Source organism: Halichoerus grypus, chromosome 5 (genome assembly GCF_964656455.1).
Source record: "Halichoerus grypus chromosome 5, mHalGry1.hap1.1, whole genome shotgun sequence".
In the NCBI taxonomy this organism is placed as follows: domain Eukaryota; kingdom Metazoa; phylum Chordata; class Mammalia; order Carnivora; family Phocidae; genus Halichoerus; species Halichoerus grypus.
In genome coordinates, this window is record NC_135716.1 from 58,048,124 (window position 1) to 58,120,212 (window position 72,089).

The window sequence follows — 72,089 nt, forward strand, 5'->3', positions numbered from 1 at the left end:
TAAGTTTGCAATGAACATTCTTTCACATGTCCTTTGGTGTACACTAAATGTTTTTTCTTATTGGGTATATACCCAGGAGTAGAATTGCTGGGTTATAATGATACATGGTAAGCTTTAAATGTGTTCTACCAATTTACACTCCCACCAGCAATACAGGAGAATTCCAACTGCTCCACATCTTCCCCCAACGCTTGTTGTTGTCAGTCTTTTCGTTTTAACCATTCTGGTGGAGGTACTGTAGTGCCTCATTCAGGTTTTAATTTCCATTTTCCTAATGATGTAGAGCACTTTTTTGTGTTTCATGTTGCCATTAAGTTATGCTCTTTTGTGAAGTGCCTGTTCATGGAATGTAGACTTTACTCAAGGTTTTTTAAAGAAATAAAGGTAGGACACCTGAGTGTCTCAGTTGGTGAAGTGTCTGACTCTTGGCTTCGGCTCAGGGTTGTGAGATCAAACCCCATGCTCATGCTGGCACAGAGTCTGCCTGTGATTCTCTCTCTCCATCTGCCCCTCCCCCTGTTCACACTCTCTCTCTCTCTCTAAAATAAATAAAATCTCTAAAAATAAAGAAATAAAGGTGTAGACTCTACTATGTAATATAAAGTAAACCCTCCCCCCAAAAGAATCCTTCCTAAATATCCTTTTTTCTTCTCATGACAGTTACTTCATTATTTTCTTCTCTTCTGTCTTCACATAAAGATAAAACTAGATATAAAATCTTCTCAACTTCACCCCCACACTTTCACTATAAAACCCTTCATTTCTGCTCTATAAGGTAATAGCTAATCAAACCTCACTCAGCAAAATGAACACTCTGCTCACACCTACTAAGGCATAAACTTGCTGCCTAGGAAACCTCAATACATCTCACTCATAACAGGTCCTAAATCTACTAGTCTATAAACTCCTTCCTTCAAACTCAAGTTATCTTGCTTATAAATTAATTTACTTGTTTAATTTCTACTTGTTCTCAGTGAAAGCAAGTTCTTTGTTGTGTTCAATCTTGAATCTCAAGTGCCTAGAAATAGTGCCTGACACATAGTAGGTGCTCAATAAACACTTGTAAAATAAAGGAAGATTTAAAAAAATACCAATTACATGAACAGATACTCAGCATCACTCATCATCAGGAAAATGCAAATCAAAACCATAACAAGATACCACCTCACACCTCTTAGAATGGTTGCCATCAAAAAGACTAAGAATAACAAGTGTTCACAAAGATGTGGAGAAAAGGGAAATTTGTGCATTGCCAGTGGGAATATCAATTGGCACAGCTGCTATGGAAAACAGTATGGAGTTTCCTCCAAAAATTAAAAATAGAACTAGGACATGATCCAGCAATTCCACTTCTGGGTATTTATCTGAAGAAAAGGAAAACACAGAGGCATCTGGGTGTCTCAGTCGATTAAGCATCTGCCTTCAGCTCAGGTCATGATCCCACGGTCCTGGGATCAAGCCCCCCATCAGGCTCCCTGCTCAGCGGGGAGCCTGCTTCTCCCTCTGCCCTTCCCCCCAGCCCGCTCATGCTCGCACATGTTCACGCGCACTCTCTCTCTCATGCTTACTCTCTCTCAAATAAATAAAATTTAAAAAAAAAAAATGAAAACACGAATTTGAAAAGATATGCACACCCCATATTCAATGCAGCATCAATAGGTAAAGAAGATGTGGTATGTATATATGGTTTATATTTTTTTTTCAGCCATAAAAAGAAGAAAATCCTGCCATTTATAATAAAATAGGTGGAACTTCAGGGTATTATGCTAAGTGAAATAAGCCAGACAGAGAAAGACAAATAGCATATTATCTCACTTAAATGTGGAATCTAGAAAAAGAAAAAGTCAAGCTCATAGATACAGAGAACAAATTGATAGTTGTCAGAGGTGGGGGGTGGGGGTGGGCAAAATAGGTGAAAGGAGTCAAAAGGTATAAACTTCCAGTTATAAAATAAGTCCTGGGGATGTAATGTACAGAGTCGTGACTATAGTCAATAATACTATATTATACCATCAACTGATGAATGGATAAAGAAGATGTGGTATATATATATATATATATATATATATATATATATATATATATATATATATAATGGAATATTAGTCAGCCATCAAAAAGAATGAAATCTTGCCATTTACAATGATGTGGATAGAACTAGAGTGTATTATGCTAAGTGAGGTAAGTCAGAGAAAGACAAATATATGATTTCACTCATATATGGAATTTAAGAAACAAAACAGATGAACATAGGGAAAGGGAAGGAAAAATAAAATAAGTTAAAAACAGAGAAGGAGGCAAATGTAAGAGACTCTTAACTATAGAGAATAAACTGAGGGTTGCTGGAGGGGAGGTGGGTGGGGGGGTGGGCTAAATGGCATTAAAGAGGGCACTTGTTGGGATGAGCACTGGGTATTATATGTAAGTGATGAATCACTAAATTATACTCCTGCAAACAATACTACACTATATGTTAACTAACTTGAATTTAAATTTAATAAAATAAATATAAAATAAAATAAAGTACCTAGTATAATGCCTGGAATATAGCACATGTTCAATAAAGGTCAGCTTTTATTATTTGGGGGGAAAAATAATACCACTACATTACATATTTGGAAGTTACTAAGAGTAAGTCTTTAAAGTTCTCATCACAAGAAAAAAATTATAACTATGATGATAGATGTTAACCAGACTTACTGTGATCATTTTGCAATATATGCAAATATGAATCATTATATCATACACCTAAAATAATGTAATTCAATTATACCTCAATAAAAAAAATAACTCTAAAAATTCAAGCCTTAAAAAAAAGTTACTGAGAATATTATAATTTCCTTCATCACATCCAATCCCCTGTTTCGGAAACCATCTCAATTTCAGACTGAGTATCCACATGTACCCAATGAAGCCCATGTACTACTGAAGAACCCAGTTCCACCCCTCTCAAGATGACACACCCCTCTCAAGGTGAGGTCAGACTACCTAATCAGAACCATATAATCCATCTTCTGGCCATAGCTACTTTAACCCAGTATCAGCTAATGAGATTGAGGGAAACACTAACTGAAGGATTCTAGAAAAGAGGTTTTCTTGCTCTTTTGAGAGACTTTCTGGAAACCATGTGTTCCTCTCCCCACCATACAACCACCTCCATCTCAGATGTGGACAAGGAAGCAGGTAACCCAGGGGTTGTCAGCAGCTATTTGTAATGTCAACCTTGGAATGAAGATGACACAATAGAACATGGAAAAGGAGAAATATGGGTTCTTTGTGACATCACTGAGCCACTGAATCAGACCAACTCTGAAGTCTGCCCTACTACTTCCATAAGTCAATAAATCTTCCTTATTATTTAAGCCAGTTTGAGTTGGGTTTTGTGTTTCTTAGAACTGAATACACCCTGGTACAAAAAGGCAAGGGCATTCACTGTAGGTAAGAGGGGCAGGAAGAGCAAAGGTAGAGAGGAATAGAACAGCATGACCCTTAGGGGAACTACAGGCATTTCAGTATCTGAGCATAGAATAGGAGGAAGGCATAGACAGAATGAGGCTAAAGATGTAGACAGAAGTCAGAACAGGAGACTAAATGTGTGCCATGCCAAAACACATCGAGTTTATCCTACAGGTAGTGGGTCAAAATGAAATTTGAGGGGACAAGGCAATTGCTTCAGTTTTTATTTTAGACAGGTCACCAGTGGATTCAAAATGGGTTAGCTAGGAAAGAAATTGTGAAAACCTGAACAAAGACAGAATAAGGACATAGATTGGGGTAACTAGTATAAGATTTCAGAAGGTTGAACCCACATAGTTAGGTAACCTAATGGATGTGAAGAGTAAAGGAAAGGAAGGAATCAGTGCTTATGCCCACCTTTCTAGCTTGAGTTTCCTGGGAGTCAGTGGCATCATTCACTGAAATGGGGAACACAAACTAATGAGTTCCATTTTTTGATAGAGTTTCAGGGGCTGTGAGATAGGTAAGTGTTGTTTGACAGGTACAATAATGTGCTGCATGGGGTTTTTAGGCTCTAAAATCAATTGCCAACATTTTGTGATTACATTTTTTACATAAAAATCCAAATTTATGCCTTCTCTTGGAAAATCAGAAGATCTGACCACATTGCGCTGGTATTCCCACACAGTAAATTTAAATTATGTGTGTGCCCTTCCATTCACCATAATAGCACACTCCCCCCACCCACTGTCTTACACCCAGCCTGCTCTATCTGACCCCCATAGGGATCTGAATTTGTAACCCCTCATACTGATGAAATTGATGTCATGGGAGTGAGTATCACCCCCTGAATCAAGTTCCCATCACTCCCATGTACCCCACATTCTAGGTGCATTTCTAGTAGCACCTGAAGCCCATCTAGCAACAAACTCTCTGGTTACCACATTCCATCACCTTCATCTATAGTTGGGTTTGCTGCTATAGCTCTGTCCCAAAAAGAGTGTCTGGTTCCCAGGTGCCATGGCCCATAAGCTCTAAAGCTCCCATCTGGCATTTTCCCCTTCTTTGTCTTTTTAGCTCTTCTTCCTTCCAATACCAGAGGAGTAGACCTCTGTCAGAACAGAAAAGGAAGGGTCAGAAATGGACCAACCTGGTCAGGACACACTGGGCTAAATTGGAGGAAGCTAAAGGTTACAGCCTTCCAGGTTCACATGATTACCCAGGGCTGCCACTCTGAAATCGCAATGGAGGCAGTTATGTTACACTTCTACTTTTTCTTAGCCCCTGTTATCTGCACCCCCATATGCACTCACATGAACATGCTCACATGCTCCTGTGGCCAAAATTACCCATCCACCAAAATCTCCTCCCTTTCTCCAAAATAACCTCTTCTCTCCTCAACCATATTACCAAGTAGTTTTTCTTTTTCCTTTCTTTTTCCTTTTCTGCACACTCAGCATCTCTAAACATCTATATGAGTAAGCTTAGACAATAGTTGAACTTGAAAGCTCAGTAATTTGAATTGAGAAGTGAGTAAAATTGAACCCTGCTGAGGATTCTGACATTAGGAAAGAGAAGCTCCTAACCTAGATGATTCATAGGAAGTTATGTACATTGGAGGATCTATAGTCAAGAGGATACGTAGGCTACTTGCAGCCATGCCCAACTTATACCAAGAGGAAAACAGCTGAGTTCCCCTTTGATAGTGTTCTGCTGATCCTGGGTTATCTGCCCATGGAAACCTGACATGTGCTCTTTGTCTGAAAGCATGTTGTTCTCATTAGCAGTAATGTCCATATCAGGCCTGCTCGTGAACACTAAGGAAATAGAAGCTCTTCACTTCGTTTGCCTTGAATTATTGCTTCCTCTCTTGGCTTTCAGAATTGTAAATTGAATCTTATACAGGAAAATATGTCTTCAGCACACTGGCCACATGCTTGCTTATATTTAGAACAGCCCCCACTACTTTTCTCTATTACAAATTATATCTTATGGGTCTTAAGTATTTTTAAAAGGGCATCTCTAACAGAATTATTGGTGGTGGTTATGTTTTGGTGATGGCACAGGTGCTGTGAATTAGCTTCCTTAGCAACAGTATTCAAGAAAAATGTTAAAATAGTAATAAAATCTAAATGCCACCACCCTCACATATTTCCATTTTTTCATAAAGCTTCATTCAGTGTGTCCATATGAAATATATTATTTTATGCTTTTTATATTCGTATCATTCAGTATACAGTAAGCAAGGTGGTGGTAGTATGTTGGGTGATTGTGGGTAAGCTGGCCATCATTCTCACCAAGTCTCAACTATACTCACTCATTTATCAATACAACATTAATCTTTACTGGCTACTAAAACTCATGGATATTTCGTTAAATAGCAATTTAACAAAACATCTCAGATGACTCGATTCAGCACTATCTACATGGAGATAGTATCAGTTCCCACAGGTTAATATCTCAGTTCCACAAGACTGCACCCCCCTTCCAATGCCAATCAAAAGCCCAAGCTATCTCCTATGCTTCTGACCCACTGGCTATAAATCAGAAGTTCTACAACCCCCTCTTCAAGTTCAATTAATTTGCTAAAATAGCTCACAGAACTCAGGAAAACCCTTTACTTACCAGATTACTGGTTTATTACAAAGGATACAAATGAACAGCCAGATGAAGAGATATATAGCAAGAGGTCCCAAATGCAGGAGCTTCTGTCCCTGTGGAGTTTGAGACCTGATATGTAGATGTGTTCTGGTTTACCATCCTAGAAGCTCCTGGAACCCTGTCCTTATAGGGTTTTATGGAGGCTTCATTACACAGGTGTGATTGGTTAAATTATTAGCCATTGGCAGTTGATTTGACCTCAAGACCCTTTCCCCTCCCATCCTTAAGTGCTTCTCCAAGTCATCTTATTATCATAATCTCGGGTGTGGTTGAAAGGTGCTTAATTAGGAAATTAAGAAACTTTGCTGTTCTCATCACTTAGGAAATTCCAAGGGTTTTAGGAGTTCTGCACCAGAAATAGGGACAGAGACCAAATATATATTTCTTATTATAAATCAGAATATCACACCATCCCTGTAGATTCTAAAGAGAGCATATAACCTTTAACTCTTTGCTTCTCAAGCCTTATGGAAAGTTCAAGTCTGAGAAATAGCATTGACATAAAATTGCATGAATGCCCTAGTTCCAGCACTATTTTATATTCTTCTCCTCCATCAAGCAAATCCCTGAGTGTGCTGCTTAATTTGGACTTTGACTGAAATCTACTGTGTTAGGTTCTTAGTGTACCTCAAGAGATGTTGATAGAATTGGTCATACTAAATCTCAAAACAAGAAATATAATGGAAATATGTGAAAATTTGTGTAATCTCAAAAGTCATCAAAGAAATTTAAACAGTTAGATAACTATTTTTGCTTATCATATTAGCAAAGATTTTCTTTAATGGATAATAAATACATTACTAGGTAACCACAAGTGATTTGGTCTAGGTGGAGTATTAAGCATGAGACGGGATAACAGGAGGTAGTCAGAGACCCAATCTATTCATTCATGCATTCAACAAATATTCATGCATTCGCACTAGGTACCAGGCACTGGAATAGATGATGAAGACATAATGGTGAGAGAAAACAGATGTGATACCTGCTCTTGTAGAGATTACAGTCTAGTGGGGTAGATAAATATCAATCAAATAATCATACTAATTAATGTATCATTGAAATCTGGGTTGGATTTACTGCTACAGAGACCACTAGGTGTCCCCATATCCATTCACTCCATCTATAGTAACAGATCAGGTTCAAAGCTAGACACATGGCAGCCAAAATAAAAACTACTTTTCCCAGCCTCCTTTGCAGTAAGATGTGGCCATGTGACGAAGTTCTGATCAGTGAAGGGTGAGTAAAAGTAATAAGTGCAATTCCTGAGTCATGCCATTAGAAGGAGTGGTTATGCCCTCCCTTTCCTTTTTCTCCCTTCCACTGACTGGAATGGGAATATGGTGGTGAATTGTCTTAGGGCATGCTGATGAGGGCAACAACTTAGAGATGTCCATATAACAAGGTAGAAGGATTTGGGGCTCCCAACATCAAGAGAGACTCCAGACAAGTCCTGGGCTGCTTAGGCCAACATTGTATTATAAGCAAAAGATAAACTTCTATCTTATTAAAGTCACCAGGGTCTCTGTTTCAGCAGCAGATCTATGTTCTAAAAAGAAGAGCATTCTTTGAGAAGACACAGCAAAGGGTCATGACCTATGCCTGTGAGAAGGTGGGCTTATCTGAGGAGCTGAGGTTAGAGCTTGGATTGATGAATGGGTAGATTTAACCGGCTAGAGGTTGAGGTGGGTGGATAGGAGTACTGGAGGGAAGTTTATTTAAAGAACTGAAAAGAAGGCCACTGTGGCTATTCAGCCTAGAGAAAGAATGTGTAAGAAAAATGGTGGGAGCTGATGGCTGGGTTTGAAGGACTCAAAGTCTATATCAGAGATGAGGATCATCATTCTTTTTTTTTTTTTTTTGGATGTAAGTAGAGATATTTAATTGTGGAGAGACTAAATGACATCATCCTCATGTCAGAAAGCCATATATGTAAGCATCACTAGTCAATGTAACAAATGCTTCTTCACCATGGACACCATATTTATCACTCAAAAGGTAGCAAGACCCAAGACACTGCAATGATTAGGGTCATCAGATATTCTAAATCCTGAATCCATATATTCCTATTCCTTTACATTCCTCTCTAGAAATTTTCCCTGAACTGTAAAATAATCACTCAGAAGCCCCAAGAATGCTTTTGTTGGTGACTGATTAATCAGGCCAGTCAGTTAATATAATGGTGTGGTCAGTTCTTTTCTTTTTTTTTTTTTTATGTTCAGTTAGCCAACATATAGTACATCATTAGTTTTTGATGTAGTGTTCAACGATTCATTAGTTGCATATAACACCCAGTGCTCATCACAACACATGCCTCCTTAATACCCATCACCTAGCTACACCTAGTGAGAAGAAGGGGCACATGCACCCCAATGTTCATAGCAGCAATGTCCAAAAGAGCCAAACTGTGGAAGGAGCCGAGATGCCCTTCAACAGATGAATGGATAAAGAAGATGTGGTACATATATACAATGGAATATTACTCAGCCAAAGAAAGGATGAATACCCATCATTTGCATCGATGTGGATCTTCATTCTAAGAACAGTAGGAAACCATTCAAATGTTTGACCCAGGAAAATGAGATGATCAGATCTGTGTTTCAAATACATTGCTCTAGTTGGGATTAGGGTTAGGGTTGGTATTTGGATAATATTGTAGAAGTCCAGAGAGATTATGGTGCCTTAGCCTACTGTTGTAGGCCTTGTGAGCACTGGGTACACATACAGTATTGTTCATGGCAACACTGTTTGTAGTAGACAACATGAACAATTGCATGCGACTGCAAAATGTATGAGTCTCACAAACATTGTGTTGACCAGAAAGAAGACAGAGGTAACAGAGCACATACAGTGTAATTCTATTCATATGGTTCAGAAACAATCAAAACTGGCCTGCATCAAATCTAAGGTGCCATTGACTATAAAACACACCATTATTTTATATTTCTGTATTTATATTTTATATTTTTTTCTAATAAAGAAAAAATGCTGCAAATTAAACCATGACAAGCCATCATCATGAGCATATCTCAACTTCAGATATGCTAAAGTATGAAAAATAATACTTCTTAGATTTGGTAAAATGAGGCATATGATTTAGAGATTCATACATAGCAGGCAAAATTTTTTTTTTAATTTTTTTATTGTTATGTTAATCCCCATACATAGCAGGCAAAATTTAAAAGCAAAACACTATCACAGAAATCAGGAGAGTGGTTACTTCTTGGAGAGAGGACTGGTTGTGTAATTAAGAAAGGACACACAGGAGTGGGGAGGTTTCTAGAGTACAGCAGGGTTTAATTTCTTAACCTAGGGTGTAGTTTATGATTATATCCTAAACTGTGTGTGCAGGTTTTGTACAATTTCTGCATGTCATACTGAGGATTGTGAGGGACTGGCTGATTCAGATGTGCTAAGAGAGAGTGTGAGGGCAAAAGACCTGAGGCTGCAGAATAAGGACAGGTAATTGAGGACAAGCCTGCCAGCATGAAGACTAGTCAAGAGGTATGTAAGCCTGACCTAGGTAGCAGCATGAGTATAGAAGAAAGGGAGCAAATGGGAAAGACGGTTGGAATTTAAAAATAACATGGTCTTGGATCTGACTAGATATATTGGTTGATGGGATTATGGCTACATTGACATAATTTTGATTATCATTACCACCTTCACATTATCATTTGGGGAGAGATTTCTCCATTTCAGCATTGGCATTTTGCACATGTTGTGTTGTTACTCTTCAAAACCATCCGAAGTGTTAACATTATTGTCCAGAGTATTTGACAGATGAAAACTGAGGCTTAAGTCACACTGTTAGTGGCTGAGCCAGGATACAAAGCAAGGTCTGACCAGCTCTCCCACCATTGATTTACCAGGCCCCTATCATTGGACTCAAATAGCACAGTAGCTTGTGTCATGTGCACAAATGTTGTGTTACTGGGCACCATGCTTTACCCAACTTTCAAAGTGAAGCATACAACTTGATCCTCTGAGATCGTCTATTCTTCATCACTCTACCCTTCTCTCTACCTATTTCTAGTGGAGAAATGCTCCTGAACAGTCAGCCTCTGTGCCTGCCCATAAGTCATGGGGCCAAAAGCACAGTGTGAGTGGTAGGCCCACCATATCTCCTTGCTTACATAAAGAAGCCAAATGGTGTTGAACTCTCTGACTCTGTGCTATTGTTCCAGGGGGCTCATTAGGCAGGGAATGGAGCGAGGAACTGGTCCTTCCATGAAATGAGAACCAAATCTTTCCTGTAGAAAATCCATATAGAATGAGTGGATCAGGAAACATGCTCATCTCCCCCAAAAAGGTCTTAAGAGATAAATTCTAATAAATGACAAACAAAAACAGGTATGTAAGAAGGTGAAAGGGGATTGCTGGAAGAAAAGGTGAAGGATTAGGAAGACAAATTCATAATCTACCCTTCATAGTTTGGCAGAGCCTACTTTAAGAATAACCTGACTTTCTTGGTAAAGCTTTCTTTGTCTTTATTATTGACCATATACTACCAAAAACTACATGTCAGGCCAGCTTTCTATTTATTTTTAGTAAGGAAGTGTTTTTCCCATATGCAGAAGCTCCTTTTTCTTCAAATTACACTGTCTTACCAACTTGGAAAATGTGTCCCTCATAAATTGCAAACATTTTTGTGGATATGCTATCAAGGTTTGTCATCCATAGTTAACTACTAAGTGACCAGTTGTAGGATGTTTGTCAAACATTGGCTGGGAAGATGATACCAACATCACTGTGAACACTGACATTCAGGTTCTTGGTTATGTAGTTTTTCTGGACATCTTCCATTCCCTGTCTTCTCTACCCTGCTCTGTGCCCTGGGAGGTTCAACAGTAAAGACTAGGACAGCTAGCTCCCTCACCTTCTAGTTCATTGGATTCAGCCAGCAAGGAGCCCAGCAGGAGATCTGAGGGAGGTGCAGAGTGCGATTCTCCCCCTACCTCCCATGCAGTTACTTCCAGCTGGTCTAGTTGCCCAAAAGAGGCAGGGGGTCTCAGTGTCTCTCAGACAGATCCTCTCCATCTCCAGTTCCTGTACATGGTCCCTTACCCTTGATCTAGAGCAATAATGGAGCCCATTGTTACTAGCCCTGGGTTCTGCACTATTCTGCATGGTTTCCCTACATTTAGTCCTCTGTAAACAGTTCTTTATTAAACTCTCCTTAAATTATCCTACTTTAAATGTGTCATCTGTTTTCTGCTGAGACCCTGACTGACACAGTAATAATACCTTATAGCTAAAGGCTTTTACAGTTTCTCATTAATTCATTTGTACTTGGATAGCACTTTTCCAAGTTTTCTTTCAAGTTTTTTTAAACAACAGACCTAGAAATGCAAGTGTCCGTGTTTGATTCTTAGTCACTCTGCTGTAAGTAGAACTGAACCATCTCTTTGTTCTTGTCACAGACATTTATAGCCTTTGTGTTTTTATTTCTATCTGTTGTTCCCTGAGAAGTCTTTATACTTATATAATGTCAAGACATGAAACTGCTCCCTCCCATTTGATCTTTGCTGGATTTGCTTTTTATCCTCTAACCTCTGGACTCAGAAGCCTGTGAAGGCCTCAAAAACAGGGAAGTATTTTTCTATTTGTATCATCTGCATCAGTAACAGAGCCTGGCATGGAATGGAACTCAGGACAGACATTTTGAATGAATGGAGAATGATGTCTATTCTGGATCTCAGTTATTAGGGAACAGAAATCATCAGACAGCTGTCTCCTGAGAGAGCAAACATGAGAAAAGTAAACAACACTTGGTAATCAAGTCAGAGGGTTGTGTCTGCAGTGAGGGCAAAGCATATGGAGAACTTAGTTAGGGTCAGACAATCAGAAGCCGAGGTAGCTCACAGACTTATATTGTCTTATAAATCTCTTCTTCAAAAATTCAGAGATGACCAATTCTTTTTCTCTGAGCCAATTATCCCATTTAAACATTCATAAATTAACCACAGTAACTTACTTCTAACAAAAAGAAGAAGTAATGGTTTCTGTCTCATACATTTCAGCTATCTTGTACTCAGGGGGTTGTCAAGTTGAAAGATTTCTTTTTACATTCCTAATAATCCACTATTCTCTATGAACAAAAATTTACTTCAAAATGGAAAGTGAGGGTTTGGGTTCATCCCTAATTTTTGACTCACATTATATAACCTAGCTCTAACTAAGCTGTAAGGGCATATAACACTCAAGGCAAAATTAGAAAATAATAGAATTCTTTGACAGAGTAAATTATGTGTAGGTTTTCTTGTTTTATCAAGCCATGGCCATTAGAGATGATCCAGTCCAAACCTTTCTCTTGGCAGATGAGGACTGTAAAGTCTGAGGTCAGATCGGTGGTAGATCCAGGTCTGGGACGAATGTTCCCTGGCTTCCCACTGGAAAAACAATTACAAAGAGAGGGCTCTGGGCATCTGTACTAGTCCAGTGATATAGAATATAGAATTCGGCCCACTTGGGCACTATCTTCTAAAGCCCACCCACTGCCTGACAGGGACTGGACAGACTCTGGAGAATGACAAGTAAAGCTGCCACAAAAGAAGCAACTGTGATTGGTGACAGCCAAAGGCCACCAAGATAAAGAAGAGGCCTGGAGAGCCAGGCCCTGATATTTATTCAAAAACACTGGAAATTTCCATATTTGAACAGTTTAGTATGAAAGGAAAACATGGAAAAGCAAGGTCAGGGGAGATAAATATCATTTATGGCAAACCTACCACATTCCAAGTTCCTTCATCTTACCCTTGCACCACTTTTGTGAGGTAAATAGTTCTACCCCAAATTTACTCTGTATGCTGTGGATTTTTTTTTTTTTTTTACTTTGTACAAGTATTACATTAAATTATTTAAAATAATAGGGTCCCTGAATCTTTGGGATGCAGCAAAGGCAATACTAAGAGGAAAGTATATAGCAATACAAGCCTTTCTCAAGAAACAAGAAAGGTCTCAAGTACACAACCTAACCCTACACCTAAAGGAGCTGGAGAAAGAACAGCAAATAAAGCCTAAACCCAGAAGGAGAAGAGAAATAATAAAGATCAGAGCAGAAATCAATGAAATAGAAACTAAAAGAACAGTAGAACAGATCAACAAAACTAGGAGCTGGTTCCTTGAAAGAATTAACAAGATTGATAAACCCCTGGCCAGACTTATCAAAAAGAAAAGAGAAATGACCCAAATCAACAAAATCATGAATGAAAGAGGAGAGATCACAACCAACACCAAAGAAATACAAACAATTATAAGATCATATTATGAGCAACTCTATGCCAGCAAATTAGATAACCTGAAAGAAATGGATGCATTCCTAGAGATGTATCAACTACCAAAACTGAACCAGGAAGAAATAGAAAACCTGAACAGACCTATAACCATTAAGGAAATTGAAGCAGTCATCAAAAATCTCCCAACAAACAAAAGCCCAGGGCCAGATGGCTTCCCAGGGGAATTCTACCAAACATTTAAAGAAGAATTAATACCCATCCTTCTGAAACTGTTCCAAAAAATAGAAATGGAAGGAAAACTTCCAAACTCATTTTATGAGGCCACCATTACCTTGATCCCCAAACCAGGCAAAGACCCCATCAAAAAGGAGAATTACAGACCAATATCCCTGATGAACATGGATGCAAAAATTCTCACCAAACTACTAGCCAATAGGATCCAACAGTACATTAAAAGGATTATTCACCACGACCAAGTGGGATTTATCCCTGGGCTGCAAGGTTGGTTCAACATCCACAAATCAATCAATGTGATACAATACATTAACAAAAGAAAGAACAAGAATCATATGATCCTCTCAATAGATGCAGAAAAAGCATTTGACAAAGTACAGCATCCTTTCTTGATCAAAACTCTTCAGAGTATAGGGATAGAGGGTACATACCTCAATATCATGAAAGCCATCTATGAAAAACCTACAGCGAATATCATTCTCAATGGGGGAAAAACTGAGAGCTTTCCCCCTAAGGTCAGGGACGAGGCAGGGATGTCCACTATCACCACTGTTATTCAACATAGTATTAGAAGTCCTAGCCACAGCAATCAGACAACAAAAAGAAATAAAAGGCATCCAGATCGGCAAAGAAGAAGTCAAACTCTCACTCTTTGCAGATGATATGATACTTTATGTGGAAAACCCGAAAGACTCCACCCCAGAACTGCTAGAACTCATACAGGAATTCAGTAAAGTGGCAGGATATAAAATCAATGCACAGAAATCAGTGGCACTCCTATACACCAACAACAAGACAGAAGAAAGAGAAATTAAGGAGTCGATCCCATTTACAATTGTACCCAAAACCATAAGATACCTAGGAATAAATCTAACCAAAGAGGCAAAGGATCTGTACTCAGAAAACTATAAAATACTCATGAAAGAAATTGAGGAAGACACAAAGAAATGGAAAAACGTTCCATGCTCATGGATTGGAAGAACAAATATTGTGAAGACATCAATGCTACCTAGAGCAATCTACACATTCAATGCAATCCCCATCAAAATACCATCCACTTTTTTCAAAGAAATGGAACAAATAATCCTAAAATTTGTATGGAACCAGAAAAGACCCTGAATAGCCAGAGGAATGTTGAAAAAGAAAAGCAAAGCTGGCGGCATCACAATTCTGGACTTCCAGCTCTACTACAAAGCTGTCATCATCAAGACAGTATGGTACTGGCACAAAAACAGACACATAGATCAGTGGAACAGAATAAAGAGCCCAGAAATGGACCCTCAACTCTATGGTCAACTAATCTTTGACAAAGCAGGAAAGGATGTCCAATGGAAAAAAGACAGTCTCTTCAACAAATGGTATTGGGAAAATTGGACAGCCACATGCAGAAGAATGAAACTGGACCATTTCCTTACACCACACACAAAAATAGACTCAAAGTGATTGAAAGACCTAAATGTGAGACAGGAGTCCATCAAAATCCTAAAGGAGAACACAGGCAGTAACCTCTTCGACCTCAGCCACAGCAACTTCTTCCTAGAAACATCGCCAAAGGCAAGGGAAGCAAGGGCAAAAATGAACTATTGGGACTTCATCTAGATAAAAAGCTTTTGCAAAGCAAAGGAAACAGTCAACAAAACCAAAAGACAACCGACAGAATGGGAGAAGATATTTGCAAATGACACATCAGATAAAGGGCTAGTATCCAAAATCTATAAAGAACTTATCAAACTCAACACTCAAAGAACAAATAATCCAATCAAGAAATGGGCAGAAGACATGAACGGACATTTTTCCAAAGAAGACATCCAAATGACCAACAGACACATGAAAAAGTACTCAACATCGCTGGGCATCAGGGAAATCCAAATCAAACCCTCAATGAGATACCACCTCACACCAGTCAGAATGGCTAAAATGAACAAGTCAGGAAATGACAGATGTTGGCGGGGATGCAGAGAAAGGGGAACCCTCCTACACTGTTGGTGGGAATGCAAGCTGGTGCAGCCACTCTGGAAAACAGTATGGAGGTTCCTCAAAAAGTTGAAAATAGAGCTACCATAAGATCCAGCAATTGCACTACTGGGTATTTACCCCAAAGATACAAATGTAGGGACCCGAAGGGGTACATGCACCCCGATGTTTATAGCAGCAATGTCCACAATAGCCAAACTGTGGAAAGAGCCAAGATGTCCATCGACAGATGAATGGATAAAGAAGAAGTGGTATATATATATATATATATATATATATATATATATATATATATACAATGGAATATTATGCAGCCATCAAAAGGAATGAGATCTTGCCATTTGCAATGACGTGGATGGACCTGGAGAGTATTATGCTGAGCGAAATAAGTCAATCAGAGAAAGACATGTATCATATGACCTCACTGATATGAGGAATTCTTAATCTCAGGAAACAAACTGAGGGTTGCTGGAGTGGGGGGTGGGGTGGGAGGGATGGGGTGACTGGGTGATAGACACTGGGAGGGTATGTGCTCTGGTAAGCACTGTGAATTGTGCAAGACTGTTGAATCTCAGATCTGCACCTCTGAAACAAATAATGCAATATATGTTAAGAAAAAAAAAAGAAGAAGAAGATAGCAGGAGGGGAAGAATGAAGGGGGGGAAATCAGAGGGGGAGACGAACCATGAGAGACTATGGACTCTGAAAAACAAACCGAGGGTTCTAGAGGGGAGGGGGGTGGGAGGATGGGTTAGCCTGGTGATGGGTATTAAAGAGGGCATGTTCTGCATGGAGCACTGGGTGTTATGCGCAAACAATGAATCATGGAACACTACATCTAAAACTAATGATGTAATGTATGGGGATTAACATAACAATAAAAAAATTTTTTTTTAAATTGTAAAAATAAAAAAAATAATAATAGCGTGCCTGAATGGCTCAGTCAGTTGAGCATCCAACTCTTGATTTCAGCTCTGGTCATGATCTCAGGGTCGTGATGTCAATCCCCACATCAGCCTCCATGCTTGGCAGGGAGTCTTCTTGAGATTCTCTCTCTCCCTCTGCCCTTCCCCCTGCTCGCACTCACTCTCTCTCTCTTTAACAAATAAATAAATAAATAATTTTAAATAACTATAAACCATTCACCTTTTTTATATTAAGGAACATGTCTGATGTCATAAGGTTAGTTAATGGCAGAACAAGAATTTGACTAAGATCCGTTTAATGCCAAACTCAATGTCTCCAGACAAGTACCTATAATGAGTTTCATCTCCTAAAATCCTGACAAGTTGAATCTTCAGAACATCTTTATTCATATATATCATATTCTTATTATTTGGTTTCTACTAAACTATGCCTGGCACTTGGTCAATGTTTTAACCTTTAGAATGCCAAAACTTTAGTATTTAATCTTACCTTCCTAATCATCCTCTTCTAATTAGAATCATAATTAGGAATTCATCCATTTTTATCATCTCAATTAAATTTTGCTCATGACAGTTTAGGATGTGAAATGCGTAAAAGTGTTTACAAGTATCCCAGAGTTGGCAGGGCTGCAAGAAAGCAGGTATATTTATATGTTACAAGAAACAATGTGAATTAGTTCGTCTTTCTTGAAAGAAATCTGGTAGTATTTAAAAAAAAAAACTATTAAACTATGGATGTCCTTTGTCCGTTTTTGGAAGAATACACACCAAGAAAATAAACCACACTAAAAACAAAACAAAACAAAAAAATAACATCTCAAAATCTTCATAGTGTTTTTTATAATTGCAAGCATTATAAGTAATCCATCTGCCCAACAATAAGAAGCAGAGAAGCAAGATGAAGCACATTGGGCCAATTAGAAATGACAAAATATGTGTGTGTCACCCAGTGACAAACAACATGAACAAATTCCGATCGACTTCAACTGGAAAAAGGTCACTGACAATGGCAGTGCCCCACTACTGCCACATACCCCCTTCCTAGCCACCCTCATTGAGTATTTCATTTCATTGTTTTGGGTCTAAGTTTGCATCTTACTTCTCCAGAGCCCTGCATAAAACCCTCCTGAAGTCTGACAGCCAGAATCCAACACTGACACTGCATATATGTATATGTATGTACATGTGTATATATATACATATACATATATATGTATATATATATAAATATATATATATATATATAATATGGACTTTTTTTTCTTCTAAACCAAGAGTAGATTGCATACACCATGCCCCTTTAACCCTTATAAATAAGGATATGCTCTTACATAACTACAGTACAGTTATTAAATTTAGGAAATTTAATAAGGAATTTGAATTTAATCTGTAGTCCACTTTTCAGTCTCATTAACGGCCCTAATAATTTTTTATAAGCAATTTTTGTTTGGGCCAGGATCACTTATTTCATTTAACTGCCATGTCTCAGCCTTTCTTTGTTTTTCATTACACAGATATTTTTGAAGAACACAGGCCAGTTGTTTTGTATAATGATCTTCATTTCTGTTTCTTTAATGCATCCTCCTGATAAGTTAGGTGCATTTTGGCTGGAGTGCTACTATATAGTATTGCATCCTTTTCAAGGAGTCCATCTGGAGGCACACAATGATGTCCCTTTACATTTCATTGGTGACATTAATTGTGATCACTTGGTTAAGGTGTTGTCCAGTTTCTCTACTGCATAGTTACTGTTTTTCCTGTTGTAATTACTCATTTCTTTTCAAACTTTCCTTTCTTAGATTTAGTACCTAGTTATGATTCTTGTTTAAATAAAATTGACTATGATGGTTAAAAAAAGGTGATTTTGTAACTCCATTATTCTTCTAACCCCATTATTAGTTGGCATATAAGAAAGAACCCTCTGAAAAACTCCACCCAAAATTTGCCAGAAGTGATTCAGCAAAGTCGTGGGATATAAAATCAATGAATAGAAATCGTTGCATTTCTATACACCAATAATGAAGCTGCAGAAAGAGAAATCAAGGAATCAATCCCATTTTTTTAAAAAAAAAGAATATCTCTCCCTTCTCTATTAACTTATTCATTTACTTACTTTTCTGTGTATTATCAGCAAATACTCTTGGATCTTCTTTTTTTTAAATGGGTAATAATATATTACTATTCATATATATTTTGATGCACTAATTGACCGGATTTTGGCCAGTGAGCAAGATTTGAAGCTGGCTTCTGAGTGTTTTTAGCATGCTGCCATCAATGGGGGTTGGGGGAAAATGCTTCCTCACTTTTGGGAACATACAATGTTTTAGGCTCATCAGACTTTCCCTGTCTCAATCCTGAAATCAGCCATTATATAAAGAGTACCAATTCCATTTTTTAATTGAATGGTTTGTTCCCTTTTTGGGGGTGGGGGAGTGGTGCAGCCTTTTGCAGTCTGCACAGGGGTGGGGTGGGGATAGGAGAGTTTTGCTGCCCCTGGAGTGCAGCCCCTTGCTGTTCCGCAGGCTGGAGATCAGAGCTCGGTGTCTGCAGGTGTGGACAGAGCTCCCACAGAAGCCGTTGGGTCAGGTCACCGGTCAATCATTGTGTTTGGTAGACAGATGGCTTTTTTTTTAATTAACATATAATGTATTATTTGTTTCAGGAGTACAGGTCTGTGATTCATCAGTCTTACACAATTCACAGCGCTCACCATAGCACGTACCCTCCCCAATGTCCATCACCCAGCCACCCCATCCCTCCCACCCTCCTCCACTCTCTTAATCTCAGGAAACAAACTAAGGGTTTGGAGGGGAATGGTTTGTTTCTTTGTTGTTGAGTTGTATGAACTCTTTACATATTTTGGATTTTAGTCCCTGATCAGACATATGATTTGCAAATATTTGCTTCCATTCACTAGGTTGCCTTTTCATTTTGTTGATGGTTTCCTTTGTGGTACAAAAGCTTTTTAGATGGATGTAGTCCCACTCTTTATTTTTACCTTTGCCTTTAGTGTAATATTCAAAGGCTTATCGCCAAGACTTATGTCAAGGAATTTACTACCTACGTTTTCTTCTAGGAGTTCTATGGTTTCAGGTTTTACATTCCAGTCTTTAATCCATTTTAAATTAATTTTTGTTTATGGTGTAAGATAGTAGTCCAGTTTCATTCTTTTGCATTTAGCTGTCCAGTTTTACCAACACCATTTATTGAATAGTCTGACTTTTCCCATTGGGCTCCTTGGTTATAAATTAATTGGCCATATATATGTATGGGTTTATTTTTGGGCTCTCTCTTCTGTTTCATTGATCTATGTGTCTGTTTTTATGCCAATCCAATACTATTTTAACTACTACAGCTTTGTAATATAGTTTGAAATCAGGGGGCGTGATGTTTTCAGCTTTGTTCTTTTTTCTCAAGATTGCTTTGGCTATTCAAGATTTCTTGTGGTACCATGCAAATTTTAGGTCTGTTTATTCTATTTTTGTGAAATATAAATTTTTTAATGGGCAGAGGATCTGAATAGACATTTTTCCAAAGAAGATGTACAGATGACAACAGGCACATGAAAAGATGCTCAACATCATTAATAATCAAGGAAATGCAAAACAGAACCACAATGAGGGCACCTGGGTGGCTCAGTCGGTTGGGCGGCTGCCTTCGGCTCAGGTCATGATCCTGGGGTCCTGGGATCGAGCCCCGCATCCGGCTCCCTGCTTGGCGGGGAGCCTGCTTCTCCCTCTCCCTCTGCCTGCCACTCTGCCTACTTGTGCGCTCTCTCTATCTCTCTGTCAAATGGACAAATAAAATCTTAAAAAAAAAAAAACACCACAATGAGATATCAGGTCACACCTGTTGGAATGGCTGTTATCAAAAAGACAAGAAATAACAAGTGTTGGCAAGGATATGGAGAAAAGGGAACCCTCGTGCACTATTGGGAATGTAAATTGATGGGACCACTATGGAAAACAGTATGAAGTTTCCTCAAAAATTTAAAAAAGAACCCATATGATCCTGCAATTCCACTTCTGGGTATTTATCCCAAGGAAACAAAAACACTAACTCAAGAAGATATTTGCACCTCCATGTTCATTGCAACATTATACACAATGGCCAAGACATGGAAACAACCCAAGTGTCCACTAATGGATGAATGATAAAGAAATTGTGCCGTACACATACAATGGAATATTATTCAGCCATAAAAAAAGAATAAAACCTTGCCATCTGTGACAAGATGGTTTGACCAAGAGGGTATTATGCAAAGTGAAATAAGTCAGACAGAGAAAGACAAATACCATATGATCTCTCTTATTTGCAGAATCTAAAAAACAAAAAACAAAACAATACTAGTTCATTGATACAGAGAACAGATTGGTGGTTGCCAGAGGCAAGGGGTTGGGGGTGATGGGGGAAATGAGTGAAGGGAGTAAAAAAAAAAAAGAGTACCAATTCCTATTAGTGGGGAATTGCGTTGCATGCACTAAATTTCTGCTGGGGTGTCATTGTTCCTAGGCCCCTTAAATAAAAAGAGTTAGTAAAAATATTAGAAATCATAAGTTTAACTAATACCAATTCCAGTAAATTTCATAGAGTTCTTCTCCCTCCCACTGTCCATATTTGTATCTCCTCTCTTATATAATGGGCACCCTAACTCCCAACAAATCAATACATTTTTTTCCTTTGGTCAATCCTGCAATACACATAAAGTAGCTTTAGAATTGTTATTCCCCCACTACTATGAGAAAAAAAAAAACTATACTAAGAAGAATTCAAGATTTGTTTGCCCTTCTTTTTTCCCTTAGGCAGTATATATAGTCAAATTATTGTATAGTCGAAAGTTACTTGGATTAGCTTTTTTCCTGCCTTCAAAGTGGACATGACATTCATTTAAAAATATAGTTGGGTTTATGTGTTTCTATTTACATTCTATTTTAGGAATTTTTTGATCCATGTTGATTTATTTTATTTCAAAATATCTAGAACATTAACATAAATTGACATCAACCTTGTATAAAAAGGTATGGTCAGAGAAGTGTTACTCCAGCCTCTACAGTTTCCATGCCTCCTCTACACACACTCCGTATAGGTCACTAAGTTCATTAAATTTTGGTTTGTGAAAATAAGCATGTATATGCATTCTTTTTTATTTCTCCTTCTCTCTTACACAGAGGTAGCATACTACACATATACTTTTGCAACCCCCCTTTATCACTTACTATATTCTGGAAATCACTTCCTACCAGTTCATAGACATCATCCGACCTAGAAACTGATTGTATGTATGTGACAAAAGTTGGTCTTCTTTGTTTGGCCATTAAGGTACTTTCCAATATTTTGCAATTATAAGTAATGCTGCAATTAATCACCTTGGGCGTTTATTTTTGTATTGTTAGAGGCATACATTCCTGGTGAATTTCTAGAAGTAGAGTGCTGGGCTTGTTAGATATTGCCAAATTCCCTTTGTAGGCGTGGTATCATTTGCCTTCCCAGCAGCAATGTTTCCTCATGGCCTCACCAACAGAATATATCATCAAGCCTTCAAATCTCTGCCAGTCTGAAAAAAGAGAAATGGAATTTCATTGTAGTTTTAACTTGAATTTTTCTTATGAGTGAGATTGAACATCTTTTTATATGTTTAGAGGCTATTTTATATAAATAATTTATGAATTGATTCTCTTCATAAAAACTTGAAGCACTGGGCGCCTGGGTGGCTCAGTTGGTTAAGCGACTGCCTTCAGCTCAGGTCATGATCCTGGAGTCCCGGGATCGAGTCCCGCATCGGGCTCCCTGCTCGGCAGGGAGTCTGCTTCTCCCTCTGACCCTCCTCCCTCTCATGCTCTCTGTCTCTCATTCTCTCTCTCTCAAATAAATAAATAAAATCTTAAAAAAAAAAAAACTTGAAGCACTATGGATAAGTCCCTTTTAACCATCACTCTCCATTTGGTCCCCTATGCCCGTAGCCAAGGATAACTACTGTGATCAATCTGGTGTATATCCTTCCAGTTCTTCTCTAATGTCTTTAGGTATGAATATATGCCCCTGTAGAAAGTACACTGTCTACTTTGGTGTGTTTTGACTTTTGACTTTTTTTTTTCAATGTATCATACTATACATGTCTATCTATGGCTTAACGTTTGTTTTTTGTCTTTTTTTACAAAGAAGTAAAACACTTTAATGCCTCAGTGTTTTAAATTAGTGTACTAAATAAATATTAGTTTTAATATTTTTCCATTTCCCTATACACTTATAATCAACAGAGTTTTTAATGTTTTGATTAAAGTTTTTTTATTGTGGCAAAACTCACATAAAATTTATCATTTTAACCTAAGAGTATAGTTAAGTATATTCACATTGTTGTGAAACAGATCTCCAGAACTTTCATTTTACAAATCTGCAACTTTATGCATTAAGCAATTACCCTTAAGCAATTACCCTTTTTCCCTGACCAAGCTCCTGGTAACCACAATCTTACTTTCTGTTTCTTGACTTTAGATACCCCGTATAGTTGAATCATACAGTATTTGTCTTTTTATGGCCAGCTTATTTCACATAGCATGTCCTCAAGTTTCACCAATGTAGTATTTGGCAGAATTTCTTTCATTTTTAAGGCTGAAAAATATGTCACTGTATGTATATATCACATTTGTTTATCCATTTGTCGGTTGATGGACATTTGGGTTGCTTCCACCTCTTGACTGTTCTGAATAATGCTGCTATAAATATGGATGCAAATGTCTCTTTGAAACCTTGCTTTCAATTCTTTTGGAGAGATATCCAGAAGTAGGATTACTGGATTATATGGTAGTTTTATTTAAAAAATTTTTTAAGGAAACTCTTCTTTTCCATAGCAGTTGCACCATTTTACAATCCCACCAATAGTGCACAAGGGTTCCAATTTCTCCTCATCCACAAATAACACTTACTATATTTTTGATAGTAGCCATCATAATGGGTATGAGATGATATCTCATGATGTTTTTGATTTGCATTTCCTTAATGTTTAGTGATGTTGAGAATTTTTCATATGCTTATTGACCATTTATATATCATCATTAGAGAAATGTCTATTCAAATACTTTGCCCATTTTTTTTAAGATTTTATGTATTTATTTGACAGAGAGAGAGTGCGAGAGAATACAAGCAGGGGGAGCAGCAGAGGGAGAAGGAGAAGCAGGCTCCCCGCTGAGCAGGGAGCACAATGCATGGCTCAATCCCAGGACCTTGGGATCAGGGCCAGAGCCTAAGGCAGACGCTCAACTGACTGAGCCACCCAGGCACCCCTCCTTTGCCCATTTTTTAATTGGATTATTGGTTGTTTTTGTTATTGAGATGTAGGAGATCTTTATATAGTCTGGATATTAACCTTTTATCTGATTAAGTGATTTACAAATAGTTTCTGCCATTCCTTAGGTTGCTTTTTCACTCTGTGCATTGTATCCTTCGATGGAAAAAGTTTTTAAGTTTGATATAGTCTCATTTGTCTGTTTTTGCTTTTGTTGCCTGCATTTTTTGGCATCATTCCAAATAAATCATTGCCAAGTCCAATATCATGAAGTTTTACTATATGTTTTCTTCTAGGAGCTTTATAGTTTTAGATCTTACATTTAAGTCTTTAATATATTTTGAATTAATATATGTTGAATGGTGTAAGTGTCTCATTTAATTCTTTTGCATGTGGACATCCAATTTTCCCAGCACCATTTGTTGAAAATACTGTCTTTTCCCCTTTGATTGGTCTCAGCATCCTTGTTGCAGATCATTTGACCATATACACAAAGACTTATTCCTAGGTTTTCTATTTTATTCCATTGGTTTATTGGTTTATTTGTTTGTCTTTATGCCAATACCACACTGCTTTGATTACTGTAGCTTAGTAATATGTTTTGAAATCAGGAACTGTGAGTCTTCCAACTTTGTTCTTTCTCAAAATTGTTTTGGCAATTCAAGGTCCCTTGAGATGTCATATTAATTTTAGGATGAATTTTGCAGCTTAACTTTTCAACTCAGCAATATTGCTTAATTTATCCATATTAATATAAATACATCTATATTTACTTCATTTTTTTAAACTGCTGTGTAATATGTATTAATAGTACTACAATTTCCCTTGAACATTATCCAAAATGATTATCACTTATGTTTTTCCCAATTTTCACTGATCTTGATTGAAATTGCTTAAATGTTCCATTAATTTTAAGTAAATCAATGGCCTTAAGTGATTAATAATGAAAGCAGTCTTTTTAATGTCATTTTAGCCGAATATAAAAATCAATACATACAAGTCAATGCAGAAAAATACAAGGACTAAATCTAAAACACTTCTACCAAAATGATAGGCAACACATATAGATTGGGGGGATTTATAGTACAGAAATTAAATCCTAGGTCCTCCACTAACTGTGCGACCCTAGGCAAGTTACTTAATTTCAGTAACCTTAGTTTTCTCGCATATAAAATGAAGACAATAATATCTACCTCTTGGAGGTTGTGTGAGAATTAAATGAGATAATACCTAGGATAGTGTGGGGGCATCTGGGTGGCTCAGTCGGTTACGTGTCTGCCTTCAGCTCAGGTCATGACCCCAGAGTCCTGGGATCAAGCCCCTCATCAAGCTCCCTGCTCTCTCTCACTCTCTCTCAAATAAATGAATAAAATCTTTAAAACAAATACTTAGGAAAGTGTGTAGCACTATATTCTGTATCTATGTTACAGATTCTATAGGAAAATGGGTAACTAAATTAAAGTATAGCCAAACAATAAAAATTTATATAGCCATTAAAAATAATGAGGTAGATCTAGGGGTGCCTGGGTGGCTCGGTCATTAAGCATCTGCCTTCGGCTCAGGTCATGATCCCAGGGTCCTGGGATCGAGCCCCAAATCGGGCTCCCTATTCCGCGGGAAGCCTGCTTCTCCCTTTCCCACTCCCCCTCCTTGTATTCTCTCTCTCACTGTGTCTCTCTGTCAAATAAATAAATAAAATCTTTAAAAAAAAATGAGGTAGATCTATATGTACTCACTTGGAAATATTTCTCAGATTTAAATTAAAAAGTAATACAAGTAATTTCATATTTTAAAATGCACATGTGATCTGCATATACATGTGCATAAAAATAGCATGTATAGTATAACATGCATATGAAACAAAAGTCTGAACAGTCACATACCAAACTGTTAAAATGGTTTTGAGGAGGCAGGGTAGAAAAAGAAATGAAAAGAATTTCATTTGCTGGGGCGCCTGGGTGGCTCAGTCTTTAAGCGTCTGCCTTCAGCTCAGGTCATGATCCTGGGGTCCTGGGATCGAGCCCTGCACCCAGTGCTCAGCGGGAAGCCTGCTTCTTCCTCTCCCACTCCCCCTGCTTGTGTTCCCTCTCTCATTGTGTGTGTCTCTCTCTCTCAAATAAATAAATAAAATCTTAAAAAAAAAAAAGGAATTTCATTTGGCTTTTTGCACAAATCATTGTGTGAAATCATTAAAATGAAATGCATTATTTTGTAATTAAGAGGCTAACAAAGATTTTTTTAATCTAAAGAGAAATTCTAATTTTAAAAGGAAAAATAACTTTAAATTACAGAACTACTTTATAGAACCTTCCACCTGTTGTTTTTTTCAAACTTAACAGCTTGTAAAGAACAATTTCAAATTAAAAATAGCAAAAGCAAATAGGTCACCTAAAACCTTCCAACTATGTTCATCTTGAAATCATGTCAGGAAAGGTTTACATCAGTGCAGTTCTGCAGGAGGACTTGCGAGATCAATCTGAACCTTCTGGCCTCAAAGGATCACTCTGGGATAAAATAAACATCTTCTAGGTCTCCCCTGACTTTTATTAATCTAGGCCTCCTAGCTCATTTGAAAATTGGCCACACCAGCTTTCTTTACACAGAATAGCAATCCATATAAATCTTTTAGCCTCAGCTACCCAAGGCCATACAAGTAAACCATTACAACCATGGTCTTTTCTTAATTCCTAAAGGAAGTCAACAATGAGGGAAAAGGCTATTTCCACAAAAAGTGGGGTTTTCCATTATATGCTTATGATGGTGCCATAAATTAATCAAAATATAAGATTTGCTATTTTCAGTATATCCTTGAATTATGTTTGTAGATCAAGAACTTTCTAAAAACATATTTACTATAATAATTTCTACAAACATATTTAGAAAAGAGATGAGAACCAAGAAGAACAAAGGATGTAATTTTAAAATAGCTTCAGAAAGCTAGCATAATGTGATAGCCACAAATTACTTTATACCTCCACAAATGAAATTTACTCTTCATGGGCAATGCGGAAATCCGTAGGAAAAATTCTCATAAAGCTCAGTTGAGGAAATTCGTTGAACAGTGAAACCAATTAGTTGAGGGGTGGGGGCAGGGAAAGAGATTGATGGGAGAGATACGACATCATAAAATAGCTCAGGCACAAGGAAAAGTCCAGCTCCATAAACTTTTTTTTTTCCTTAATAATGGGACATTATAGAATGAACTGATATCTAAGATAAACTAAGCCAGTTAGGATATTATAAAATACAGTGAAGAAATTCAATGTGAAATGATGCTGAAAAATCCTAAAATGACTCCAAAAGAAAGAATACAAGATCAACATCTAAGCAATATTTTTGTAAGTCATCAACTCTTTATGAACAATGAAAGACCAGTAATAAACAAGAACGAAAAGAGTGGTGTCTGATAATTTTATAAAATTGTCTATTAAGTGGTGTTATTAATGGAAAGGTGCCATCTGGGTCACAGATACAGTGAAGATCCAATTTGGACCATTCAGACAAAGGCCAGATAAAAGATTCCTGGGTCCTCAAGGTACCACATTAGTCCCAGACGAGAGAGAAATTACCTTCTATTTTATTTAAGTCACTGCTATACAAAGTCTTTGTCCCAGGAGCCAAATTTGTATCCTGACAAATATTGATGAAGTCTGATTGAAATGAAAAAAAAATTGGGGTTTTTTTGGTTTATTTGTTTTGGTTTGTTTTTTTTGTGTGTGTGTTTATCTACTAAATGAAAGACCAGAGGCGCCTGGGTGGCTCAGTCGTTGAGCGTCTGCCTTCGGCTCAGGTCATGATCCCAGGGTCCTGGGATCGAGCCCCGCATGGGGCTCCCTGCTCAGTGAGGAGCCTGCTTCTCCTTCTCCCTCTGCCTCTGCCCCCGACTCATGCTCACCCTCTCTCTCTGTCTCTCAAATAAATAAATAAAATCTAAAAAAAATAACAATAATGTACTAAACATATTGATGGAAGAGAAAGGAGATCATGTGTTTGGAACCAAATGAAAGATGCCAAGAGAAATAGATCATGAAACTGAAAGGTTGTCTTTTGGGACTAGATGGTGTCAGGTTTTATGGGCCAGACTGAGGGATTTCATTCTAAGGATGATTACCTAGGCCAATGGAGGGTTTGGGGAATGAGAAATAAAAGTAGAAGAGTAGACATCACTAAGAGAGCAACTGCAGTGGTCCAGGAAGAGGGTATGGTGGATGTGGTGAGATGAATATGGAGGTCAAGAAGCAGGGCTCACACTCAAAGGCTGGACTTCAGGAGTAGGACTACCCAGCAATGCAGTGCAGTTCCCTGCCTCGCCTTCAACAACTCTCTCACCTCTGCCTTCCAACTGTACCTGGAAAGAAGATGAGAAATCTAATACTGGAGCCTGACTGTCAAGATCCAACCCTAGCTCTGCCACTTGCTGCATCTATGAACTGAGTAAGTTAATTTAATTTTCTGTGTTTCATCTTCTCTATCTTCTTCATCTATAAAATGGGATTAATAATAGTCTCTCACTTAGATTCATGACATGCAAAGTGCCTAGAAAAGTGTCCACCACCTGACATGATAAGCATCAATAACTGATACCTAATAATATCATTACTAGACATTTTCAACATCTTAAATATGCTGTATCTCTCTCACCTCTAAATTTGGCACCTGCTCTTCCCTACACCTGGAATAGACTTTGTTTAATTAATTCCAAACTCATCCTCAACTCCCAACCTTACTGTCACTGCCTCTAGGGGGCCTTTTCTGATCCCATAGATGAGATTCAATTCTCTTCTATTGCTTCACCACTCCATACTTACCCTCCAATAGTTACTCCCATCATATTTTCCAATAATCACTTGTTTTGTTTGATTTTCCTACTAGATCAAAAACTCTGTGAAGGAAAGAACTATTGTTGTTCGTTTTGTTCACCCCTGTATCCTCCAGGCCTAGCACAGTGCTTGGAAAACAGTAGGCATTAAATAGATATTAAAGAAATCAATTCACCTAGGAAACTTGTAATATTAGCAAAAATCAGAGAATGTAGTAACCAAGCACCCAGAGCCACATTTTGACTTTCATGGGCCCCATCCTGCATAAATATAGATATTTATAAATATAAGCATTGTGCCCACTATGCCTAATAGATAAGTCGGCCCCACAAGCATCAGCAACAGAAAGAGTTAAAAACAATGGGAAAAGTCAGAAGGGAATAGAGGGAGGGCCAGAATCAGAAATTAGCCTGACATCTGAGATGTGGTAGACAATGTAACTGTGAATCAACTACAATGCTTTTATTTGCAAGTAATAGAGTCCTGATTCTTGGATTACTTCAAATGCCTCCCAACTTTCTCCTTTCTTTTCTACCTCAATTACCACAGGAAATTCCCTTGTTTTTCCCATGCATGAACAGTTGGCTACCAGAATAAGCCTTTTTTAAATGTGAGCTGGTGTCATTCTCCTACATAGAACCCTCCATCTCATTCAGAGCAAAAGCCAAAGTCCTAATAATGGCCTATCATATTCTTCAGCGCATGCCTGCTCAACCCCCAATGCAAACACATACTTCCCTGACCACACCTCCCCTCACTTATTTCATTTGAACAGCAGCCTGTTCCTCAAACACGCCAGACGCACTCTGACCCCAGGGCCTTGACACCAGCTGTTCTCTCAACCTCCAAGGCCTTTAATTCCAGCAAGCCACATGGCTTGTTTCCTCAACCCTTTCAAATATCATCTTCTCAGTGAAGCTGTTCCTGACCACCCCATTTAAAACTGTAACCCTCACCACCTTCCCCAGGCCCTGCCCCCCTTCCCTGTTTTATTGTTCTTCATAGCACACACATAGCCTGTTTGCTTCTACAGTACTCTATCATTACTTATTTGTCAGTCTCATCCCACAAAAATATAACCTCCATGAGGGCAGGGATTTTTTTTTTTTTTAATCTGGGTGGTTAAATGCTGTATCCCCAGCATCTAGAACAGGGCCTGACATATGACAGGTGCTCAATAATTATCAGTCAAATGATTGTATGAATATTTTGCTTTCTATAGTTATGTATTGTGAATATCTTACAAGAATAAAATGTTCATTTATCCATTCAACAAATATGGATTTAGAGCAAACCCAAGCCCAGGCACTATGTTAGGTGCTGAGTCAAGAGTGGTGAGCATAACTGGGCTGACTACACTACCTGGGCTCACGGAGCTTAGTCTAGTGATAGATGATCAAAATAATGACAAAATGAGTGTTAAGTACTGGAAGGAAGGGACACAAGTCTACAAAAGCATATCACAAAGAAAGCTAGCTCTACCTGGACTACATAAAGGGGGGTGGAGCAAAAGGACCTGGGGAGGGAGAAAACCACAGGAGACTGGTAACTAGGCTCCATGTTATATGATTTCTCTATGATTTTGCTCAGGACTGCCTCTGTTTAGCATCAAAAGTGTTAAGAGTTGCACTCCATACTACCCACTGATGATTCCCTGAGGAAGTAGCCCCTGAGCCAGGAAAGATCCACACCCATTACAGAGGTGAAGGGGTGAAAGGGCAGGGCAGAATGGAGGAGTGGAATAGAGCCAGAGGAAACTGTGGCTGAAGATTCTAGAGGGGAAGGACTGTGGCACATTCTGGAACACAGAAAGCAAGGGGAGAAGTGGCGGGAGAAGAGGCTGGAGAGGGAAAGGGTGGCCAGGCTCTGGCAGGCTCTCCAGAAGATTCCAACTTTATCCTAAAAAGAATCAGAAGCCACAGGAAGGACCTGGTTTGGTTTCACTTCATTTTGTTCCATTTGCATTGTGGTGACATAACTGGACACATATTTTGAAAGTATTACGGAAACTGCCTTTGTGGAGAATACTTTACCAGAGGCACCTGACCAGGTGCAGGAAGATCAGTCAGGAGGCAGCAGAGTAGTCCAGGAGAGCAATGCTGGTAACTTGCCCCAGAGAAGAGAGGCAGGAAGTGGGGAGAAGTCAACCAGTTCAAGAGATTTCACTACCTGTGTGTTACGGGCTGAATTTTGTTCCTCTAAAATTCATGTGCTTAAGTCCTCACCCCCAGCGCCTCAGAAGGTGACTGGATTTGTAGGTAGTGCCTTTAAAGAGGTAATTAAAGTAAAATGAGGTCATTAGGGTGGGCTTTAAACCAATGTGACTGGTGTCCTTATAACAAGAGATTAGGACACACACACAGAGGGAAAACCATGTGAAGACACTTGGAAGGTGGCCATCTCCAAGCCAAAGGGAGAGGCCCTAAGAGGAACCAAACCTACCCACAATTTTATCTCGCATTTCTAGCATCCAGAACTGTGAGACAACAAATTTCTAATTGTTCAGGCCACCCAGGCTGTGCTACTTGTTATGGCAGACATTAATACACTATGAAAAATAAAATTTAAGTGAACAATAAGACCTCTGAAAAATAAAAATACACTTTATTTATTCTAATTGAAATCAGGGTCGTGTATGATGGTAAAATTCAAACAAAAGAGCATTTCTTCAGGATCTCCAGAGATGGCTTCTGCAACACATCTGTATTGTCCCTAAAAGGAGGAATAAGAAATACAAGCAAATAAAATGTTAGATGCTTCTATTTTGTAAGACTTTTATAAGAACTTTGTCTTAGTAGAAGGAAGCCATTTAAATTAAATTGGTTATCATTATCTTGGTTTTCTAATGAGATGAAATTTTGTATGCCTTTGAATTCAGCGAGCATAAACCTATTTATTTCCCAATTATAAGAGGATGTTTTTTAATGATTTTTTGAAACAAGCCTGTGAGATTTTCAAACATTCAATATCCTTTAGAATAAAATAGGTAAAGAATATGCATTCTTGAAGTTTATTTTAAAATAGTGACCCAAAGTGAAACATGTACAAAATTTTATTGCCAGGTATCTAATGCAAATATCTAAAATGACATTATTACTATTCATGGAGGCAGTTACAGAGTCATACACAGCGGTCGTACAGTACTTTCACCCAAAGATCATTCACCATATTAATAATGAGCATTCATATTACTTTTAGCCATGTATATTAGAGGAAGAACATGAAGTGAAAAAGAGCTTTCTTTTGTGTTAGTTTTCCATATTTCCATATTCTACAGAAAGAAGAAATACAAAATACCCAAAACTAAATAAAAGTGAAAAACACAGTCTTAAAACACCTTAATACTGAATAGCTATTTTTGAAGTTGTGAATGGCTTGTTTCAAATTCTTAACATATTTGCTACTTTGCAAAAGATTCTTAAGAAAGTACAAATGACTTGAGCAATACCTTTGAAAATCGTATTCCCCTGTAGGAGAAGGATACTGTTGTATTCACAGTCTCTACAAACAAAATACAAAATACAAAAAGTTATATTGGTCATCATCAGGTGATTTTTTTTTTTTTTATGTAGTATGGAGCGCACCTTTTACACTGCTGCTAGTAGAGGTGGTCCCAAGAAAATTGTAGAAGTAATGAGTTTTGTATCCTGGCTATGATTCTCCAATGGCATCCTCTGCCAACCCCAAGCATCTCTCACTATCAGCCCCTATTTCATCCCTCAGGGGATGCAAAATTTGAAGGCCTACTAGTCTCAATAGTGAATGAATGAATAAGCTAGTGCTCATAGGCTTCATCCCAAATTAGAAATGTGCATATTTAATACTGCTGCTCCTTCAGCAGAGTATAATACATCTTCCTAAAAGTGGAGGAGAGAGTTGGGGGGTAGCCAGGATACCAAATCTCCTCCCAATCCCACCAATGAGAAGCCTAAGTAGTCACATTTGAAATGCATGGCCATGGGCCTGGGCCTGCAGAAGCTGTGGAAGACAGAAGTGCAGAAAAACCACACTCCACTGACCTAATCAGAAACACCAAAGGATAAGGATAGAAAAGTAGAAATGTTTTGAATCTCTAACAAAAGCAATCATGGCCAAAAATCTCTTTTAAAGTAATGGTTATTGTTCTCCTAACTAGCTAAAGACAATCCTTAATAGCAAATGAATGGATTATGTCTGCATATACTTCTATTTTCATAAAAAAGCACCTATTTACTTCTGGGTATCTCCTTATTAGGGGTGTTAATACACTGAGATCTTAGTTCTTGAGCTTAGTAAAGTGATCATGTCTTCATGATGTTATGATTTTTCATTCAAGGCCAATCCAATTCAAATTTAATAGTTCAACAAGTATTTATTGAAAGCTACTCTTACCAGGGACTGAGGAGACAAGGACTAGTACACACTGTTCCTTCCCTCAAAGAGTTAACATCTATGGGGATACAGGCATGCAAAGAAACCATTCCAAATACAATGCCGTAAAAAGATGTAGCAAGGATAAAAGCAGCATATAGCATTTTTGGTAAGAGTGATGGTTCTGAGTCTGAATCTCAGCTCCTCCACTTCCTTGGAGTGTGGCCTTGGGCAAGTCACTTAGCTTCTCTGTGCTTTGGTAAAATGGCAATGGATAATAACACCGCTCTCATAGGAATAACATGAAGGCTATAAGAGCTAAGATATGTATGTGCTCAGAACAATGCCTAGAATTTAGCACTCATTAAATGTTATTAATATTTGGGGGCACTTGGGTGGCTCAGTCAGTTAGGTGGCTGCCTTCAGCTCAGATCATGATCTCTGGGTCCTGGGATCGTCCCTGCTCAGCGGGGAGTCTGCTTCTCCCTCTGCCCCTACCCCGGGGCTTGTGCTCTCTCTCTCAAATAAATAAATAAAATATTTTTTAAATGTTATTAACATTAAAATGTTATTTATTAGAACATTAAATATTATTCCTTCTCCTTTCTAGACCTTCTTCCCATGGCGTCTTGTGAATAATAATGATGTCTTAATATTATCATTGATATTGTAGTTACTTTATTAACAAGATGCCATGGGAAGGGAATCTAGAAAAGAGAAGGAAGTGAGTTGAACTGTCATAGAGGATGGGAAGGAAGGAAATGAAGGACACTCCAGGTGGCAGGAAAAAGAGGAGCAAAGGCGAGAAAGTGAAAATCAGTATGACTAATGCATACACCTGCAAGGGGCTCAGCATTATTAAAGCAAAGGAGAAGCAGGAGTGCTAAGAAGGAAATCTGAAGAAGTAAACATAAATGTGCTCAGATTCCACATCTGAGAGAATGGAGGCAATGAAAGAACATCCAAGGGTGTGAAATGGTCAGATTGTGTTTAGAAAGATGGGTCACATGACCATATTGCGGATGGATTTAAGGGGGCACTAAGAGTCAGGGAGACCAGTTAGAGGCCAGGAAGCAGTGACAGCGGTGAAGAGAAGAGGCGGTAAATGCCCTCCGTGCCCACCAACTCAGGTGCCCTCCCGCATAGACAGATACGGTCTATCTTATTAGCCTGCTGCTTTCCTTGAGAGTACTTCTCATAAACTGAATCTTATTTCATTTGAATGTTATTTTATGATCTCGTTTACTAGTCTATAAGCTCCATGAGGACAGGGGCTTTGCTTTGGTCACTTTTGAATCTCCACCTCCTAGTACCTGGTGCCTGAGTTCCTGGCTCAGCTACATAATTTACAAGGCCCAGTGCAAAATGGAAATGGGGACCCCTTGATCAAAAAGCAAGAGAGACATCCTATTAAAGGTACAGAAATATAAAGCTTTCTTCCACAGTCTCTCTCTAGACTTGCCATGATATTTTTTATTTGCTATGTAATATCATTTGAAGTCAAACAAAATTTTAAATTGCCATTCATCTTTATATTGTGCAATGACAGCTTTAAACACAAATATCAGAGCTTTTAACTCTAAGGCAGAATCACTGAAATGACACAACTTGTATTTGGTGGCTCATCCCCAGAAGGTACCTCAAGCTGAGAAAACTAACACAAGCTTGACTCAGGAAATTTGAAAGAAGGAAGAGAAGGTACCCCCAGACATGGAATGATCCAAGGGGATGTTCTCTTGGCACAGAGGGAAAGGTGAGTATAGAAGCTCAAGGGCACCCAGGGAGTTGCTCCATGACTGGGGCACCTGCACAAAGCACGAGCCTGACAGCTGCCTGAGGTCCCCCTCTCCCATGCTGCCAGATGCCTCATGCCTCACGTCGGGGCAGAGAAGACAAATCAGGCTTCTTTCCTTCCCATAGGCCTGCTGTCCCATGAGTGACCCTCAAGGGTTTTGCAACCTCCATGTAATACCTCCATGAGCTACCTGTTAGTGGGGAGACAGTCCTGCCCCCACCTAGTCACCCACTAAACAGTGCCGCCAGCCCAGGTGGTTGATCATGGCTGCACCCCACTTCAGACACTGCAGGGCACCTTTGCCTAATCCTGACCCTCCCTGCATCCAGGCTCCCACCAGGTAGCAGGGGTCACTGGCTGTAACTGGGAAAGGGGCACCAAGCAGGATGGGACAATGGGGCATGCACGCAACATCCCTAGATGGGTCTTGGCTCCCTGCTGCCCACTCCTCTGCTGGCACCCTGGGCCCCGCTGCTCCCCCTCCTTGTGCTCTCCCTCTCTCTGTCTCCGACGAATAAATAAAATCTTTAAAAAAATATATGCCTTTGAAATATCCATTTATTTTCAAATGTGGGTTTTTTAAAAGATTTTATTTATTTGAGAGAGACAGCAGGGAGGAGGGGCAGAGGGAGAGGGTCAAGGAGACTCCCTGCTGAGCATGGAGCCTGACACGGGGCTTGATCCCAGGATCCTGAGATCGTGACCTGAGCCGAAGGCAGACGCTTACCCGACTGAGCCACCCAGGTGCCCCTCAAATGTGTGTGGTTTTTTTTTTAAGATTTATTTATTTATTTATTTATTTGAGAGAGCGAGAATGAGAGAGAGAGAGTACATGAGAGGGGAGAGGGTCAGAGGGAGACGCAGGCTCCCCACTGAGCAGGGAGCCCGATGCGGGAGTCAATCCCGGGACTCCAGGATCATGACCTGAGCCGAAGGCAGTTGCCTAACCAACTGAGCCACCCAGGCGCCCCCTCAAATGTGTTTTTAAAAGAAACAAAGATGTGTGTGTGTATGTGTGTGTGTGTGTGTGTGTGTGTAAGAAGTGGTAATATTATGGGTAATCTTTATTTTATTTTTGCTTGCCTACATTTTCTAAATATGATATCCTAAAAATATATGACTTTTGTAACAAATACAAAAAAGAAAATTATTTTAAAAGTAGATATATATGGTACTTACTAATTTGATTCCAAATTTTCAAGGGTCTCTTGGTAGCATCAGTGCTTCGTAAATCAGAATGCCCTGAGCTCTGAGCCCATATACTCAGCTACCAGATGGACATGTTCATTTGAATGTTCCAAAATTACCTTGAGTTCAATATGCCCAAACCAGAACTCATTGCTTTCTCTTTAAAAATCTGCCCCTTCTTCTGCACCCATCATTTCAGATAATGGCATTTCTGCTAATCCCAGTCACTGGCCCTCTACCAGCCCTTGATTTTACCTAATCTTTGCCTGCCACATCAAATAAATCAGCATGTCCTGCCAATTCTGTCTCCAAATATGCCCTCTCTCTTCTCCTCCCCTCGGCTCCCAGGCTGCCATCTTTGTTCAGCCCTCATGGTCTCTCACACAGCCTCCTGGCTGGTCTTCCTTCCATCCCAGTTTCCTGCCTCAGCCAACCCCCGCCTCCTTCCATATGGACACCAGTTATCTGCAAAACTGAAAATCTCAGTGGGTCATCCCTACCCACTGATGACAAGATGCAGGTCAATATTTTGTGCATGACTTATGTGCTCGCCCTGCCCCCTTTCCTAGGCTCATCTCCAGCAATTCCCCACAGCACATTCTGCTCCAGCTACAAAAAAACTACTCTCCAAATAAACCATATTCTTTCATGACTACATGTGTTTGCCTATGCTGTTTCCTCTCCAAGGAATGCCCTTCCTCCTCCTCTCTGATGTTCTCAGATTCAAGACTTTAATAATATAATCTCTGAAACCTTATCTGAGTTCTGTCACAGCAAATTGATAACTATATAGTTAAAATTAGGAGCATAAAATCTATTGGCGTTTATGACATTTCATTATAATTTTTGTTCCCAACTGTCTTTGCCAGAACAGAGGGACCTTCTGAGGAGAGAGACCCTATCATTCAACTTTGGATCACCAGAGCCTAAATCATGACTCGCTCAAATTAGGATCAACAGATGTTTGTGGAAGGAAATGAGGGAGGGAGGGAAAAGCCAGCAGACTGGGTTGAGTCTGACACATCTTAGATCTCAAGAAAGTGAAACTTTAAAAATTCAGATAAAATGTCAACATAATCTCACAGAGATTAGGTGGGATTGTGAAACAGTTGTTTAAAAAACAAAAAAAACAGTAATCTTCCAAGAGGGTTTTGTATTTTTTTTTTTCCAAAGAGAAATCATGGTACAGTGGAAGAGTGGGCCTTAAGAGTCATGAGACTACTCTGTTACTAGTTCGCCAAGGACACATTACTGGGTCACTCCAGGCATCAGTCTCCTCACTTGTAAAAATGACAGGATTGTAAAATAAGGAACCAAAGGACCCCTATTACCCACATGAGTATTTATTATTCGAGAACCATACTTCTTGAATTCTTATTCTGAGCACTGTACTAACCTTTTTTAATATGCATTTTCTAATTATATCCTTAAAATCATGTTCAATAGGTTTCACTGTCCCCATTTTACAGATGAGGAAAATGAGGCCAATAGAGGTTAAATAACCCACCCAAGGCCACATTGTTGGTAGGTGGAAAAGCTGGGACAGAGACTCAGGTCTTTCCAACTCTGAGCCCAGACTTAGAAGCAATGTCAGCTCCATTATTTGCATATGGTTTGGGGGTGGCAGGCAAGTCAGAGCCATGGAGAGATGGTTGGCTAGGAGACATATCTCGAAGCTTCACTTGCATAGCAAAAAAACTTATGTACTTAGAAACAATTTTCTTAATGACTGCTAGAAAATGTATAATCAAATTGATATAAATGTCAAAGCAGTATAAGCCTGCTATGAATTTTTATACTACTCTCATTCCATTAATTCCCAGCCCTTATTTTCCATTTTTTGTCCCATCTACATCTAATTTATGCTATGTTGCTAAATTTAATGTATGCATGTAAACTACCTAAAATCTTTTTTTTTTTTTTTAAGAGAAAGAGAGCTGGGGAGGGTGTGGCGCAGACTGGGAGAGAGAGAGAGAAAGAATCCCAAGCAAATGTAATGATTTATATCATAGCTACATATTTCTCTAATTTATACTCTACTTTCAAAAAAGAATACAATTAAAATAAGAGAGCATTATCACATACAGAGAGCAATTTACTTTTACGCTTCACATCTAAATTCTAAAATTTCTAAAATTCTAAAACCTTTTTTTAAACAAGAGAGGCCACAGGTTAATGATAACTAATTGTATAGAAAAATATTCAACTGCAATAGTAATTTTTAAATGTTAATAAAACAACTTGGTTTTTTTTAACCTAATAGTTTTGTTGTTGTTGTTGTTGTTTAAGATTTTATTTATTTATTTGACAGAGAGAGAGAGAGATCACAAGGAGGCAGACAGGCAGGCAAAGGGAGAGGGAGAAGCAGGCTCCCCGCAGGGCTCGATCCCAGGACCCTGGGATCATGACCTGAGCCAAAGGCAGACACTTAACCGACTGAGCCACCCAGGCACCCCCCCCAATAATTTTTTTTTAAACTTCTTTATTTTTTAGATGATAATGTCCACTGTTAACAAGACAGAGATTAAACTACTGTACATAACATTGCTGGTGATATAATGTATAAATTGATACATTCCTTTAGAAAAGCGATTTGGCCTATGTAAACAAAACCGCAAATACAGTCAACCCACTTAAGCTCAGCTATTTCCCGGGGAGTTATATGTAACTCCTTGCAAACATATTCAAATATAAAATATGAGAAAAATTATATACAGAAATATATTTATCACAATATTATTTATAATAGTAAAAATATCATAAGGAAACTAATGTCCAACAGGAGAATGGTTAAATAAACCAGAGCATACCCATTAAGGGAGATGTTTCATTATGTAATGTTTATACTTTGGTTTTTGCACCACATGAATCATCTAGTCAAAAAATTGAATACAATAATTTTTAAAAAGAAAATTACTGGGGCACCTGGCTGGCTCAGTTGGTAGAGCATGTGACTCTTGATCTTAGGGTTGTAAGTTCAAGCCCCATGTTGGATGTAGAGATTACTTAAAAATAAAATCTTAAAAAAAAAAGAAAACTATTATAGTGTAGTATACTTATAAGTACATAAGCAATGCACATACATTGAAAAATCAGAAGGAAATACTCCAAAATGTTTTTAGAAATATGATTCTGTGATATTTTTATTGTTTATACTTTCCAAGTTTTGGTAATGTGACAGTATAATATTTATAAACATTTAAACTATTTAAAATACTAGTTTAAAAATTATTAAGGAAAAATTCATGAGTTTGCAATAGGTAGCCTTTAAGGTCCTAAGCTCTGAAATTTTGTGATTCTGTGAATAACATCAGGGTAGAAAAAAGTGGGGGAAGACATTGAAGAAAACACTAGAAAAATCTAGTGAGGTTTTTTTTTTTAATAAATTTTTTTAATTCCTTTTTTTTCTTTCCCCTCTGATTCCACCAATCCTGTTCCCTTGACTGTGGTTCAGTGAGTTTCTATAAAAAATAATAACTGTAATGCTTAGAAAAAGGGATCTATAACCAATGGTAAATGTACAATATTAATCTGAACAAGGCAAAAATTTTAATATACCTTCAAATACACTTAAATAAGTGACATAATTGTAAAATGTTGTTCAAGCTGCTAAAAGTAAAAACTTTGGATAAAAAAAAATTATTAGAAAAGGAACTGCACATTTTCAGGGCATTTAATATTCAGAACATTCTCATAAACTATTCTGTTCTATTCTGAAAATAATATGAACTGAATACTTACCTCCCTTCAGAGCTCTGCAGAAAGAATAAACATCATCAGATCCTTGGCAAATAACTTCTTTGCGCATTGGAAAATGCATGGAGTGAATAGATAAATAGAGATTGAAATATAATTTTTTAATATCTCTTCCTTAAAAAGAAAAAAAAATCCCATTAGTCCTTCAAATAATAGATTCCTTTATAAATAATAATTCACATGTACTGTACCGTATACTTAAAACATGCCCAGCACCTTTCCTATATTATTTCATTTAATTATCACAACAACTTACCATGTGGGCATTGCTATCCCTCTGTAACAGATGAGAAAACTGAAGTTCTAAGAGGATAATTAGTAGAATGCAACCAAACAGGATATTCCACAGTAAGAATTATGTATGCTGTGCCTGAAAAGAGAGGAGCCTATGTTTTTTGAGAAAACTATCAAACGGAAATGTAAAATTTCCAGTTCTAATTACAGTTATGCTAGGAAGTTCAAGAAAAAAGAAATGGAAAGGAAAGGAAATGAGGATAATCAACTCGTGCACTTTTTTAGGAGATTTGATGAAAGAGTTCTTGGAGAATAGAACAACCTCTTGATTAAAAATTACATGAGTTAGGGGTGCCTGGGTGGCTCAGTCGTTAAGCATCTGCCTTAGGCTCAGGTCAGGATCCCAGGGTCCTGGGATCGAGCCCCACATTGGGCTCCCTGCTCAGTGGAAAGCCTGCTTCTCGCTCTCCCACTCCCCATGCTTGTGTTCCCTCTCTCGCTGTGTCTCTCTCTGTCAAATAAATAAATAAAATCTTTAAAAAAAAAAGAAAAAAATTTACATGAGTTATTATTTCCTCATGGTCTCCCTAGAACCATTTAACATGGAAAATTCCAGTAAACACTGCATTTTGCTCAACCCTTCTAATTCATTCGGTTGGTCCAACTGGAAAATATGTACAATATTTTTTATGATAAAAACAATTATTGTGGTGCTCGTGGCTGGCTCAGTGGGTAGAGCATGTGACTCTTGAAGGCAGGGTCATGAGTTCGAGCCCCATACTGGGTGTAAAGATTACTTTAAAAAAATTATTATAACCACTACCTCACTAAAAATATTTTCCTAATAAAGTCACCATGACTCATTGTAGCCATAATCAAAAGAAAAAATTTCCATCTTTTTTTTTTTAAAGATTTTATTTATTTATTTATTTGACAGAGAGACACAGTGAGAGAGGGAACACAAGCAGGGGGAGTGGGAGAGGGAGAAGCAGGCTTCCCGCTGAGCAGAAAGCCCAATGTGGGGCTCGATCCCAGGATCCTGGGACCATGACCTGAGCTGAAGGCAGACGCTTAACGACTGAGCCACGCAGACGTCCCCAAAATTTCCATCTTTAACCTGAACTTGGTATGCTTAACAGGAATGCCAGCTCCTTCCTCAAAACTCCTTCCTTTGGCATTAGTGCTACTGTTCTCTTCCAGTTTTTCTCCAACCTCTCTGACTCCTTCTCCTCATTGGCTTCTCTTATGGTTTTAGCCTCAGTTCTCAATTTCCACTTTGCACATACTCCCTGGCTTTAAGTACCACATAGGGTGATAATTCCCAAATCATTATCTTTAGTCTCAACCTTTCTCCTGGGCACCTATCCCACATATGCATCCAATATCTCTACCCAAATGCTGCTCACTGTCTCAGCCAACAGATCCAAAATTGACTTCCTCATCTTCATCACCATATAGGCATTAGAATTCACAATCCCAGGAAATCTTACTAGCCTCCTTTTCATCCCCATCACCACTCTCTTAATGCAGGCCCTCATTACTCTGAGCCTAACATACCACCAAACTTCTTAATTTGTCTCCACTTTTCTACTTTCAGGGTAAAGTGGAAAAGAACATCATAGGGTCTGTTTTAAACAGTGGTTCCATGGTCCACTCCATGAACTTCGGCCTGCACCACTCCCAAAGCAGGGGTATGTGTAGAAATTGAAGAGCTGTTTTCACAGGGAATTCCTTGAGACATGGGCATATGGCAGAACTGCTGTGGTACCAATGACAATTCAGAACAATGAAACTTCTAACACTTCTGCATGGAACACAGCATGATTCCAGTCCTCAGTGACTCCAAGAAAGGAAGTGCTGCTTTGACATCTCAACAGTTTACACCTTGAGAAGCTTCTTGCCCTTCGACATCACTGTGGTCATTTTAGGCACAGGAACAATGGACAAAGTGAGATACCACTTGTATGGCTCAGTAGGCCAGAGATACCAATGTGGGTGTCAGAGTGAGAGACAAGAAATATGGTAGCTTCATGCAGTAACGAAGAAGACTGTTTTTGAGCTCAGCTAAGACAACTCCAAGAACTTTCAGATATAACTTTGGCTTAAAGTCCAGGTTTATTTATTTTTTTATTAATCAGTTAATAGTATACAAATAATTTACTAGCAAAGCTATAAAGTCTCAAAATAAATAATTTCCATCCCAACCTACTTTTGGTCAAAGCTCTTATAGCTCTTATTGAATTTAAGTAGCTATAGGCCCATAAAAATAAGGTTGATTTCTATGAATATGGCCCCACACTTATACAGACATTCTAATACATTCTAGGAAACTCAGGTCATAATTGTAAAGCATTACAAAAATATGACTAAGTAATTGATGAAACCAGGAGCTGATCTTTGAAAAGTTCAACAAAATTGATAAACCTTTAGTCAGACTCATCAAAAAAAAAAAAAGAAGAAGAAGAGAGAGAGAGAGAGAAGGGACTCAAATAAATAAACTCAGAAATGAAAGAGGAGAAATAACAACCAACACCACAGAAATACAAATGATTATAAGAGAACATTATGAAAAATTATATGCCAACAAATTGGACAACCTAGAGGGATGGATAAATTTCTAGAAACATATAACCTTCCAAAACTGAATCAGAGAGAAATAGAAATTTTGAACAGATGAATTACCAGCAATGAAAATAAATCAATATTCAAAAAACTCCCAACGAACAAAAGTCCGGGGACAGATGGTTTCACAGGTGAATACTAGCAAACACTTTTTAAAAAGTTATTACCTATTCTTCTCAAACTCCAAAAAATAGCAGCCATTAAAAAAAAATGAAATCTTGCCATTTGCAATGACGTGGACAGAACTAGAGGGTATTATGCTAAGCGAAATAAGTCAATCAGAGAAAGACAATTATCATATGATCTCACTGATATGTGGAATTTAAGAAACAAAACAGAGGATCATAGGGGAAGAGAAGAAAAAATAAAACAAGAGGAAACCAGAGAGGGAGACAAACCATAAGAGACTCTTAATCATGGGAAAAAAACTGAGGGTTGCTGGAAGGGAGGGGGTTGGAGGGAAGGGGTAACTGGGTGATGGACATTAAGGAGGGCATGTGATGTAATGAGCACTGGATATTATATAAGACTGATGAATCACAGACCTGTATCCCTGAAACAAATAATACATTATATCTTAATTAAAAAAAAAAAAACTATTCCAAAAAACAGAAGAGGAAGAAAAGCTTCCAGATTCATTCTGTGAGGCCAAGCACTACTCTGACACCAAAACCAGATAAAGACACTACAGAAAAAGAGATCTATGGGTCAGTATCTCTGATGAATGAAGATGCAAACATCCTTAACAAAATATTAACAAACCAAATCCAGCAACACGTTAAAAAATCATTCACCATGATCAAGTAGGACTTATTCCAGGGATACAAGGATGGTTCAATACTCACAAATCAATCAACATGATACAACACATTAACAAGAGAAAGAATAAAAACTATATGATCATTTCAATAGATGTAGAAAAAGCATTTGACAAAGTACAACATCCATTCATGGTAAAAACTCTCAACAAAGTAAGTTTAGAGGGAACATACCTCAACATAATAAAGGCCATATATGAAAAACCCACAGCTAACATCATACTCCAGGGGGAAAAACTGACAGCTTTTCCTCTAAGATCAGGAACAAGACAAGGATGTTTACTCTGACCACTTTTATTCAACATAGTACTAGAAGTCCTAGCCACAGCAATCAGACAGCAAAAAGAAATAAGCATCCAAATTGGTAAGGAAGAAGTAAAACTTTCACTATTTGCAGATGATATGATACTATATAAAGAAAACCCTAAAGACGCCACCAAAAAACTACTGGAATTGATAAATGAGTTCAGTAGAGTCACAGGATAAAAAATTAATATACAGAAATCTATTGCATTTCTATACACTAATAATAAAGTAGCAAAAAGAAAAATTAAGAAAATAATCCCATTCACAACTGTACCAAAACGAATAAAATACCTAGGAATAAACTTTACTAAGGAGGTGAAAGACCTATACTCTGAAAACTATAAAACAGTGATGAAAGAAATTGAAGGTGACACAAACAAATGGAAAAATATTCCATGCTCATGGATTGGGAGAACAAATATTGCTAAAATATCTATACTATCCAAAGCAATCTACAGATTTAATGCAATCCCTATCAAAATACTAAAACCATTTTCACAGAAATAGAACAAATTATCCTAAAATTTGTATGGAACCACAAAAGACCCCAAATAGCCAAAGCAATCTTGAAAAAGAACAAAGCTGGACATATCATAATTGCAGATTTCAAGATACACCACAAAGTGGTAGTAATTAAAAGAGTATAGTACTGGCACAAAAGTAGACACAGATCAATGGAACAAAACAGAGAGCCCAGAAATAAAGCCACAGTTGTATCGTCCATTAATCTATGACAAAGGAGGCAAGAATATACAATGGGAAAAAGACAGTCTCTTCAACAAATAATATTGAGAAAACTGGATAGCCACATGCAAAAGAATGAAACTGTAACACTTTCTTATACCACACACAAAAATAAACTCAAAGTGGATTAAAATACCTAAATGTAAGACCTGAAACCGTAAGATTCCTGGAAGAAAACAGGCAGTAATTTCTTTGACACCAGCCATAGAAACATTTTTCTAGATTTGTTTACTTTGACAAGGGAAACAAAAGCAAAATTAAACTATTGGGACTATACCAAAATAAAAAGCTTTTGCACAGCAAAGGAACCCATCAATAAAACAAAAAGACAACCTGCTGAATAGGAGAAGATATTTACAAATGATGGATTCAGTAAGGGATTAATACCCAAAATATGTAAAGAACTTATACAACAACACCAAAAAAACACAAATAATCTGATTTTTAAAATATGACTAAATAATTATTTTGTTACTGAATTAATAAAATGTTATATAAACGTCGTATTTAGTGAATGATTAAGGTATCTGTGGTGGCCACAGTGGTGAGGTACTCAAACCTCCCTTTTAAAGAACTGCTGGGAGAAGGAAGGGTAGTTGGCAGACAGCCTTTAGCTGCTGCACCTTTAGATCTATCTCCAGAATCACCCAGAAGCCAAACTCCTATAATGCTCCTATTATGACGAAGGCTGCTCCTATAATAACCAAACTCCACAAGGACACTATAGCCAAACTACCCCTGCCTGTCATCAGACAGGCAATCTTTGCTCTAAGGCTCCCCACTGACCGGGCTCAGAGTATCTCAGGGATTTGTTTTGGTCTGATGACCATCTTACCAAATACTCTTTCCTTTCCTCTCTCATTTCAAAGGTATCAGACCTGCACATTAATCTGAATTCCCTCCTTGCCTACTCCGGCTTTCTCTTCACTTTTATTTTTCCCAGAACTTCCCCCAATAAATCTCTTGTATGTCTAATTCCTTTTTTAGTATCTGCTTTTCAGAGAACCCCAAGTACACTGTACTGTATTATTACTTAATAAAGTAATAATACAATACTACTTAGCCTAGTAGGATACATTCTGCTTCTTGTGTGTAAGGGCAAGAGGTTCACTTGAAAATGAGGTTATTTGTTATGTAAATAATCACTCCTGCCAAACATGGGGGGTGGGGGAGGGCAGGTAAAGCACACCACATAAAGCAGAAAACAAAACCTGAGAAAAGAGGAAAAAATTGTAGAACGTTAGCCAGGCAAAAACTTAGATTATTTCTTTCACCTTTGGCCAAGAAAGTGGAGTGAACAAAGTTGATTATTCTTTCCTCTGGGCTACCACTAAGCCTAAATGCTATCATTTCACTTATCATACCATATTATCTACAGATTTCTCTCTCTCTCTCCTATTGCACTGATTTTTGAAGGTCAAGAGAACATCTTATTTATCAATGAATTCACAAGCCCTATCACTATACTTGAAATACACTATGCATTTCTAAGTATTTTTTAATGAATACAGAAAGTTTCAAAATAAGTTTAAACAATTAGATTCAGGAAAATTAAAACACAAGTTTATTGTCTGTATTTCTGGGTTCTCAGCTGTCTTTTGTCTTGTAAACTGGAGAACTAAAATCAGGGGGAAATGTTTAAGTTTATTTATGTGAAAGCACTTTGTAAAGTATAAGCTCCAAATATAAGTTAGGATGTAAGTGGTGTTGGTGATGATGAAAACAATAATGATAATGATGATGATTAGAACTGAATTTTCCTAGGACTTACAGGCAACAGAGCTGACTAGGAGGAGAGGAAGAACATTTTGTATGTTTTCACAGACACTCATCCATCCTAATGCTATCACCATTACCCAACTTCATTTTTACTAAACTGATGATTACAAGTAAAATGATAAAGAGGAAAAACAAGACACAGCATAAAACAAAACCAAAAAATTGCCTTCTTTCATCCCATCATCATCATAGTTTTCTCTAGAAAGGTCATCTTTATTAAAAAAAAAAAAAGTTGTGGTTTGCTCATATACAGATCTTTGATTAGTGGAAACCCAGCTTTACTTATGAGCTGAATAGTTAATGGCTGACAAAGGATATACCTATTAGATTATTGGAAGTCTCGAGTTATTTCCATTTTTACCCCTATGTCATATGGAATCCCCTCCCCCATGAGTGTGAGCTAGCCTAGTGGCTTACTTCTAACAAATAGCATACAGCAAAGGTGATAGAGTGACACTTCCATGATTAGCCTACATAAGATTGTGACTTCTATCTTGTCAGCTTGTCCCTCCTGCTGGCTTTGATGAAGCAAGAAGCTATGTTGAAAAGGCCCATATGGCAAGGAACTAACTGATTACTGTCCAACAGCCAGACAGGAACGGAATACTGTCAACAACCACATGAGCTTAGAAGTGGATTCTTCCCTAATTGAACATTAGAAGAGACTCCAGTCCTGGCTGACACCTTAACTGAAACCTTGTGGGAGATCCTGAAGCAGACAAACTAAGCCATGCCTAGACTACTGACACACAAAGACTGCAAGATAATAGATGTGTACTGTTTTAAGCCACTAAAATTGTGGTACTTTGTTACATAGAAATAGAAAACCAATACATGTACATTTGGAACACAATCATTTATCATTAATAATTCTTGAACCCTTTTCATTGAATTACAAAAACAAAACATTGAACTTACTTGGAATGTAGGAAATATGCAAATGTCCCTTGCTTCCCTTCAATGTCATACAGGGATTAAGATCTATTGAAATAGGAACTTTCATGTCATCTAAATGGAAGAATAAAGATAATGTCAATAAATTATTATTAATCATTTCTAGTAAGTAGAGTATTCTAAATATCATTCCCCAAAAGATGCCATTAAAATCATGTAATGAGAAAACTTGGGGGTGGTTAAAAACATCTCCCTCCCTGGAGGAGTGACGTCAATAAAATGGCAGAGTAAGAAGTCCAAGACCCACCCCTTCCCCTCACAAACATACCAATTCTGCAACAACTCATGGACAAATTCCCTTTGCGAGAAATCAGAAACTAATTGAAAGTTTCCTGTATCCCAGGAGAATGTGAAATCAGACTCACCAAAGTCAGTAGAGGACGTCCTTTTACTAGAAACCCTGCATCTGGCACAGCACAATCAGGAAAAGATCCCCTAGCCCCCAGCTTCACTCAAGAAGCAAGAGGTTAGTTCATGTATCCAGAGCCCCAAGTTTTCCAAGGGGAATACCCAAAGGAATGACAAATTAGAAAGTCTGAACCGACCTATAACTAATAAAGAGATTGAATAAGTAATAAAAAAATTTCCCAACAAAGAAAAGCCTAGGACCAGATGGCCTCACAGGTAAATTCTACCACCAAACATTTAAATAAGAATTAATACCAATCCTCAAACTTTCAAAAATTTGAAAGGGACCATTTCCAAACTTATTTTATGAGCCCAGCATTACCCTGATACTAAAACCAGACAAAGACGCCACAAGAAAAGAAAACTACAGGCCAATATCTCCAATGAATGTAGATGCAAAATTCTATAGAATGAAGGATAAAAATCACATGGTTATCTCAATAGATACAGAAAATGCATTTGACAAAATTTAACGCCCTTTTTGTGATAAAAACTCTCAACAAACTAGAATTAGAGGAAATGGCCTCAACATAATAAAAACCATATATGAAAAGTCCATAGCTAACATTACACTCAATGGTAAAAAACTGAAAGTTTTTCCTCTTAGAAAGAAAGCAAGGATACCCACTCCTTACATAGCACCAGAAGACCTAGTCAGATCAATTAGGCAAGAAAAATAAATAAAAAGCATCCAAATTGGAAAGGAAGAAGTAAAATTTTCCTCGCATGCAGACATGATTTCTTTGTTTTTAAAGATTTTATTTTTGGGGCACCTGGGTCGTTCAGTGGGTTAAGCCACCAGGGTCCTGGGATCGAGCCCTGAGCTGGGGTCCCTGGCTCCGCGGGGAGGCTGCTTATCCCTCTCCCTCTGCCTGCCACTCCCCCTGCTTGTGCACGTGCGCTCTGTCAAATAAAATCTTTAAACAAACAAATAAATAAATAAATAAAGTGGCCTATACATACAGTGGAATACTATTCAGGCTTTAGAAAAAGAAGGAAATTTTGCAATATGCTACAACATCGATGGATGCTAAAGGAAATAAGCTGGTTATATAAGGACAAATACTGCATGATTCCACTTACATGAGGTATCTAAAATAGTTAAATTCATAGAGTGGTTGCTAGGGGCTGAAGGGGAGGAGAAGATGGGGAAATCCTAACCAACAGGCATAAAGTTTCTTTTTTTTTTTTTTTAAGATTTTATTTATTTGTCAGAGAGAGAAAGAGGCAGGCAGAGGGAGAAGCAGGCTCCTTGCTCAGCAGATGTGGGACTTGATCCCATGACCCTAGGATCATGACCTGAGCCAAAGGCAGACCCTTAATCGACTGAGCCACCCAGGCGTCCCAGGCATAAAGTTTCAACCAAGCAAGATGAATAAGTTCTAGAGCTCTGCTGTATGACACTGCGCCTATAGTCAACAATATTGTGTTGTACACTTAAATATTGAAGAGGGTAGATCTCATGTAAAATGTTCCTACCACAGTAAAATGAATTTTAAAATATTGTATAAATACAGAAAAGAAACCTCCCCATAACATAAATAGTGTTTTAATGCCCTAATATTGTTAAGGTGGAAGTTGAAGGTACTGAATTACTTTAAACTGTGTGGAGGAAAAAAACTCCCCAAAAAATATTTTCATAAAATTACTTGTTCTAACTTGGAACTTTTTAACCTTTTCCCATCAATATTGTTCTCCTTTTATCCACTGTCTTCACGTTGCGTATGTTCCATTGGTTCAAAATAGAAAATATACGTCAAGTACTTAGAGATCTGGTAAATGTTAAGTGAGTGAATAAATAAATGAATGAATAAATTAATGAACAGTCTTCCTGAAGAGGGAGTTTCAAGAAAGGTGTAGAAGAAGAGTTCATAAAAGCACTGAGGAGGAGGGGGGAGAGAAGATACCAGGTTTGTGTGGATTTGCCCCTGAATGCAACCCTTAAAATTAATGTTAGGGGTGCCTGGGTGGCTCAGTCGGTTAAGTGTCAGACTCTAATGGTTTTGGTTCAGGTCATGATCTCAGGGCCATAGGATCCAGCCGACAAGGGGCTCTGTGCTCAGCGCAGAATCTGCTTGAGAGTATCTCTCTCCCTCTCCCTCTGCCTCTACCCCTGCTCACACTCAAATAAATAAATAAATAAATAAATAAATAAATAAATAAATAAATAATCTTTTAAAAAATTAATGTTAACATCTCTCACTCAATTAACTGAGTTTACCTGCAACAAAATTCTCATAGAATTAATTATATTAACAGTCATTTCACCTACTCATGGATGTTCACAAATATTTGACCAAAAGATGTTCATCCCTAAATGGTTTATGACCAAAGAAAAAATGCCCAATTTGCAACATGGATGGCCTCTGAGGGCATTATACTAAGTCAGACAGAGAAAACCAAATATCATATGATCTCTCTGATATGCGGAATCTACAAAGCAAAACAAAACACTAAATTTATAGATACAGAGAAGAGATTGATGGTTGCCAGAGGTGGGTGATGGGTTTGGACAAAAATGGGTGAAGGTGGTCCAAAGGTATAAACTTCCAGTTATAAAATAAATAAGTCCTGGGATGTATACAGCATGGTGACTATAGTTAATAAAACTGTATTGTACATTTGAAAGTTGCTAATAGAGTGCTCGTTTCGGCAGCACATATACTAAAATTGGAACGATACAGAGAAGATTAGCATGGCCCCTGCGCAAAGATGACACGCAAATTCGTGAAGCGTTCCATATTTAAAAAAAAAAAAAAGAAAGTTGCTAATAGAATATATCTTCAAAGTTCTCATCATAAAAGAAAATTTATAACTGTGTGGTGATGGATGTTAACCACACTTATTGTGATCATTTTGCAATATATACATATATCTAATATAATTTTATATGTCAATTATATCTCAATTAAAAATGTACAGAAGTGGTTGAATAAGTAAATTTGTATACCTATATATTAAATTAATATGCAGTCATTAAAATGGATTTTTAGAATATTTAATGACAGATGTTTATCGTATAGTATCAAGTTTTAAAAACATGTTTACCCAATAGTACATATAGTATGATTCTGGTGTTTTGTGGTTTTTAATACATACCTTTATATATCTAAAAGAATATTCACCAAAATTAGAATATTGACAGTGGTCAACTGAATTGTGATAGGCTTAGGTTACCTTATGTCTTCATTTTCACCTATATTTCCAAGATTTGCATAATTACTACCCATTATTACCTTTCTTAGGAAGAAAAAGGCTGTTAGGGTATTGAAATGTGGGCACTTTCTTTTTTTTTTTTTTAAGATTCTATTTATTTGAGAGAGAGAATGAGAGAGAGAGAGAGAGAGAGCACATGAGAGGGGGGAGGGTCAGAGGGAGAAGCAGACTCCCTGCTGAGCAGGGAGCCCGATGCGGGACTTGATCCCAGGACTCCAGGATCATGACCTGAGCCGAAGGCAGTCACTTAACCAACTGAGCCACCCAGGCGCCCTGAAATGTGGGCACTTTCATATGCATTACCAAGCATAGTGTAATGTGTATCTTCTTTCCCAGCCATAGCCTTGTAGAAAATCCTCAGAGCAAGCAGACCAAAGACCCTGGAGCAGAAGCTGAGAACAAGTTAAAAGCAGTGAATCACCAGAGTCATGTTACTAAGGGCAATTCTCTATTTCCAATTAAGGTTCCCACATGTCTGAAATTGTCTGATTATGAGGACAACGTCAACAACTCAATTCAATCAGACAACTCTTTATAGAGAGCCCCTGTGGGTACTCAGTGTTGGGCCAGGCATCACAGCAGGGTGGGCAGGGGCCAGGGGTGTTAGAGAGTGGAGAACAGAGATATGAGGCTTAGTCTTCACATCAGGAAGTCTATAATTTTTCTGGGGGGACAAGACCAATATACAAAAAATAATTAGATGTAAGAATCAAAAGATCATATAGCACTGTATGGAATGTGATTTTATTATTTACAAGGAACTACTGGAGGATAGCTTCATTACTTTAAAGTCACCATGTATATGATAAAATCCTCTATTTGGTTTGTTACAGAAAGTGGTGACCAGTTTTAACAAATGCCCAGCACAAGAGGCTCCAATTTCCACTGCAACCATAAAGGTCAGCATTGCTAATCCATCATAGCACTTTTTCCCACTGAGCTCAGCCTCAGAGTCTTTCTTAGCCCAACATTCCAGGCAACTGCAGTTGGCACTGGAAATGAAACCAGTGCCCCTCTGAGTGTTGGCATTAAGTATTCTCGGAGGTCTAGGGAGGAAATGTTAGCTGGAGTTGAACCTTCATAGCACATCATTTTACCTCTTTAACGGAATTTCTGATACCTAAATATGCGGTCCCTTTGGACAGGAATGCCCTTGTCATCATCAGTCTAGAAATTCCTTCTTCTCCCTCAAAATGTATTCAAATATTATCAACATTGTTAAGCCTTCCTTGACTCCTCCACACCTCCCCACTCCCACAGTCACAGACACACTATCATTCATAGCACTGGACCATCCTTCAGTGCTCATTTGTAAATCTTTATTGCACTTATTCATTTACATATCTGTCTTTTTTTTTAAGATTTTATTTATTTATTTGACAGAGAGAGACATAGCGAGAGAGGAAACACAAGCAGGGGAAGTGGGAGAGGGAGAAGCAGGCTTCCCGCCAAGCGGGGAGCCCGATGCGGGGCTCAATCCCAGGACCTGGGGATCATGACCCGAGCCAAAGGCGGGCACCTAATGACTGAGCCACCCAGGCGCCCCTACATATCCATCTTCTTCATAAAGATAGCACAAACCTTCAGGGCAGAAAGAATATCTCTGTTTTTCATACCTCTGGCACATAGCACAGTGCTAGACACACGGCAGATAACAAATATGTGCTTATTCACTTTTGCTTGGCATCTATTATGTAACGAACATCTCTCTAGACACTAAAGAAGAACAATGAAGAAGTCATGGGCCCTGCTCATGAGAAATGTACATGCTACTAAGAAAATCAAACAGGGTCATGGGACACAGAGTGAGTATGTGGTGGAGATGGAGGGGTGGGGGGCCGGGGTGGTGGAGATACTTCAACTACATTACTCAGGGAGTGACAGGAAGGAACCAGGCCTGTGGAAACTGGAAATAGAGAGTTTTAATCAGAAGGATTCCTAGTAAGTGCAGACTCAGAGGTGAGATGACTTTGATATGTTCAAGCAACAACAAAAACATGCACATACAGACACACACAAACATGCACACACAAAGACCATTATATGAGGTAACTAGAATAAGCAAATTCACAGAGACAGAAAGTAGAGTGGAAGTTACCAGGAACCAGAGGGAGGGAGAAATGGGGAATTAGTGTTTAATGGGTACAGAGTTTCTGTTCGGGATTATGAAAATTCTGGAAAGGGATAGTGGTAATGATCACACAACACTGTGAATGTCCTCAATGCTGTTAAACTATACACTTAAAGATGGTTAAAAGGAAACTTTGATGTGTGTTATGTTGGTAATATAAACAATGATAATAATAAAGGCCAGTGTGGATGGCAAATAATGAAAGAGGGTGGGTGGGAATCACCGGGATCAGACAAGTAGGCAGGGGCCATCTGGAGGGGTCTTGGACGACTTAGTATAAAATTGGGACTTCACTCTAATTGTAATGAAAAGCCACTGGAAAGCTTTAAGCAAGGAGAGTGACATTGTCTGACTTATTTGCATTTTCAAAAGACCTCCCTGGTCTCTGGGCCAAGAACAGGTTGTATGGGGACAAGAATCGAAGTGGAGAGAGGACAATCTGAGAGGCTCCTGCAGAAGCCAGAGGAGAGATGGGGGGTATAAGTGGTGAGCAGGGGGGTATAAGTGGTGAGCAGAGGACAGTGAGAAGTAGTTGGCTTAAGAACATATTCTAGAGAGGGGCGCCTGGGTGGCTCAGATGGTTAAGTGTCTGCCTTTGGCTCAGGTCATGATCCCAGGGTCCTGGGATCGAGCCCCGCATCGGGCTCCCTGCTTGGCGGGAAGCCTGCTTCTCTCTCTGCCTCTGCCTCTCTCTCTCTCTCTCTGACCCTCATGAATAAATAAACATTTTTTTAAAAAAAAGAACATATTCTGGAGATAGTTAAAATGGGAATCACCAATACACTGAATGTGGGGGATAAGGAAAAGAAATAATTAAAGGATACCCCTGGTTGGGCAGGGGGCAGGGGTGTTAGAGAGTGGAGAACAGAGATATGAGGCTTAGTCTTCACATCAGGAAGTCTATGATTTTTCTGGGAAGACAAGACCAACATACAAAAAATAATTAGATGTAAGAATCAAAAGATCATATGATGCAATGGGAAAGACAGGAAGAAGTGGGCTCAGCTTGGCATAGGTCAAGAATTCTAGCTCCAAATGGCTACTGGGCTTCCCAGTGGCCATGCTGAGCACATAGAATAAATGAATGAATCCTCATGTTACAGTTACTCCCCCTACTACACATGAGACAAAAGCCAGGAGTTCCTTGAGGTTCCGGCTGTATCTCACATATCCTTTGCATTCTAAGTGTTCCTTAGCATAATAACTAAACTCAATGCCTATTAAATAAAGCTTGTTAAACTGAATAAAGTTCAGCTGACTTGACTTGACATGCTCTGTAGGACTTTGATGGACCACAAAAGGTTGGCATGAAACAGGATATTTTAAGTTAGTGAACAGAAGAGGTACAACTAAAGGCCAGTGAAGAGGCTGGCCCGCTCAGAGGGGGGAACACCAAGACACGGGGATATACCTGCTTAGCTAGGAGAGCCATGCTGCAAGCTCACACCCAATCTGTCAACTAGTCCTGTCAGCTCCATCTTCAGATTCCTTCCAGAATTTGACCGCTTCTCATTACCTCCACCACAGCTCCTTTGGTCCAAGTCACCATTATCTCTCTCACCTGGAGTATTGTGCAACAGCCTCAGCCTCACAACACATCTCCTGCTCCCACCTGTGCCCCGTTATGGATTATCGTCGACACAAGAGCCAGACCAAGCTTTGCTCGCAGTGGAAGATAAGCCATCCCCTGACCTACAAGGCCCCCCTTCCCCCATTTCCTTCTTTGACCTCGTCTTCTACTGCTTTCCCCTCCCTCACTCCATTGCAGCCACACTGGACTCCTTACTATCCTTCCAACATACCAGACATGTCCCACATCAGGGCCTTTGTGTTCGCTCTTTGCTCTACCTCTTCCCTTAGATATCTTGCATGGCCCACTCCCTCAACTATTCCAGGTCTTTACTAAATGTCACCTTCCCAGGGATGTTTTCCTTGGTCATCCGACTTTATAATGCAACCCCCTTCCCCATCTCTGCTCTCTGTCCACTCCCCTGCTCTACTTTTTTCTCACAGAAATTACCACCATCGGGGCACCTGGGTGGCTCAGTCATTAAGCGTCTGCCTTCGGCTCAGGTCATGATCCCAGGGTCCTGGGATCGAGCCCCGCATCGGGCTCCCTGCTCAGCAGGAAGCCTGCTTCTCCCTCTCCCACTCCCCCTGCTTGTGTTCCCTCTCTCACTGTGTCTCTCTCTGTCAAATAAATAAATAAAATATTTTTAAAAAAAAGAAATTACCACCATCTGACATGCTGAATATTTTACTGATAAAAACTCCACGAGGAGGCGCCTGGGTGGCTCAGTCAGTTAAGTGTCAGACTCTTGAGTAGGCCCCAGTGGTGATCTTCGGTGGTCACAGGATCAAGCCCCCTGTCCTGCTCCACGTTCAGGGCAGAATCTGCTTGTTCCTCTCCCTCTACTCCTCCCCCACCCATTCTCTTTCTCTCTCTCTCAAATAAATAAATAAGTCTTTAAAAAAAAAACAAAACTTCACAAGGGCAGGGACTTTTTTCTTTGTTGTTCACTGCTATATAATATCCTCAGTGCTTAGAATAGACATGCTAGATGCTCAGTAAATATTGCTTTAATTAAATGATCCATTAATTCTTGGGTTTCTGGACTACCTATAGCAAAGAAAAAAAAAAAAAAAGGCTAGAACCGAATCTGAGTCTGATGATTCTAATTTACAAGAGGGCATGTGTCCAGGGTCTTATGGACTGACACGCACACCCACATTTTCTGCCTTTTCCAAAGTTGAGGAACACACAGCTACTTCATGCCATTTCTGTAGATTATAAGCTGAATTGTGTGTCCCCTCCCACCCCCACCAAATTCATATGTTGAAATTCTAACCTCCCAGTACCTTACAATGTGACTATATTTGAAGATTTGGTCTTTAAACAAGAGATTAAGTTAAAAAGAACCTGTTAGGGTGAGGTCCTACTCCAATATGATTGGTGTCCCTACAAGAAAAGGAGATTTAGACACACAGGGAGTGCCAGGCATGAGTGCACACAGAGAAAAGACCATATAAAGACATGGCAAGAAGGTGGCCATCTGCAAGCAAGAAGGAAACAAATCTGTTGACCCTTGATCTTGGACTTCCAGCTCCCAGAACTGTGAGAAATAAATTTCTGTCAAGTCAGCCAGTCTTTGGTGTTTTGTTATGGCAGTCCTAGCAAACCGATACACTGTAGATACCCCATAGGTTCACCAAATGCAATTCATCCTCACAGAAAACTAAATCAGGTGTTGTTGTTGTACCACCAGCTTCACAGGAATACCTACAGGAATCAGTGCTTCCGACCCACGCACTTTGCGCTCAGCCAGGATAGATTCTCTAAGGCAGGGAAGATAAGGACACGGCGGTGGCCGTGGCCCCGAGCAGGGTTGTGCTGTAGCTGTGTTCTCTGCTTGCTCCCCTCAGTCCCTACAGCAGTGGGGCAGCAGGGAAGGACCACAGGATTTCTCAGCATTCGACAGAAAGGCGTAAGATCCTCCCTCAAAAATAAAGGCCATGTGAAACATGGCGCAGAGAAGGTGACATAATTGCGGCACCTGGCTGGCTCAGTCAGTAGAGCATGTGACTCTCTTTTTTTTAAAAAAGCTTTATTTATTTGAGAGAGAGAGAAAGAGAGAACGTGTGTGTGGGAAGGGCAGGGGGAGAGAATCTTCAAGCAGACTCCCTGCTGAGCACAGAACCCAGATGTGGGGCTCGACCCCACCACCCATGAGATCATGACCTGAGCCGAAATTAAGAGTCAGACACTCAACTGACTGAGGCACCCAGGTGCCCCAGCATGTGACTCTTGATCTTGAGATTGTAAATTCAAGCCCCATGTTGGATGTAAAGATTACTTAAAAATAAAATCTTTTTTTTTTTAAATAGAAGGTGACATAATCAATGTGTGGTACATATAAGCCAAAAGAAAGGAGACACTTGGCAGCAGAGTGGACTAGGGAAGCTTCCTGGAGGGGGAGAGGTATACTGACCTTCCAGGATGGAAAAATTTCAGAGATAAGTTGCAAGGGAATTCAGTTACAATCCACATATAGGAAAAAAGCCACGAGTATAAGATTGGTCACATGGCTAAATCTTGTTCTCATACCTGGCAATTATGTTAATTCCCTGGAAGTAACTTTATATTAGCATTTGCCAGAGTGTGTTTTTCAAAAAGTCAACACACACTCAAAAAATAAAATAAAATAAAATTGAAAATCTGGGGATTAAATAGGTTTCTTTCTTACAGAACTTCTGAGAACTCAAAGTACATTTGGAAATCTCCCCCAAGGATTAGACCATCAGTCCTTTTTCCCAATAGAATTTTAAGGAGCTAGCATTTTCGGAAGCATCAAACCCTTCCTGATAACACTACTGGGTAGAAAAGACCAGTCAACCCATGATGAGCAAACCAGTGGCAAATACCAAACCAAAACTGCAGTCTAGCCCTGATGCTGTGCTTTCAGACTGCAGACATCTGTAGAGAAGTAGGAAAAACAAACAACAGTGATATAGCTGGTTAATAGCATAAGGGTATGGCTGATTTTTTAAGTCATCAATAGTGTTGTTTCTGTGTGGCTATATGCTAAAAACTTAACCTACAACAATCCTTATAAAATAGCTTTAAAATCACTTTCAGGGGCACCTGGGTGGCTCAGTCAGTTTAAGCGTCCGACTCTTGATTTGGGCTCAGGTCATGATCTCAGGGCCATGAGATCAAGGCCTGCCTCAGCTCCACACTGGGCGTGGAGCCTACTTGAGATTCTCTCTCACTCTCTCCCCCTGCCCCTCCCCCCCACCCCCACTCTTTCTTTAAATAAATAGATAAAGCTTATAAAATCACTTTCATTTTACAGACAAAAAAGCTGGGACACAGAGAGGCTAGTACTTTTTGCTCGAGGTCACACAGCTAGTAACTGACAGAACCAGGCTAACATCCAATTAGGGAGGTGATTCCCAGACTCCCCAAAACTCACTGCCTCAAACACTTATAAAGCACCTGTTATATGCCCACTGCTGTGCTGAAGGAAAAAAAAACATCACATACCAGAGCAATAATCAATTCCAAAAGGCAGCTAGGACTATTCTACCTTCTCAAGAAGAACCAGTAAGTCTTGGGGCTAAGGCAAAAGCTCAGAAGCAAAGAGTTCTGCCAAAACTGGAAAGAATCTGAAACTGGGCTCAGGGAGGACAGAGTTGACCACAGGGAACAACAAAAGCCCTTGGAGGTCAAGTACAACACAAGTGTGTTGTACTTGTGACTTGTGAGGTCTGTGAAGGATCCAGAAAATCCACACAGGACAGCAACCAGCCATCACCTTTCCACCAGTAGCAGCAGTGGGAACACACTGTCATTTCCTGTGTCCCGTCCACAGCAGCACGAAGTTCTTATGAAAACTTACCCTGAACCACTTGTTGCTGTTTTACTTACCACAATAGGTATACCAAACACTGGAATCAGAGGAATTGCAGATCCATTGTTGCTCCCCAGGTTCAGTGAATATGGAAGAAAACAGAGTGGAAAAAAGCATAAATGGGAACATGATTCAGTATCACCAAAACTTTAAAAATACAAGGAGAATCGGCAACTAATCATCAGACTCTTCCCTTTCAGTAAGCAGAAAGGATTTAACTTAGTCGTTGGTCACATGATTTCTGAGTTCCTGAGTTTCCTCTTTTGAGTGTATGTGTTTAGTATTCGAGCACTTCCGGCAAGGGGAGAGAGCAAAATGATTTAGAATATGTTCTTCTAGAACACGTAATGCAAATAAGAACACAGAACTTTAAAAACAAAACAAGGTACTTCCTGGTCAATAGTAACAAAACCAGTCTGTAGGTCTCCTTTAGAATCCCAACAGACTGCCACTCCTTTTCCATCTGCATTGCTATTCTTTTTTTTTTTTACAATTTTTTTATACAATTTTTTTTAAAGAATTTTTTTTAAACATTTTTTTATTTATTTGACAGAGCGAGCGAGCGAGCGAGCGAGGGAGCACAAGCAGGGGGAGTGGGAGAGGGAGAAGCAGGCTTCCCGCGGAGCAGGGAGCCCAACACGGGGCTCGATCCCAGGACCCCGGGACCATGACCTGAGCCGAAGGCCGACGCCCAACGACTGAGCCGCCCAGGTGCCCCTATACAACAATTTTTTATACAACAATTTCTCATGGCCCAGGGAGCTGGACCTATAGGTCTGAACTGAATAGTCTGATGCAAATTATTTCTGCTCCAACAGGTGTGCAGCCACAGGGCAGAGCCAGACTAGATGAGACTGCAGACACGGGATATTAGCTATACTTTTGCATTGTGGGCGGGGACCACACCAAACTTGAGAATGCACTTACTTAAGCAAAGTACAGCTCCAGGGAATATTTTGAGCCCTGATAATGAAATGGTCATTATTTTGCATGTGGCATGTATTTCAAACTTCTCACTCTGTTCTAGAAAAATAGCTCATCTTTTAGATACTTTGCTACTTAAAATCCTTTGTAGGACATAGTTTGGGATTAGTAGCCAGAAATAAAAATAGCATGGAGTCAGGGCCTAAAAATCTACAAGTTTAGAGGAAAATAATCATATGTTGGTAAAAGATTCCACTAAAGAACTATGCTACTTTCCCATTTTTAGAAAGGCAAAAATCTGTGGGAGGATGTGGAAATGGAAGTTGTTAATGGGTACTGAGTTTCAGGATTGGAAGATGAGAAGTTCTAGAGATCTGTTGCACAGCAATGTAAATATAGCTAACACTACTGAACTTGTGCTTAAAATTGGTTAAGATGGTAAATTTTATATTATATATTTTTTACCACATTTAAAAAATGAAAAAAACAAAAAGAAGAAGAAAAACCTATGAATGCCCCTAGTGGTCTCAAAAATACCATTTCCCACTAAAAGGAACAAAGACTCTGGAGAAATTGCTGATTCCAGGTCTGGGGCAGAAAATGTCTAAGATGGAGCCTGGAACATCTTAGTATATTAGATAACCAATATGAAGACAGTTCCCAGTGACCAAAGGTGGGTTTCTTATTGCTGCTGTCATGACTAACCACTAACTTAGTGGCTTAAAACAGTACAAATGTGTTCTCTTACAGTTGTGGGGGTCAGAAGTCTGAAATCAGTTTCGCTGGGCCAAAGTCAAGGTGTCAGCAGAGCTGGTTCCTTCTGGAGACTCTGGGGGAAGAACCTGTTTCCTTACTTTTTCATCTTAGAGAGCTGCAACCCATGTATTCCTACACCTTCAAAGTTCAGCACTCCCATCTCTGCTTCCATCATCACATCACCTCTTCTGACCTCCTGAGAACCATTTGGATAATCCAGGATAATCTCCCCAAGATCTAAAATCCCTTTTGCCATATAATTTAACATTCACAGTTTCCAGACATGAATTTCTTGAGGGACCATTATTCAACCTACTTGTAGACTATACAAACATTAAGATGGTGACTACAATGAACTGAAATACACCAAATATCTTTAGAACTATGAGCTCATAATTTTTTTAAAGATTTTATTTATTTGTGGGCGCCTGGGTGGCTCAGTCGTTAAGCGTCTGCCTTTGGCTCAGGTCATGATCCCAGGGTCCTGGGATCAAGCCCCGCATCGGGCTCCCCGCTCGGCGGGAGGCCTGCTTCTCCCTCTGCCACTCCCCCTGCTTGTGTTCCCTCTCTCGCTGTGTCTCTCTCTTCAAATAAATAAATAAAATCTTAAAAAAAAAAAAAAGATTTTATTTATTTGAGAGAGAGGGAGAGAGCAAGCACAAGCTGGGGGGGGGGAGGGGGGACAGAGGAAGAGGAGAGAGAGAATCTCCAGCAGACTCTGCACTGAGTGCAGAGCCCAACGCAGGGCTCGATCTCACAACGCTGAAATCAGAACCTGAGCTGAAAACCAAGTCAGATACTCAACCAACTGAGCCACCCAGGCGCCCTGAGCTTATAATATTTTAAAAGTCTAATTAATCATTAGATGATGCTAGGAAGTGAACTCTTTCGAAAACTAATAAAGGGAAAGAATCAAGCATTTATCCTGACTTTTCTATAGAAACTGAACTACCGGTAACCAGATAGTAGATGGGACAATTTTCCCTTGCCTCCTTATACTCTTTTATCTATTTTTAGAAGTATTCAGCTAATATATGAAAAAAGGAAAAATAGAACATAACCATTTTGCAACAGCTAATGAATTACTGAGCTTAAGCACTGAGCCATCAGTGGTTGCTAACTTCACAAAGAGAGAGACAGAAAGACTTTGTGAACTTCTTGATGGATGAACCCTGTGGTAGCCAGCCTCCAAGATGGCTCCCAATGATCCTTACTTCGTAGTATTCAAATCCTTGTGTAATCTCCACCAATGAATAAGGCTGATTCTGTAACTAATAAAATATTGCATAATGACAGTGTGCAACTTCCAAGGTAGATAAAATACATCCTTGTGGCTTCCATTCTGCTCTTCTGGATCAGTTCCTCTAGCGGAAGCAAGCAGCCCTAAAGAGAGAACCATGTGGTGAGAAACTGAGGCCTCTCACCAAAAAGCCAGCACCAGTTTGTCAGTCATGTGAGTGAGCCACCTTGGAAACAGTCCCTCCTGGCCCAGTTCAACCTTCAGATGACAGCAGCACCAGGTGATAGCTTGACTGCAATCTCATGAGAGAACCTGAGCCAGAAGCATTCACCTAAGCCATTCCTGGATACTGGACCAACAGGCACCATGCAGTATTAAACTGGTTTTAAACCTCTAATTTTTGAGACACCTGGGTGCCTCAGACAGTTAAGCATCCGACTCTAGATTTCAACTCAGGTGATGATCTCAGGGTCTAGGATCCAGCCCCTTGTCAGGCTCCCCACTCGGTGGGAAGTCTGCTTCTCTGCCTCTCCCTCTGCCCCTCCCTCTGCTCGCTCACATACACTCTCTCTCTCAAATAATAAGTCTTAAAAAAAAAAGAAAACCTCTAACTTTTGGGGGCAATTTGTTAATGCAACAATAGTTAATATAAGCAACATCATCTATGAATTAGTCTTATCCAAAGTAATCAAATATCAATCTGATGAAGCCTCAAGTCCTACTACCAATTTATAGGAGATACAGAAGACAGAGAAACATGTTAATCTACACCTCAGGGATACAATCAGAAAGTCTAGACCACGAAAAGATGTAAAGGATAAAGAACTCCATTTCTTCAACAGATAATTTACAAGGGAGAAAAAAACGAAGTGAAAGAAATGGAGGGGCCCATAGAAGAGTCTTAAAAGAAATTTCATAAATTGGTGTGAATAAGGCATGAATTTACTTAGATCTTAATCCAAACAACATGTGGGGAGGAATTGGAATTTGAACACACTGGATCCTTGATAACTTTGGGGAGAGGGGAGTGGTTTGGGTATTATAATGTTATTACAGTTTTTTTTTTAAGTCATAATCTGGTAGAGTTACAAAACATTTAAGAAAGAGATGTTATGATGTCTGGGATTTGCTTCCAAATAAAAGTAGAGGGCAAGTGGTTGGGGTCTAAATCAAACAATATTGACAACAAATTGGTAATTGTTGAATCTGAATGACAGTCATGTTGATTCATTGTACTCTTCTACTTTTGAATGATTGAAATTCTCTACAAAAAGGAAGCCAACAACAAAAGTACCTGAAAAAAATCAGAATACAATTTTTTAAAATTGTGTGCAAGCTAAGGCTATCATTTAGACCTAATGGCCACTTTGTTACTTTTGCTTCTAAAAGCTGAAGTCTTTCAGGATAATGAAATCGAGGTTTGGAAAGGGATTACAAAACATTTTATTATCAATGGGTTTATTATCTGATATAACCCAGATGTTAAGCCAGGATCACCCTGCCTTTGAGACTCAAAATTGACTCAACGCCCTTCCTATAGATAGTGGGAGACTCCTCACCTCCCTAACCTTTCCAAGATTTTACTCCACCTGTGGTGAAGGTAGTAAAGTGGCATAGAGAGATGTGTGTAAATTTTTCCTCCTCACCTTGGCCTGAATTGTTTCTGCTGACTTATTTCAGTGATGAATCATATTCTACACATACTGTTCCTTTTCTACTTCTTGGTGTTGCTCCAGACCATGCACCTGAGAAGTCATCTTTCTCACTTAGTATTTTAAGCTTTTTTTCTTTTCCCTAAACAACCAAGTTGTCTTCTGAATTATTCTGATACTAATAAAAACAGGTTTTTCATTCCACTACACAGGTGACATAATGGTTATATGGATACAGGACATTTAAAGAGATATGATACAGTCAGAACAAGTTATGAAGAAACTGATCCTTGGAAGAAAATGTTAAAATATTAACAGCTGTTTTTTCTTCTAGGAATGGAACTAAGAGTGATTTTTTTTCTTGCTTCTACTAATATCTGATCAACATTTGACTATGGAAAAATTTTTTTATAGAAAGATAGCAACAGGTATATATCCAGATGACGTAGGACAGAGGAACAGGCAGGCAGAGGCCCAAACTGAAGATGAGGATGACACCAGCTTGTTCATCTTTCTGAGACGTAGAGCCCACCTTCTGCTAGGATCACAAGTTGGCTGATCCTAGCAGAGGGCAGGCTCTAGGTCTCAGAAAGGGGAGCACTTTTCCACCTCATGGTCTCTCCTATAAGCCTCCAGCAGCTTCAGATCTGATCTTTGTCTATGAACTCATGATGTTTCTGGTGCTTTTCCATCAACCTTCCTCATACACAGGCAAGCCATAAAGGTAAGATTTACCATCATGGCAGACAATAGGAGACATCAGACAGCTCCATAGAGACTGGGTGCTTTGTTCTTTTTTTTTTAAGATTTTATTTATTTGAGATAGAGCGAGAACGAGAAAGAGAGCACGAGCAGGGGGTAGGACAGAGGGAGGGGGCGAAGCAGGCTCCCCTCTGAGCAGGGAGCCTGATGCGGGGCTCGATCCCAGGACCCTGGGATCATGACCTGAGCAGAAGGCAGACGCTTAACCGACTGAGCCACCCAGGCGCCCCTGGGTGTTCTGTTCTTAACTATGACTCTGACTACTAGCACAGTATCAGGCACACACTGGGCACTTAAAAAGTTATCTACTGATCTAAATAGCATGACTTGAGGCCTTCTGCTCCTTGCCGAATATCCTTCACAAGAACCAATTTTCATTTTACAATTAGAGGTTAAAAATCTTAAAATTCCAATACTTCATAAAATTAACAAAGAGATTGCGATTTTATAAAAACTCCTGTCCATCTATTTAGTAACTATGATTTTCCAACTCTGATAGGATACACAAGGGAGAAGACTGCCACCAAAGACATCACTATTTAGGTCACCATTTCTCCTGTAGCTACCACACTCAACTGGACATGGAGATCCTTATTATGCGCAACTATGCCTGAAAAGATAAGCAAAAACCTGTGAACCAAAGGAAGATTAACACTGTTTCCCATTATTTTAGAATTTTTAAAAATAGTTTTTAATGTGGGCAAAGTTAATATCTATACACCTAGAAAAATCCAAACGTAAAGGAAAAACAACTCTCCCATCTGCTTCTGACACCTGATACCCAGCCTAGAAACAACCACAATTATTATATAAAATTATCCATGCTTATGCCAGCATGAACATGTATTTTCACACTTTTAAAAACACAAATGGTAGAATATTACATGATTTGCTTTTCAAACATAGCATATTTATTATATAGGAACATAATTCTCTGAAAATTAAAAGTTGATACAGTTTCAAATTATTTTTAATCAGTCACTAACAGAAAATAAAAGTAAAGGCAATTTCATTATTATACATTGGAACATAAATCACATTTAAGCACAAACCTAAAAAACAATAGACTCATTTCTCATCTTTAACCTGTTTCTTCTCACTGTCTTCTTCCATATCAAAAGTGAATGGTTTGTCATAACCCATTAGATGGTTATAATCGTCAGGGTTTGGAAAGAGCCCTGGATTAACTAACAGTGATTTCGTTTTAGCATAAAATGTGGTAAACACATGTGCGCTGTCTGGAATCTTCACGTCATTCTGGTGAAACACTGTACTCGTTTCTAGAAGCACCACGTTGTAAGTAATGGCTTTATAAGTGTCTGTTGTAGCTTCATGGTACAACCGAACGACATAGCCTTTTGTAACAAAGTGAAGCAGCGCTGGAGTGATCACTGTAAAGCTTCCTATGATGCCATAAAATAATATTTGCAAAGGCACACTTCCAAATATAATACTGTTTTGTGCAAAAATGTATGGTAGTAATGCAAGGCTGATGACACTTGTAGAATAAGAGAAACATTTCACACCTAAACAAGAAAAAAAAAAAGGGACAGTATTAATATTTATAGATTTTATAAAAGCATCAATCTATCCAATTAATTCTTCCACCTTTCTTCTTCTATCATCATCAAAACAACAAAATCAAAACACATATATAGTGATTATTATTTTCCAAGATCTGTTTTAAGTACTTTACATACTTATATATTTTATTCATGACATCTTCAAAAAAGCACTATGCAACAGATGCATGACTATCATCCTCATTCCCATGTAAGACATGAGAAAAACAAAGCACTTGCTCAATGTCACAAAGCTACCTAGAGGCAGGCAGTACTGCGGTTCAAAGCCAGGCAATTTGACTCCAGTGTCCCGGCCACTGGCCAATACACTGCTCTGCCTCTCCATGTAGGAAATCTGCTTTAGGGTTAACTGGCCTCCACCTCAGTTCCCCAATAAAAGACTTAACATTACTCAAAGATCCTTATGCATATTATAAATGTTAATTCAGTTAGCAGATTATTAAATAAAACTCTCTATTAACAAGCACTTCCACATGCTTAACATTAAATGTTTAAATATGAGACTAACATTATTAGACTAAGTGCCCAGGATTAAAACAGCAAATCACCAAAAAACACACCAGTGGTTAAGAAATACGCGGGAAATATATTCAACTTCTTTTACCAAGAAAAGACATTCAAGTTAAAACAGTGAGATTTTTTTTACCTGTCATATTAAAAAGATTAAAAATCAATGACTTCTCAAATGCATATTTAAAAACGGTTCAAATGGTAAATTTTATGTTATGCATATTTTACCACAATAAATGACTTAAAATGTAAATTTCCTTAGTTTGATTGTATAATTTTAACATGATCCCAACAAAAACACCATCTGTTCAGAAAACAGACAAGCTGAGATCCTAGACAAGTTGATTACAAAGTTAATTTGGAAAAACAAAAGAAGAAAAAAAAGGTGGGGAGAGGAATTAGATACTAAAACATAAGACTATAATTAAAATGGTGTGGTGCTGGTGCACAAATAAACAGATCAATGGAACAAAATGGGAACTCTAGAAATAAACTGCATATGAAAATTTAGTATAAAGATATAATCTCAGGGCATCTGGGTGGCTCAGTAGGTTCAGTGTCCGACTCTCGATTTTGGCTCAGGTCACGATCTCAGGGTTGTGAAATTGTGCCCCACACAGGGCTCCGTGCTCAGCACGGAGTCTGCCTATCCCTCTCCTTCTGCTCCTCCGCACACACTCTCACTAATAAATAAATAAAATCTTAAAAAAAAAAAAAAATCTCAAATATGTGGGCAAAAGTGGTGTTGGGACAACTGAATAGCCATATAGAAAAAAATAAAATTCAATCCATCCCTCATATCATCTACCAGGAAAATTCCAAATTATCCCGAGATTTAAATGTAAAAAATAAAATCATAGAGCTATAAGAAAACATGCATGAAGTCCTTTATAATCTGAGAATGGGAAAACTTTTCTAATTATGACTGAAAACACAGAAGCAATCAAGGGGAAAGACAGGTAAATCTGATTACATTATAAATGTACATGGACATAAACAAAGTAGAGACAAATGAGAAAAATATCTGCAACCTCTATCACAGAGGGTTAATATCCCCAACATATAAAAGGTTTCTAGTATGTGAGAAGAAAAAGATCAACAACCCTATCCACACACATGCAAGAAATATAAGCAGACAGCTCACTGAACCAAAAATGCACATGGTCCTTAAACAGATGAAATGTTAATAAACTTCAATCATAAGAACACGAAATTAAAAGCACAGTGAGATGCCAAAAACTAAAAGTTTGACAACATACTCTGTTGGTAAGACTGCAGCACACTCTCGTGCACTGCAATTGGTGGAAGGCTTAATTATCTTGCATCAGTAATTTAAAAATAATTCCTTCCTTCGTCCCACAGGGAGTTGCTATGACACTGGTACACATACAATACAACATGGATACAATGGGGACCAAGACGCCTCCTATATAAAAGCCTCCTCAGTCCTTCCAACTACCTCTTTTTTCCCCATGACTTTGTTACACTATGGTGGGTTGGAAAGTGTACCCCAAAATTCATGTCCACCCAGAACCTCCAAATATGATGTCATTTGGAAGTAGGGTCCTTGCAGATAATAAAAAATTGAGATGAGATCATCCTGGAATAGGTTGGCCCATAAATCCAATGACAATATCCTTATAAGGACAGAACAGGACAGAGACACAGAGAGGGCCATCTGAATTAGGAAGCAAAAACTGGAGTTATGCAGTTATGCATCCATAAGCCAAGGAACACAAAGGATTGCTGAAAGCCTCCAGAAGCTCGAAGAGGCAAGGAATTCTTCCCTAGAGCCTTCAGAGAGACAGGGCTTTTATCAACACCCTGATTTCAGAATTCTAGCTTTCAGAACTGTGAGAACAAATTTCTGTTGCTTTAAGTCACCAACTTTGTGGAAATGTATTACAAAAGCCTGAGGAAACTAATACATATATATACTTTATTTTCCCTGGATTGAAATAATTACTATTTTTTAAACATATTCTGGGCTTTCCCATCTTCATGTCTTTGCTCATACTGCTTCCATGCCTGAGATGCCCTTCTTTCACACCTCTTCATGTTCAAATTCTACTCATCCTACAATAAGACTACTATGACATCAGTAATTATTTATTGATGAATTAACAAGAACTATCAACTAAAAGACCCTTCAAATGTCTTTAAACGAGGCCCCATTCGGTAGTTTAAAGAATCTCCAAGAATGGTACCTCTATCCTAATGCCTCTCACTCAGTTTTACATAGAAAAAATGTTTCTCCCTCAGTTTCTACATAGAAAAAATAGTAATCCCTGAATAAGATACAGAGTATTGAAAGAATTCAAACATTAAACTCCTATACAAGTTATATTTCCAGAACTTTGAATACCATGAACAGTTATGCTCTTCTACAAACATAACATCCTACCCACACCAAAATTAATTCCTATTTATATTCTCTTCTTTACAGAATGGAGTCAAATGCAAATAAGAAATAAATTAATAAGCCTTCCCTGCATCTGAAGGAACCGTGTCTGTTCAGAAGGAAAGGTATCATGGGTGTCACTGTTAACACCTCCCAATAGTATAAATCCAGGTATCCGAGGCCAGAGATGTGACATAAGCTCAATGGCCTACTCATGTACTGACTTCTGAAGAAATTTCTAATCACCCAAGATGGATTTTTCCAGTAACTTCAGAACTCCTCTCAATAGTGATTATAATAAGTCCTTATTGCCAAAGTTTTAAATACCTAAAATTATATTCTATTTTGATGCCACACATTTGAGAACATACGGATTTCCAGAGTAAATTTTAGATGATCAATGACACCAGCATAACCAAAAACAGGAATGCAAATGCAGGTGCTGAAATCTTGTGGCCGATTTGACTATAAAGTAATCCTTCAGATATTTCAGGTTATACTTTAAGATTGCTGAAATGAAATACAATCTCAGGAACTTGAGCAAAACACATATCTAAGTTCTTCTGACCTCCGTAATAAATCATTCCATACTAAATACCAAATTAAGAACTAAGGAAACAGCTTCAAATTTGTAGCTATTTAATATACTGTCTTGGGTGCCTGGGTGGCTCAATCAGTTAAGCCTTCCACTCAGCTCATGATTCCGGGGTCCTGGGATCAGGCCCAGTATCAGCATCATCGGGTTCGCTGCTCAGCAGGGGGTCTATTTCTCTCCCTCCCTCTGTACTCTCTCTCTCAAACAAATAAGTAAAATCTTTAATAATAATAATAAACTGTCCTTGTCTTCTCTAGTACTCTACACCACCTTGAAAAGCCACTAAATAAAGATGTTTCTTGAAAATGCTAAGGTGACCTCAAAAAATGTAAAAGAAATATATTTTTTAATTATAAAAGTATTATATGCTTATTTTAACTGCCAAATTTAAAAATATGCAAAGTGAATGTGTACCCTCCCAAAAAAACTACTCTTAAGAGGTATACTTCCATATTTTTTCTCTCCATATTCAAACATTACACAAATATACACTTCTTGTTCTATTTTGCTGTTAAACATCTTGGGAAGTGACCAAAGGATGGAAGCTTTAGCACCCAGCAATAAGATCACAAAGTCCTAACAGTTTTAAAAAATCTTTTGAGGGGGTGCCTGGGTGGCTCAGTCGTTAAGTATCTGCCTTCAGCCCAGGTCATGATCCCAGGGTCCTGGGATCAAGCCCCGCATCAGGCTCCCTGCTCCGCGGGAAGCCTGCTTCTCCCTCTCCCACTCCCCCTGCTTGTGTTCCTGCTCTCGCTATCTCTCTGTCAAATAAATAAGTAAAGTCTTTTAAAAAAAAAAAATCTTTTGAAAATCTCCTAAAAATGCAAAGTTCCCAACCTCTAAATCTTTTTTTTTTTAAAGATTTTATTTATTTATTTGACAGAAAGAGAGATAGCAAGAGCAGGAACACAAGCAGGGGGAGTGGGAGAGGAAGAAGCAGGCTTCCTGCTGAGCAGGAAGCCTGATGTGGGACTCAATCCCAGGACCCTGGGATCATGACCTGGGCTGAAGGCAGACCCTTAACGACTGAGCCACCCAGGCACCCCTCAACCTCTAAATCTTGATTCAACAGGCCACAAGAAAAAAATATATAACCTAATTTCTCCTCATATCTTGCAATTAAGAGATGTTAAAATAAGGGATAACATATCCTAAGTACATTTTTTACAACTAAAGGGGGGTTAAAAAGGAAATTACCCTCACTTCTGATTACCCACCGAATACTGTTCTCGCCAGATTCCCAGTATAAATCAGCTTTCCATCTTCTGATTTTTCAAGCTGTGTATGTAAGCATTGAACGCATCTTTCCCAACAAAGAGGTATCTATTGAAACAGAGACCATTATAATGTGAGTACATAATAAAGTGCATTTTAGACCTTTTAATTTTTTTAACTTTTTTAAATTATAATAGAGTAAAAGAGAACTTGTCACACGAGGTGATTTAAGGAATTCTCCCAAATAACCCACAGAGCTGAAGAAATCAAACTAACAAAATAGCTGTCCTTAACTCCAGTCACAAATAGTGTTTTTTTGAAAACCTAGGTTTGCATCCCAGCTCAAAGCTTTTTAGATAAAGTGTGGCCTTGAACAAATAAAAAAATTTTAGTGGAATAATTCATTCTGTGGTTAATGAAAACATCACTCTTGTTCCATTGTCAAAATTTTAAATGCATTAGCTTTTCAAAAAATTGATGTTAATATAATGTAAGTAAAACACTGCAAATGTAAACTGTTTCAAGTCCAGACCATTTTTAAGATTTCTAAAATGTTTATACTATAGCTAGTATTAAAAAGAGAGAGGGGCGCCTGGGTGGCTCAGTCGTTAAGCGTCTTCGGCTCGGGTCATGATCTCGGGGTCCTGGGATCGAGCCCCGCATCGAGCCCCGCATCGGGCTCCCTGCTCGGCAGGCAGCCTGCTTCTCCCTCTCCCACTCCCCCTGCTTGTGTTCCCTCTCTCGTTGTGTCTCTCTGTCAAATAAATAAATCTTTAAAAAAAGAGAGAAACTCTTTCCCTATTCATCTCGTTGCATCCCTTAGTTCCTCTTAAGAAAATATTTCACTTGAAATCTTCATCAAATTTCACAGGAACAAGGGGACCCCGAACGTCTAAACCCTTCAAAATGCAAAAGGTATGCCTAATCCCTTTATGCTGAAATTTAATTAGATTCCAATTCCCATGTTAGGCATTTCTTCCAACCATGTTTGCTAATTCTGATGTTTTACAGAGCAGGATTAGGAGACAATTTATTCAGATTAAAAGGAGAGGATTAACGTCTCCATCCCCTTTTCCAAGGAGCAAAAGAATTCCTTAAAATAGCCTCATCTAATAGAAAACAGAACAAACTTAAAGTCAGGTTGAGTTCTTTCAGTTCGGTCACCAGGTGGTGTATCTAATTTCGTTGCAAATTAACCCTTCCGAGCTTCCACTCAGAGGTAGAAGAGAAAATAGAGTCATCACAAACCCGCTGGGTTTGCAGCCAGCTGTGAAGTACTTGGAACCGCCCAGAAAATGACCACTTTCGAACGGATACTCCTAGACTCGTGGGTGCTGTAAACCCCGGGACCCCTGGCCTGCTCCCGAGGCCGAAGCAGGCTGCCTCTGCGCGCCCCGCAGAGGGCTCCTTCCGCACCAGAGTCCGCAGGCCCGACGCTCCCTCCACCGCCCACCCTCACTCGGTCCGCAGGCCTTCAGAATGCCGACCTGCGTTCGCACCCGACGCCCGAGAAGCGGCGAGGCTCCCCGCAGCCCCACGCTTCCGCAGCCAACCAGCCCCGAGGAGCCGCTACAGGAGGCCACTCGCGAGGCGGCCGCCCTAAGGCCTCGAAGCGCGGCGGCCGCCCACGGCACCGTCCTCTTCCCACCGAGCCGAAGTTCGGCCGCCCACGAGCTGCCCAGCGCCAGCAGCAGCATCCCGCGCGTGAGAAGTGGCGGCAGACGGCGCTACGGCGACAGCGGGGAACCCTGAGGCCCAGCTCCCCACCCGGCCGCAGCTGGAACCTGCCGTTTATGCCCCGCCCCTAGCCGCACGCGCGTGCGCAGAATACGTAGCCTGCTTGCAACTTTCCGTGCCACGCGCGTTCCCTGCGGACAGAGCTCTGAACACCGCACGCCCGCCTCTAGTTGCAGGGATACGCAAACGCCCAGCTTGCGCGCGGCTTCCCTTTCCCAGACTTGAGCGCTCTTTGTGAGACTGTGGAAGGACAGAGAAGAGAGCCATGCGCGAAAGACAAAGCCTGGAAGCCAGGGTTAAATCTTTGATTCTCGTGGGCGTCATTTTCTAGGCCCCCAAATATATTTTCTTTCCGGAAAATGATTCTAGCCTATTAGCACAGAGTAATCATATTTTATGCGACTTGGACAAAAA

General features: G+C 39.0%; 2 protein-coding genes and 1 non-coding gene across 4 annotated transcripts; 1 reads left to right on the top strand and 2 right to left on the bottom strand.

Annotated features, from left to right (window-relative positions):
* Nucleotides 1-31,171: 31,171 nt before the first annotated feature.
* LY96 (lymphocyte antigen 96) lies at nt 31,172-58,615 on the bottom strand. 2 transcript variants are annotated; one of them, XM_036065341.2, is made up of 5 exons: nt 58,318-58,595; nt 47,099-47,188; nt 39,663-39,791; nt 32,037-32,089; nt 31,172-31,300 (listed from the first exon to the last, which is right to left on the bottom strand). In XM_036065341.2, exons 1-5 carry the CDS (start codon nt 58,427-58,429, stop codon nt 31,202-31,204), a joined length of 483 nt encoding a protein of 160 aa, XP_035921234.2. In that variant the 5' UTR covers nt 58,430-58,595; the 3' UTR covers nt 31,172-31,201. The 2 variants fall into 2 exon arrangements, with proteins under 2 accessions (XP_035921234.2, XP_035921239.1); XM_036065346.2 differs by lacking the exon at nt 47,099-47,188 and having other exon boundaries at nt 58,318-58,615.
* On the top strand, nt 50,183-50,289 carry LOC118518527 (U6 spliceosomal RNA). Its single transcript, XR_004908671.2, has one exon. It is a non-coding gene; the product is annotated as a U6 spliceosomal RNA (small nuclear RNA).
* Nucleotides 58,616-64,522: 5,907 nt separating the features above from the next.
* On the bottom strand, nt 64,523-71,750 carry TMEM70 (transmembrane protein 70). The gene is made up of 3 exons (XM_036065340.2): nt 71,426-71,750; nt 69,941-70,046; nt 64,523-65,160 (listed from the first exon to the last, which is right to left on the bottom strand). The coding sequence occupies exons 1-3, from the start codon at nt 71,633-71,635 to the stop codon at nt 64,703-64,705; spliced, it is 774 nt and encodes a 257-aa protein (XP_035921233.1). The 5' UTR covers nt 71,636-71,750; the 3' UTR covers nt 64,523-64,702.
* Nucleotides 71,751-72,089: the final 339 nt, after the last annotated feature.

What these genes read in the sequence shown, in the direction of transcription:
- LY96 (XM_036065341.2), bottom strand. Translation starts at nt 58,429, where the DNA reads ATGTTCCCATTTATGCTTTTTTCCACTCTGTTTTCTTCCATATTCACT. An exon ending in GCATATTTCCTACATTCCAA is followed by an intron (nt 39,792 to 47,098) that starts GTAAGTTCAATG and finishes TTTCTTTTTAAG; the next exon opens with GAAGAGATATTAAAAAATTA. An exon ending in CTGCAGAGCTCTGAAGGGAG is followed by an intron (nt 32,090 to 39,662) that starts GTAAGTATTCAG and finishes TTTTGTTTGTAG; the next exon opens with AGACTGTGAATACAACAGTA.
- TMEM70 (XM_036065340.2), bottom strand. Translation starts at nt 71,635, where the DNA reads ATGCTGCTGCTGGCGCTGGGCAGCTCGTGGGCGGCCGAACTTCGGCTC. An exon ending in GGCGTCGGGTGCGAACGCAG is followed by an intron (nt 70,047 to 71,425) that starts GTCGGCATTCTG and finishes CTGTTTCAATAG; the next exon opens with ATACCTCTTTGTTGGGAAAG. An exon ending in TCTGGCGAGAACAGTATTCG is followed by an intron (nt 65,161 to 69,940) that starts GTGGGTAATCAG and finishes TTTCTTGTTTAG; the next exon opens with GTGTGAAATGTTTCTCTTAT.